This window comes from Vicia villosa, linkage group LG6 (assembly GCF_029867415.1).
Source record: "Vicia villosa cultivar HV-30 ecotype Madison, WI linkage group LG6, Vvil1.0, whole genome shotgun sequence".
Lineage (NCBI taxonomy): Eukaryota > Viridiplantae > Streptophyta > Magnoliopsida > Fabales > Fabaceae > Vicia > Vicia villosa.
In genome coordinates this window covers 21,731,315-21,803,403 of record NC_081185.1, presented here as the reverse complement: position 1 = coordinate 21,803,403, position 72,089 = coordinate 21,731,315, and the positions used below count along the sequence as shown (strand labels likewise).

Below are 72,089 nucleotides of genomic sequence, written 5' to 3'. Positions count from 1 at the left end.
GTAAACAAACTCAAACAAAACATAAACAAGTTCAAGCAAAATATAATGTGATTCTTAAAGTAATCTCATCAATAAAAGTAAAGCTAGAATAATACAATCTTATGTGCTACCAATAGAGTCACCACTGTCAGAGTCATCACTGTCAGAGTCATCATCATTGTCGGAGTCATACTCTTCGTAGTCCGAATGACGACGGCGTTTGTCACCCTTCATGGAAGCAACACTTTCAGCTAATTCTCTCAATTGTCTCTCCAAATCTTGTGTGCGTTTATTTGCCTTACGACATTCCTCTCGTGCAGCTCGAGCATCTTCCTCTGCAGCATTTGCTCTCTCTTCAATTGTTGCCATTTGTGCAGCAATCTCAGCAGAAACTTGACTGTTATATGGAGATACATGTGACTGTTGGGTTAAAGAGGAAACACCTGGCTTGTAATGCTTGGATTTGTCCCCAACACCATAGAGACGTCCTCTAGTCTTGCCACCAGCAGCTTCTGCCCAAATATTTAGTCGAGTTGCAGAATCAACTTCCTTGGGGCCACTATCTGATGCCTCTCCAACTTGAGAGGCATGTTTAAGCTTCTCTTGAAATGTTTCCTGCTAAAAAAAAATATACAAAACTTATATACATTACAATATTTTTACATCAAAGTAAAAATAAAATTTATCAATGAAACTTACATATGTCTTCTTTGATCTGTCGTCCACCCATGAGGAGTCCTTCTTTTTTGTATGAGTTCTTAAGAAGACCTCATCTAATGTGGGCTCTCTACCCAACTCTTGACGCTTAGACATAATAAAAAATTGATGTCAAAATTTTTGGAAAAATTAACTTATGAGTTAGAGTATAAGGAATCAAGTGTTTAACATGAATGACAATATAAATTCATGACTTAATTCTGGAGGATAACTATCCATATACTATCACTGACTTTATCGATGACTTAAGCTATCAAGATGGAAGAAATAAATTAAAAATCAGAATCCTATTCAAATAATGTTATTGCCTAAAGTAGAGGTAATTCAACATTATACAAAAATTTGTATCTACTTATAAATTTTTGTTAGAGTCTTAAGGAATATGCTAAAACTATGTTGATGCTTTATACTCCCGTCACACACTTTCCAAAATTTATTTCCACCACAAGATTGTGTATATTACCAAAAGAGCAATGATAATTTTTCACCATAATTTTGATGTCGAAGTCAAATGTTTTTGTATCTTCTGAATGTGTGTAAAATTATAATAGATAAAAAGTATTTAAAAATTTATATATAAATAAACATATACTGTATCTTTAATTTTAAAGTTTAAATAACACAACTTTTAAGATAAATCCAAGTTGAAATAGACCAATGTAAGGGAAACCAGTAATGTATCAACACAATGAAAACTTGGGCAGATTATCACACGACATGATGCATTTTATAATTAACATGGCAGCTAGGAACATGTTTTTTTACAGAATCGAAGCAATCAAATAGGTATGAAATGATATTTGCATGTAGAAGACTAACATCGCTATAATACTAATACACAATTCATTAAGGTAAAATACCACATTGCAAGTTCATAGAAGTACACAAAACTGGTGGGATTGTGTAACTGTCACTTAGTTTCAAGTTCATAGATGTTGCTTCTATTAATAAGGTGTTGAGTCTTGTGCTACACATGTTCCAATTGTTAATTAAGTTAACCATATGGACAGAATAAACTTTGTTTCTTCAGAATAAGCTTTGTTTACAATGAAACAGTCATAGATAAGTAATTAACCAAGTGGTATGTAAACAGGATATCTCAAAATCACAAAATCAAACCAATTTCATAACCATAAAAATAAGATATATAAAGAAAGCTTATAAAATTTGTATATACTTAGTACCAGTAGCTATATTGTACCCAAGGGGGTTAGAGTCCCACCTTAACAAACATCTTATAATCATTTATATAACTATAATTCTAAGAGCACACACAAGCTCCAATATTGAATAGTAGTCACTAACAGTAGGATTATAATGAAGACAGAATAATAACATCTCCAAATTCTATTTCTGAAAATCAATTGAAAAAAGTCTCAATAGCACCCAAAATTAACAATAACCATATCAAAGACAAGAACAAAACAAAGATTGATAACAATAACAAGAAATCAACTTGTTAAATTATAAACAAAAGTTATAAAATTAAGGTTTTGGAAAGAAGAAAAAAATGAGGGAGATAACCATGGAAAGCTAGTGACTGTTAGAAGAGGACGTACCGATTTGCGAAGAAATTGTCCTTGAAGCCAAAGAAAGAGAGCCGATTACAGAGAGAATCTCAAGCGGTTAAGAAGAATTTGGAACGAGGGTTTTAGAGTTTTAGGTTAAAAAAGTGTCTTTATAATACTGTGCTGCTTCTTCTTCTTTTTTTCTTAATTTTTCTAAGTTTTTATACTTTATGAATCTAAGTTTTTATACTTTATACTTTATAATACTGTGCTGTTTTTATACTATTATAAAGAAACTTATAGAAAGAAAAACATATACTTTTTCTATTAAGTTTTTTCAACGTAAAAAAAACGTAACTTTTTAAAACGTTACTTTTTTTACTTTTTAAAAACATCATTAGGTTTTTCAATTTATAATAAAAATATTATTGGTTAATAGTATAGATTTTAAGTAGTTTTCAAATCAAGTTTAATATTGATAATTTAATTAAAAGAAAAACTCTTAATTATTTTTTAAAATGTTTTTAAAACTAAATCCATAAAAATCTATTTTTTAAATTAATGATTTTAATTTATTTTTTTTAAATTTTAAATTAATAATTTTAGTATACGTTTCAATATAAATTCATAACAATTTTTTTCTATATCAAAACTATACAGAGGGCTGGGCCGTGGGTAATTATTGACGAAGTCAAACCGCGGCTATTTCCGAAGGCTCAGCCGTGGGTAATGTTTTAAAAAATTTTAATTGATATTGCCCCATGTACTCATGAATTACCGACGGCTAAGCCGTCTATACTTAGAAAATTACCGTCGAGCATGTGGCCGTGGGTAATGATCTGTGGGTATATACAACTTTTCTTGTAGTGCGTTAGACACAAATCTACTTATATCTCTTAAGTCCTACAGACAAATCATTCTTCTTCCTTCCTTTTTCTATTTGTTTGCAAGGTTAGAATTTTGATTTCAATTTTTTATTTTAATGATTTAAGGTACTTTTGATTTAGGTTTTCACAACCCTTTTATTTAGTTTTGATTTTTCTAATTTTTTTGTTCTTATTGTTTCAGGTTGATAAATAAAACATTATGGTAAGGGTGAAGGTTGATTTAAAGTTTTTATTTATTTATTTAGAGTTTTTTTAAGCTGCTGATTTAGTTTGTTGTTTTAAGTGGATGATTTAGATTTGTTGTTTTATTTTTGTTTCTGGTTTGGTTTAAAGTTTTATAGATTTGAGTGGTTGAGTTTTTGGTTCTAGCTTGCTTTTATAGAAGGATTGCTTTTGTGGAAGGAGATGAAGAACTTTTTTGTTTCAAAAAATAATGGTTTTTTAAAGTTTCTTTCTCTAAACTAGAATATATTCCCCTGTGTTTATTGTGTTGCTATCTTGTCTGTTGTTTTTATAGGAGTTCAAGTAATGAACTAGCAAAAGTTATGTGTTGAAGGTTTTTTAATTAGCTTTCAGAATGTTATTTTTTATTTAATTTTTATTGATAGAAAAATTTTGATTGAGGAACTGAAATTTCTGATTATGTTTGAATGAATGAATTCTTTTTATTCTAGTTAATTTCAAAATGCTTGCAAAATATTAGTTATAAGCTTCAATCTTCAAGATGTTATATTAGCATAATGCTATTTTACGAAATTGTATTAGAGATGGTTAAATCTAAGTTGTGTATGCCTTATGGTATTGAATTAGGATCTTCAAATTAATTTGATTTGGAGGATTGAATATTGCAAGCCAATATCTTTTCGTAGTTGAAACAAATTTAATTTAATGTATCAATTGAAAATCATATATTGTAGCTCATTTTATTTGTTGCAAATATGGATTGTAAATTTTAATCCTATTGAAGTGATTATAAAAGTTAATGTGTTTTCAGCCATAATGTTATAAAAACTATTTCTGAACTTGTATTAGTCTGTCTATTAAGTGAATTAATATCACATAAAAATTTGAGTTTTTTAAAGATCTTGACTATTTATTGGGCTATAGATATGATGAACCCAATAACCCGAACAAGCCGTCTACAATCACCTGTGACTCGTTCAAACCCAACCCGTTAAAATCGACTATGAAATTAGGCAAAAATGGGCCTCTTAACTTCAACCGCGGGTTGGGACGGGTGCCACTTTTGGGCCCGAACCCGCCCATCCCAGCCTGTGTCCACCCCTACATGCATGTTGTACTTAAATAAAATAAATCACGACACACAGACCGTATTTAAAATAATCAATACACCAAAATCTAAGGTCATAACTGTATACCAATTTATTTAATAATAAATAATAATAGATTATCAATTTATAAATATGGCAAAATACCTTTTAGGTCCCTTAACTACACCCTAAGGTCCATTATGGTCCCTTATCTTTAAAAAGTGTCAAAGTGGTCCTTTAATTGTTCAAAAAGGTCCACGTTAGTCCTTTCCGTCCAATTGTCAAAAACGGCGTTAACTTTTGGATGGGTGGCATCCAATATGACATCTTTTTGTACGTGTGGCATCTGACTTGACATATATTTCATAAAGGTCATCAAAATTCCAATAATTTTTTAAAATATTACCCTGAGCCAAGATTCAAACTCACGTCATGTTGGTAGTTGAACAAATGACAACCCACTAGACCACTTCATCCTTTTTATATAATTTACAAATTAGTAAATATAATAAATAAGTAAGTAAATGACAAACCAGATATATAAGGTGTTTTGTCTAGGCCATATTGTATTTGTATAAATGTTTTACAATTCAAATATATTTAAAAATTAACTTTTGTTTTAGCTTTCAATTAATTCCCTTGAAAAATGGAAAATAGTTTGAAGCTTCAAGAACAACAACAAAACTTAACTTTACATTTCTCTGTTTCTGAATTATAAGCAATTAGTATTTTTAATCATGGGAAAACATTGAATGTTATAAGCTTCAAACTAAGCTAGAAAAAAATCTGTGAACCTAATATGAAGCCTTCCATGAAGAAAATTTCCAGACCTGAATCTGGAATTTCCAGATTCCGGCGAGTTATGATTCAACAAAAACGCAAGCAAGATTTGAGTTTGAAATCCTCAATGGAAACCACCTTACATGTTAATTTCATCAATTGTAAACCGGAAACATAAAATGGGAATAATGGATTTTTAATAAATATCTTAATTGTAACTTCAAATCAAAATCAACCAACAAACCAATAAAACCATGAGAAAAAAATCAAACGGTGGCAAACAAAATTGAATAACAGCAAACAGTGGCAAACAGAATCAAACGACAGCGGACAGTGGATTTACAATTTGTTGTGTGAAAGCAGTGGAATGTACAGAGTATAAGAGCTACGGCGGCGTGGTGGAGGTTGAGGGTTTTGTTCGATCTAGGTTTTGAGGAAGTGGAAACGTGTGTGAACCACAACAAATTAAAATAATAATTATATTATTATTATTATTTATTTCTATTTTATTCTCCACACAAAATAACCCACATGGCAATTAAAATAACCCACATGACAATTTAAATAAACATGTGTCTGCCACATGTATGCCACATACATCATTCCATTGACTTTGACTAACGGGACTGACGAAAAGGACAAACATAATCCTTTTTGAACAATTAAATGACCACTTTGACACTTTTTAAAGATAAGAGACCAGAATGGACCTTGGGGTATATTTAAGGGTCCAAAAAGGGTATTTTGCCTATAAATATTGACGCATCAACACTTGACGCTTTTTTTGAACCCTAAAGACACAACTCTTGCACCGTCACAAACCCTAATACAAAAGCGTTCATGTCATCAAAATGTAATGATCAATTATTTAATATGATTGATTGAAATGTCATTGCTTCATGTTGGATCCCGGAGAAGAATGAACGTTGATCTTCAACTGTATAATAATCATTACACTAATTGAATGGACAAAACAACACAGTGTATCAAATATACTAATTTTGCATTATAAATATTTATATCATATATAAATTTATTAATTATATTTGTATCACTTATGAATGATCGAAGTATCGCTGCTTCACCATACAATTGTCGGATTATGAAGCATAGTCAACATCGAATATTCAAATAATATAAAACATAATATCAATATTTATATCAAATAATAAACACTTTATCGTTTTATTTTTATTATTATTTATAATTAATAATAATATTATCTATACCAATTATAGTTTATAACCATTAACGTAACATCAACGTTACAGTGTTACGACAAAGAATAACATACCGTATCGACGAAGCACTCACGTATCATGTGTTTCGTATCTCAAAGATCTTCCGCATTTACATCATGTGTTTTGGAATTAAAAGATCTTCATCCGACGACTCCATACTCTTATAACCACCATAATGCTTAGAATGTGTATATTTGAAATAGATACCAAACAATTTGATATTAGTACCATGAAACAAAAATCACATTATTCACGACTATCCATTTAATCACACCATAAACAAATTGATCATATATTATTATCATACAAAACTGCATCTCTTGAAACACACCATTCAATTTGCTAAATTCATAAGATACGAATTAATAGAAAATCATAGTATACTATATTATTTTAACAAAGTGAAATCATCCCATTTTAGGATCAATTTTGATCCAAAATCACCCCTCCAAATCGTTTTTGTTTATCTATTACTTAAATAAGTGATTTTCACACCTTTTATTTTTGTCTTTTTTGTGATTTCATGGGTCATCGTTTGTTTTGATTTCCCATATTTATATGGTGTATTTTGATTTCTCGTCTTTGTGCGGGTATTTTGTTTTTCCGTTTTTGTGCGGTGTTCATTTGTTTCAGGTTGAAAGATTAGTTTCGATCTAGTGCAAATTCAATCAATGACTTTGGTGCCGTCAACACTACAGATTCGGAAGCATGAATATTTCAGACATCTCAATACAGTCAATACATTAATATTTGTAGGCATATGCAATTTGCCGTTTTATGCTATTAACATGGATGCTGTGGATTTGTTCGCAAATTCATCCTTTTTGTTTTTGGCGATTTTGAATTTGTATTGCAACGATGTACTCTATCGATTTGAATGAATGAATATCATTTATTTTCTGTCAAAAAAAAGTGAAATCATCCAATTATTTTAGAGATCACAGTAAACTTTAGAGTTAGGCGTAAAATATGAATAACAAAAATATTGAATCAAATTCAACCGCACTTGATTAAACATATTTTAAACATATTAAGTAATCACGTTATAATAATATCATCATATAATCACCATTTCAAGAATCATATTCAAATCAAATGATTTAATCACAACCAAAGCTCTGATACTACTGTTGGGATTTTAAGATGGATTTTTCAAAATTTTATCCTCTTAGCGGAACAATCCGATGAACGGATCTTGATTAAATCATTAATCACAAACCAAACACCAATAAGGATTCAAGAATTACCGCTTGAAACGTGCTTTATCTTTTGATCACGAACGACGAAAGATACCAATGTCTCTACATAGTTCACACGGGTGCAAAGTAGAAGGCGGTGCTAAATTATTGCTCTGAGAAAATTAACAATTAACTTTGGCAATAGAAAGAGCTCATTTATTTCTAGAGAGCTTCTAAAACCTTAATGTTCTTATTTTGGGTTTTTCCAAAATAAATGCAGTCTAGTTTAATTAAATAAATGTTATTTATATTTAATCAAACTTTTTTAATCAAATAAAATAAATTATTATTTAAATTAAGTCATATTTAATTTAATTAACTATCAATTCTCATTTATTTAATTAAACCATATTTAATTTAATAAATTATATATGTGCTAATGTATTAAAAAATTTAAATACTATTAATATATAATTAAATTAAATCATATTTAATTTAATCATCCATTCCACTATAAGTACTCCATGCGTGTGACCCTTTAGGTTATCGCAATATTGGCAATAATATTAAATCACCTATTTAATATTATAAACAGTAAGCGGTATTTATCAACACATCACTGCTACCCAAGTGACAGAATGTGTGATCTGACATAACCTTCACACCCTTCATTCCTATTTATAAGCAAATTTTGACATTTTAGATTCATTCAATAAATATTGCATTTGGATGATATAAAGACTAGATACATCATTTATTGAATGGATGTAAAAAATTAAAATTTGCTTATAAATAAGAATGGAGGGAGTATGTGATAATGATTATGTATACAATTACCCTTTTGCCCTTATATCTATATTGAACACAAGGCATATAATGCGTCACCCTTGTATAGTCGAATATTTTATTCCTTGATCCCCGAGTATACTTGCTAATAACAAATAAGCCCAATATTTGATATCGACTTATTTAAGCACGACCGTACATTTTTCAATCATACTCTATCAAGGGCATCGCAGATATAACTCCTGTATATGTAGGAGGGGCAAATCCCATTTAGGTCACTAATGTCCCTCAACATGATTTGTAAATTACCCATCAACCATCTTTATGGTCATCCTGTTACGGATAACGTTTGATTGACAATAAAGTATCCAACTCCACATATAACGTCCATAGTGGTTTCAGGTTGAATGGTGTTATACACCACTATCACTATGAGAATAACTTATGACACTTACATAAAAACTATGCAGTATTCTCATGGTGGGTCAATCTAGTATAAATATTACTCCTAATATTTATACCTACGTGAATACTTGATATCTCATACCCATGACTTGCGAGACAAAGTCATCAGTCTACTCACATAATAGTCTTTATGCATTATTGTTGTTCTATTTGACAGTAAAGTTTAACTACAGATACTTTCAGAATAATGTCATTATGATTAATGAGGTCTCACGATCAAGTCACACTTAATATGTCATTAAATAGACTAATTATTCTAGGGACTTTATTATGTCATATAGAAGTAACATAATAAATATAATACCTAATAAGTTTATATATAATAAACAATATATATCAAGGTCATGATACAAAAAGCATATATAGCCCATATTGATTGGCTGTTAGGAATTACTCCAACACCTTCTACCTCTAACCACAAAATAAACACATTGTATCCCTCATTTGTTTCCATGTTTCACGACCATTATATCATACCTCCACCATAGTATATCCCTTTGAAGCAACAACAATCGTGACCTTTAAACCCCCAGTCTCATCTCCACCTCCGGCGCTAACACCAGTTAGCACACTATCGAAACCTCGGCGGAAAACCATTTTTTGACATGCATCATCCTTCGATCAAACACACAACCATTATCTTCAACAAAACATCACTTCCGAAACTATCAGCCCCACTGTAACTTCACCATGCTTCCACCTCATTTTGTTTGATCTTAACCAAGAACAATTGCAACAACACGCAAACGCCAGCCTCTTCTCAATAACAACTCAGTTTGCATCCATCACTAAGTCGTTAAATCCCTCATTATTGTCCTTAAAGTTGCCGCTTGAGAGTCGCCATATCGGAGATCTGCAAACGTTGGTAGTCCTTTTGTGTTTTCCTTTATTGTCTTATTTTACATTTGTTGCTCTTCTTGATTGTTGTTGCATTTATCCATAATGTTTTGTTGATTTTTCTTTGTTCCATTAAGAAAAGTTTATGCTTCTGATTTCGAAGTATAGAATGAGGAAGTATTTAGTGAAAAAATCATGAAAAAGAGTTTCAACTCTTGAGGTTGTTGTTGGCATATTGAGAGAGTATTAATTCAGTTTTTTCTTCCTGCTTGTTTTTGTGCGTTTGAATGAATAAAAATGGAAGAAAATAGTATTGGCTACGTTTTCTTCCACTTGTATTGGATGGGGTTTAGTTTTTTTTCAATTTTTTGTTTCTTTCTCTTTAATTGTTTTAATTTAATAGCAATGAGGATTATAATTTAGACTTGGCACTTGAATGAATTTTAGCACCCCATCTTGTTACTCGTTGAGCTCATTTTTATCTTATTTTTTATCTTGAACGAATAAAAAGGGAAGAAAATAGTACAGACTACATTTTCTTCCACTCATATTGGGTGGGATTTTTTTTTTTCTTTCATTTTTTAGTTTCTTTCTCTTATTTATTTTAATTTAATAGTAATGAGGATTATGATTTAGACTTGGGCCCTTGGATTCATTTCAGCATCCCATCTCGTTGTTTGTTGAGCCCATTTTTATATTATTTTTTCATTTCATATTTAATTTTCATTTATTTATCTTTAGTTGCTTTATTTTATTTTAAAAAAATATTTTTATTTCTATAAAATCTTTTTAAAAAATCTAAAATAAATTATTATTTCCTTTTAATAATTTTATTTAATTAATATTTTCATTTATTTTCTATTAATATTTTCTTTAATTATTTTTAAATTTTTTAAATTTGATTAAACTAATTAAATTATGGATTAAATATATGATACCCCTGCCATTGTAGCGAATTTTGATTTTTTCCCTTATAATTTTTTTCTTCTGATTTCCACTAATATTTTTTTTTGAAATCCTCATAAGCGTACAATTTTAACATATTATTTGCTCAACTTCTACAATTCCAAAACATTATCCTTATTTGCTAACTTCCATAAAACTATTGATTAATAGTTGTAGCCCTTTGCCATTGACTCGACGTTTCTTTAAACATTTATTTTAATTTTACTTTTACATACTCGTACCATTTATATATCTTTGCATAAGAAATATACTTAATTTAAAACGATACAACATTTAAAACGATACAAATTTGATTCATATGCGTCGATTTACATCAATTTGAATTCATTCATTTTAATATTTTACAATAAAATCATAATTCTACGAGAAGTTAATACATGCGATTTAAAGCCTGGAAATCAAGACCTAACATTCCTTTAAAATTATATTATACAGTATTTACATATTATTATAATATTGTATAAGATTACAAATCACATTCTAAACAAAAAAAGGAAAACTAAAATGTTCAAATTTTGTCTTGTTTTCTTTTACCCTTAATATGTTCAAATTTCGTCTTGTTTCATTTATTTATATGTATAAAATATGTACGCTCAAGTTTACATATACAAGATACATTGTGGAAAAGTTTATATTATTTTGTCAGGGCTATTTATTTTTCTAATAATCTAACCAAAATTTCATCTAAAAATCTAATGTCCCTTACACACTTATCAACCAAATTTGTTTAACCGAACATTTGTTACAAGACAAAAAAAAAATTGTTCTGTAACTCAAGAGTTTGTGTCTTGTAAGTAAGAGTTTATTTTGTGCTATCATCACTCACTTCAACATGAATCAAACACACTTTTCTTAAACATCAGATACAAATTCCATTTAACATAAATATTTCACTTTACACACATTTGAACATGCATTCAACATTGAACGTATCGCCCAACGAATCAGCACGATCAGAGAATTTCTGATGCGATTCCTGCACAAAATCAGTCAAATTTCTTACGATTTCTTCCTATACCAAGTCTCAAATTATCATCTAAACTCATATTTTCAACATATAATCACAACTCCATGTATCACACATTACGAGTACCATTCAATTGCAAATTACCACATCTAATTCATCAAAACTCATCACCTCATCGTCTATTCTCCAAACCCCAAAATCCCCAAAACCAATTCTACAATTGTCAACCACTTAAGCCAATTATAATAATTAGGATAGACTCCCTTTACCTTAGATTGAACTCGGTATCAAAATCCTCTTCGCATTTTACAAAGCCTTCAAGTTCTCCCAAGCCCTAGCTCTGATCTCTTTCACGTTCTCCAAAATTCCACGATCGAATGAAAACCCCTCTTTCCTTCTTTTTCTCTTTTTGTTCCACTTAACCCTCTTGAAAAGTATCTCGCCCTTATCACCTCGAACACCAATATTGCTCTATTTATTTAATTAAAATAATCCCAGCTAATTATTCTAATTATTCTAAAATACTCCTAATTCCCAATAATTTTTATAACATCTATGCACCATCCAAAATCATCGAAACATCATATATCAACATCAAAACAACAAATATCATCATTTGATCATCAAAACTTCATTGAGACTCACATAATCACGCTAAATTAAGTAAATAACTAATTAAATAATTAATCTAGATTTTTGGGGCGTTACACATCTCATATAAAGATTATTCTTATATCACCACTAACCTCAAGATACAAGAAATATGTGTTTGCTTGTTTACTTCTTTCACAAGGTGGGTGAGTTAGATCAAGGAGCTCAAGAAATCAAGGTTTTGTGACTTTTAAAGCGACTCAATATTCTCATATGATCAAGTGATTTCCCTCATAAATATTCAAGCTCAAGTGTGCCTCAATTCAAGATCATCAACTTTCAAATTCATCTGATACACAAATTAGGGTTTTGACCTAATTCATTAAAAGGTTGACTTTTAGTCAAGGCATGATCGTTTGACTTAAAACACGATTCAAGGTCTTCAAGTACCTCATTATAGCCCACTCATATGAGTCAATTGGCTAGAGGAGCTTAATTTATTGATTTTGAAAAAAGATTGCAATTCAACTGGTAAAAAGTCAACTATATAAGAATCAACTTTGACTTTTATGATTTTTGGTCAACCACGGATTTTCAAGGTCAAGGATCATGAAAATATGATTAATGGAACCATTTGATCAAATTTAATCAAGAAAATCAACAAAAAGTTTCAGAAGATGGAATTATGGTTTCAGAATTTTTTCTAAGTTATGGAAAATTTCATGTTCAAGTGACCTACTTTGCAAGCTTATAACTTATCCCACAAGTCACTATTTTTCATGCCCAAAGTTTCTACTCAAATATGATGCTTCATACTTCAACATTGTCCAAGGATTCAATCAAAAATATCATAAGGATTAAAAGTTACAGATTGCTCAAAATGAAGTTTCAAAATTGTCAAAATGGTTAGAAATTTTTCTAAGTGTTATAAAACATATTTTTTCTAAGTTTTGTAGGCCAATTTTCATAAGGTTCCAAGTTGAATTTTTTCAAGAAACCAACACGAAAGTTGAAGTATGTAATCCCATCTTTCCAAAAAGTCCAAGAACACGAAATTATCATGCTTGAGCTAAGAGACTCGAATTTGGGAAGATGACACCATGAAGTTGTTCTTAAGGGCCATTTTCACGATCAACCAAGTTGCAAACTAATCCAAACCTTCTAGATCTTTGTGTTACAAATCCTATTGCTTCTAAATCTCCACTTAATCAAAAGTTTACACAAAGTTTACTGCATTACGCAAGTGTTTTGATCAATATCCAAAGTTTCATTCCATTTCAAGCTTAAAGGCATGACTTCCATTTTAGTAAAGTCACTTTAATCATAAACCACTTTGCATCGAGCCCATACCTTTTTCCTTCTAATCATACATTTTCTTTGCACCAGAAGCAACACCTCCAAAGCTTTCAACCACCCTAGCTATTACATTGGAACCATGGAAATTCATGTAATTTTCACTTTGATTTTAAACCAAACCATGAAACTTCAAGTTTCATTTTTTATTAGCCCTCGATCCTCCCATGTTTCCCTATAAATAAAGGCCTCCACAACACTACAAAACACACCTTGAAACTGAAGGATAGAAAAACACTTAGAAAGGGGGGGTTTGAATAAGTGTAGTCTACAAACTTGAACAATAAAAACAATATGCACAGTTATTTTTATCCTGGTTCGTTGTTAACTAAACTACTCCAGTCCACCCCCACGGAGTGATTTACCTCACCTGAGGATTTAATCCACTAATCGCAACAGATTACAATGGTTTTCCACTTAGTCCGCGACTAAGTCTTCTAGAGTATCCTGATCACAACCTGATCACTCCAGGAACAATTGCTTAGACACAAGCTAAGACTTTCTTAGAGTATCCTGACCACCACGTGATCACTCTAATTACAACTGCTTAGAAACAAGCTAAGACTTCCTAGAGTATCCTGATCAACACTTGATCACTCTAGTTACTTACAAATTAATGTAATCAAATAAGAGTTTTACAATGCTTCTTAAAAGCTATAATCACAACAGTGATATTTCTCTTAACGTTTAAGTTTAATCTCACTAATATATTACAACAGCAATATAGTGAGCTTTGATGAAGATGAAGTTTCTGAGCTTTGACTTGAACAGCGTTTCAGCAAGTTAATATTCACAGAATTTGGTTCAGAGTTGTTCCAGAATTCGTCACCTTGCTTCTCATTAGAACTTCATATTTATAGGCGTTTGAGAAGATGACCGTTGAGCGCATTTAATGCTTTGCGTGTTCCGTACAGCTTTGCATTTAATGTTTCACACTTTTGTCAACTACCTCGAGCCTTGTTCACGCTGTGTCTACTGACGTTGCCTTTAATAGCTTCCAACGTTCCTTTTGTCAGTCAGCGTAGCCTGCCACATGTACTTTCTTCTGATCTGATGTTTGAATAAAATATTTGAATATCATCAGAGTCAAACAGCTTGGTGCAAAGCATCTTCTTGTCTTCTGACCTTGAAGTGCTTCTGAGCGTGATACCATGAGAACTTCAGTGCTTCTGCTTCTGACCTCAAGTTCTTCTGATGCTTTCATAGACCCATGTTCTGATTCTGCCTTGACCATCTTCTGATGTCTTGCCAGACCATGTTCTGATGTTGCATGCTGAACCTTCTGAGACAAAGCTTCTGAGCGCTGATTTGTGCATACTCTTTATATATTTCCTGAAAGGGAAATTGCAATGTACTAGAGTACCACATTATCTCATACAAAATTCATATCCTTGTTATCATCAAAACTAAGAATATTGATCAGAACAAATCTTGTTCTAACAGAAACAACTAAAATCTCTGCAAACACTCTGCAACTTAAAATTTGGCTCCCTTTTAAGAACTTGGTCTGCATTTCTAAAGCTTAGCACTTCAAAAATATGCTTTGTATTTGTAAAACTTAGCACCCAAAAACATTTTGCCTTTTTGGCCCCTTTATTTTCCTTTTAAGGGAAACTACAAATGCTCTAACTTTCCTATTGCACAAAAGGGGTATGTAGGCACAAGATGCAGTGTCTTGCCGAGCATAATAAAACTATTTTCTCACCAGCTCACTCTTTTCACAAACAAGGACAATAAAAATAAACTTTAATATATATTTTCAAAAAGGTTCTTATAAAGTACTACAGATACATAGGGTGATAATACCTTCCCTTTGTATAACTAACCTTAAACCTAAGATGTATGTTCATTTTATTAGTTTTGATTTAAAAACTTCTCTGGATTTTACTTCATTCTTTTCCCATTTTCGTTGGAAACAATAAAGCACGGTGGAGACTTTCACTAAAATACGAGTTGAGTCAAATTAATGGTTTCGATCTCAATTTTTCACCGCTACAAGAACTCCTTCAAGTAACTTCTCAGATAAACTCCTTGCTCTATCTTCGATCTCTTAACCTCTTGCTCCTTCTTTTGTTTCAATACTTTTGAGTAAGGTTCCAAATGAATAAAATTGATGAAGAAACTGTGGTATGCATAGTTGTTATTTTATTAGCAGGTGGTTCTTAGCTCTCTATGTCAAAGTTTCAGTGATGAAACTTAGGATAGATTAGGGTTTTTTTACGAACTTTAGTGAGGTATATTGAGGGATCTATTTTGAGTTTTTCTATTTGTCATACCCCAAAATTTTCCCTCTCATTTTTAAAGACAAAAATCTTCAAATGCGAAAATAATTGAAGAGGACACCCTAAGTTTTCCAACAAATTCAAAATTATTCTCAAATAATGAAAATTGAGAAAATTATGGCTGGTGAAAGTTGGAAAATTTTGAGTCAGTGCATAAAATTCAAATTGAGCAAATTCATTATTGGGTCACAGTTTTAATCCAATCACCTCTTAAATTGTTTTATTTCAATTGTTTTGATTTATTCATTTAAATGATTCAAAATAAGAAAAATAAAATAAAGGGTTAAATGACTTTCACCCCCTTGCAATAGTAGTGAGAATTGATTTACCCCCCTTTTAAAAAAAAATTGGATTACCCCCCTATCATATTAAAATTATAAGTCTTTTGCCCCCTAAGAGGGAAAAATACCCCCCTGTAAAATATTTTTTTTTGATTTACCACCCTCGTTTTTACACGCTTAGGGGGGTGCCCAAATATTACTGGGGGTAAATCAAAAAAAAAATTTAAAAGGGGGGTAAATCAAATCTCGCCACTATTGCAGGGGTGAAAGTCATTTAACCCTAAAATAAATTAAGCTCTTAGTGAGGTCCATGTCCATTTTCCTTTTAACCTAATGTTTTCTTATAAATAACTAACAACCTTATTTTTAACGATTCACCAATCATTCATCTCTACCAAATTCTTCGTTCCCATACACTAACAATCAGCAACTCTCATAATTTTACACCCATCCACAAAAACCCTTTACCATCGTTTCTGACCGTTACGAATAATCTTCCGTCACTCTAATTCCGGTTGCAACAGAGTGATAAATTTTCCAACCTATTAGCCGAATTCTGAAACTACTGTTTCGATTTGCTCCGAATTTTTTCCTGAAGTTCAGAAAAAAAATCGAGGAACAATACAACATTAGAATAAAATTCTAAAGGATTTTGACGCTCAAAATCGCAAATTCCTCGTTCTTCTATTTTATTTGATTTAATTTCTATTTTCATAGTTTCAAAAAAATCTCAAAAAATTTGTAGCTTCGTTATCTTGTTTTATTTGATTTATTATCAGGTTTTTATATATTTTTTATTTTATTTTGATCACTTTTCTATTTTTCCATTTGTTTTCTTAACCGTAACACTGCAGTGATTTATGAGCAGGTTTCCTTTGGATTGACCAAGTGGAAGGAGCTTTATCCATTGACCTCAAGAAGCTTTATCCATCGACCTTTTGGTTTTTGACCAAATCAAGGTTATTCGTAATTTTGGCCACAAATTAATTTTCTAAACCCCAATTCTTTTTTTTTAATCTTATATTATATTATTATTATTATACTATTATTATCATATTCTTATTATTATTATTATTATTATTATTATTATTTTGCAAGTATTTCCTTTGGCCAAAGGAGAGCAGGTGTAAATCTTATCTCCCATTTGCTACTTCCCCTTGATAACCTTGGTAAAATTTCAATTTCCCCCTATTGACCATAAACCCTATTTTCTTAGGTAAACATAAAATTTTTAGGTTTTAATTTTTGGTTTAATTATATTTTAGGCTAACTATATTAATTAATTTTAGGTTTTTTATTTAACCTTGATTTAATTTTTAGGCTTATAATTAATTTAGAATTAGGTTTAGCCTTAACCCAATGACCATAAAAATATATGTTAGGTAGGTGTTGTCCATTAACCTCTGTCTAGGTTTTTACCCTTAGGTTTTTCAACCATTAGGTTTTTAACCCTGTAGGTTTATTTTACCCATTAGATTTTTTACCCACTAGGTTTTCTCCCTCATTTGAATGTTGTCAAATAGGGTTAGGGTTTCTCATTCGCGTTATTTTTAGGTTAATAATTATTTTTAGACTAATTAATTTAATTTTAGGTTTATTAATTTTTAACCTCGTTTTTATTTTTAGGTTACAATTTATTTAGCCTTAAACTAATTTTAGGTTAACCTTTAAGGTTTAGGTTTATCTTCTTCTTGTCTTCAAACCTTGAATTTCTTCGCGATTCTTCTTCTCATCTCATACTCCGTTGATGTCGTATGTGTTTAAATTTTTATTTAATTTCTTATTTAAAATTCTAGAAATTATGTATTGGTCGCAAAGGTTTTTTTTTGTAATAGTTTAGGGTTTTTATTTTTCGCGCTCAATTCTTCATCTTTTATTGTAACTGCCCCAAAGTCTTGTAATAGCTTAGGTTTGTTTTTTGCATTTATTTTATGCCTTTTCCCCCCGTTTTTTTTTTGGTTTTGTAATTCCCCCTCCCCGAAGCCTTATTATAGCGAAGGGTTTATTTTTTGCCTTTTATTTCCTGCATTATATAACTGTTAGAAATTGAATAGGATTGTATGGCAAGATTAAAAATAACATAGAATAACCCTAATTTTTAGGATTTAAATAAATCAATCACTCTTGTTTCACACACTCACCTTTAGGGTAATTCCTCTTATGCTGCCTTCAAATAATAGTCAAGTCCCTCGGATGTAGGGATACCTTAGCCTGCTGCCTACGAATAAAATCATCATAAAAAGATCATGTCCCTTCGATGTTGCCTATGATAAATGATCTTGATGATAGTCCCTTTCAATTGCTAAAGTATCCTTACTAGTTGCCTTTTTATGACTATTCTCATCAACTCATAGGACTTCCTACCCTCCTTATGGTATGTATAGTGCTATGACTACGCGATGACCCTCGATAACCCGATCACATCCAATGAAAGGACTACCTGCCTAACAATTGGTATGGATAGCCCCTTCAAAACGAAAGACTTAAAGAACAAGAAAGACTAGCTTATGGTAGGTAGCTTTTAACTGCTTGCTCACCACAAAATTCAAAATTACTTTTCATACACCTCTTTACAAAACAATTTCCAAAAGGCTACACTTATTTACAAGTTAAAGTCCTTATTCAAAAACTTTTCTAAACATACATTAAACTTCCTTTCAAACAATTCAAATCAAAGTGAGCTAAGCAATTAAGAGCCCATTGATAACCATGGATACAAAGGGTGCTTACACCTTCCCTTTGTATAACTTACCCCCCGAACTCAAATCTTTCAAAAGGTCTTTCCTGTTCTTTTTGCCTTTTCAATTGGATAAAATAAAAGTCGGTGGCGACTCTTTCTATCCGCAACATTTAAAAAGGTCAGTTCTCCCACCGTATTACATTATTCCTTGTTGTTCTATGAATTTCGTTGCTTTTTCTTGCCGAGTTTTTTTGTTGCTCTTATTGCTTGTTGTGTCAGTCTCTGAATGAAATAATATGTGGTTATGTAGTAGTCTTGCTTCATATTAATGCTAGGTTAAGATATAATGATTTTTGGCTTGGAGAGGGGTAAGGATTGAGGTAGGTTTGGATCAGTGGAATGGAAATTTTGTTCCTGAGTGGTTAGGGAGAGTCATTTTGCTCCTAATTCTGTGGGAATTGTAGAAAACGCGTCCTGCTCCCTCTTGCCATTTTTCCAATTTTTTGTCTTTTTTTGTTTTGGTGAACTTTGGTTGTTTTAATGGAATCAGTGGTGTTCCTTTGAATTGTGGGCTTGAATTTCTTGTTCTAATTGCAATGTTTGTAGAAAGATAACTCTTGATATCATTGTGCTTTAAATCACATGAATTGTTCAATTTCAACTCTTGTCATTTGCATATTTTCTTCACTTGGCATTTGTGATGCTAATTCAATTTCCATTTCTCCTTTTCACGTGTTATGGTGATTGTTAGATGGATGGTGGAAACTTGAAGAAGAAGCAAAAACCGAGGTTGGAGAATTTGCAAAGATTGCCATGGAAAAGAAGACTTGAGATTCATGCCTTTTGTCATCCAAAAAAAACTTGTATGCATGTGAATTTGATTGAAACTTGGAGTTTATGGACAAACTTTTGTAAACCAAAATGTATCTCTTTTTGTAATTTGAACTTGTAATGGAAAAGAAATACTTTGTATCTTACCAAATTGAATTTTAACTTTGCTATTTGAAACTTTGAATGATAAATGAGGACTTTCATTATCATGCCATTCTCGCAAATCTTGAGAATTTGAATAATGAACTAAAACTTGGCCATCTGTTATGTCTTAACATGTTTCCATTTAAAGAAAACCTTTAACTTTCCATTTTATTCCATTTGCAAAAGTTTGAATTTTTAACTTGAAATCTTTCCTTAAATCATGTAACTTCACCATAAATAAGAACTTGAATGGAAAGAAAACCATATTCACCTAAATGAAAGCTTGAAAGAAAAACCATGCCTACTTGAATCTTTGATGAATGATGAAAACCTTGATGATGAAAACCCTAATCTCCAAAGAAACTTAGGCCTTAAGCCATTGATCTAATGATTCCACAAATGATATGCACGAAGTACCTTTGATTAGAAGGAAACTTGAACGTCTTGATTAATAGAAAAATAGCACTTGGTCAACCAAAATTCAAGCCTCCATGGTTGACTTGGTTGACCAAAAGTCAAGAGAATGTGGACCACTTCTAAGCTCTTTCCATCACAATGTATAGTGAATTAATCTTGAGTGAAAACTAGGTCAGAACCCAAAAACACCATGCCTCGTCTTCTCTTCCAAGCAAACTTCAAATGCACTAGGGTTTAGTTCATCCTTAAACACCAAAACCCTAATCTTGGGCATACAAGGAAAAAGACAACCAAACTCGATTGATCATCACAAGAAAAACCCTAATCTTGACTGAGTCACCAAAGAAATACATGCCATAAATCTTCTTTCTAAACAAATGATGAATGCTCCTCAAATCAAATACAAGTAGATGCTTCCACATACACCGTGTCACATCTTCAACTCTTGCTTAGCCAACCAAGATAAAGATTTGTAATACAAGCAGTCAAATGAACCATCTTCCATGATTAATTAGATACCTTGGTCAAAACAAAACCTCAACCACATGAAAACCCTAATCACTTGATACAAACAATCATGCCCATGCTTTGATCCTCACCTGAAATTTAACAAAGAAAACCCTTTTGGGCAAAGACATTAACAAAAAGTCACATGCAAATGAATGATTGGTAGAAAAGATGTTGATGAATGATAGATGGTATCTTAGAGGTAAAAATTAGGGCATGACAAAATACACTTTCAATCCTCTAACCCTCTTTTCAAAAATTGTCATTCTCATATTTGATTCCATTCTCACACTCCTCTCATAAAATCACTTAAAAAAAACACTTCAAAGTACTACTACACTACCATTCATTTCTTTACACTACTTTGGTATGGTAGAAATATGTGTTTCTATCTCCATCCACATGTCATTTGGATTTGCCTCTTTGATACCACACTAGTTCCTCATAATATATAATTTTAGCTAGCTTTAGTTGGAACTCATTCTCAAGTTTCCTTAGCTCCACATGCTCCCTTCCTTCTCGAACAACTTTTTAACTTCCTCTAATTTTCCCATAAGATGTTGTTTTTCCTTCTGAATGCTTCTAACTGTATGCATATTCCAATTAGTTGCTTTAACTCAAACTTTTTCTAATCCGTGTCCAAACTACTACCTTCTTCCCAAGTCCCTATATTTTTTTTTCATAAGTGTCCCCTAGAACCCAAACACGTTCTAACTCCACGCTTCTTAATGATAGTTATCGTTACTCTTTCCGTTTTCCATCCATAACAATTCCTCAAGCGAATGAATTTCCTTTAGAAAATTCGTATTAGTAAACCCCAATTGCTTTAACGCCTAGCTGATTTTTCATGGGTCAATTCTTGTTTTCATAACAATGACAATTTTTGGATTCCTTTCTTGAATATAAGTTTTACACACTTGAAGAAAAACTTTGTTTCCCGCTCCTCTGCAATTTCAAAACATTATCCTTATTTGTTCAACTTCCATAAAAACTATTGATTAATACTTGTAGCCCCATGCCATTGACTCGACGTTTCTTCAAACATGTATTTTATTTTTACATACTTATACCATTTATATATCTTTGCATATATAAGTATAAGAAATATACTGAATTTAAAACGGTACGACATTTACAACGATACAAATTTGATTCATATGTGTCGATTCACACCTATTTAAATATATATATATTTTTAAGATTTTACAATAAAATCACAATCCTACGAGAAAATAATACATCTGATTTAAAGCCCGAAAACTAAGACCTAACATTTCTTTAAAATTATATTATATACTATTGTATAAGATTACAAACACATTCTAAACCAAAAAATAAAGGAAAACTAATTTGTTCAAATTTTGTCAAGTTTATATATATATATATATATATATATATATATATATATATATATATATATATATATATATATATATATATATATATTGTCCCAAAGTTTACATTATTTTATCAGTGCCATTTATTTTCAAATAATCTAACCAAAATTTCATCTAAAAATCTAATGTTCTTTACACACTCATCAACCAAATTGACTTAATTGAACATTTGTTACAAGACAAGAAAAAATTTGTTCTCTAACTCAAGAGTTTGTGTCTTGTATGCTGTGCTATTATCACTTACTTCAACATGAACCAATTACACTTACCTTTAACATCAGATAAAAATTCTATATAACTAACATCAAAACAACAACATAAATATTCCAATTCACACAAATTTGAACATGCTTCCAACCCTATACCACACCACAGTTTCAAAAATCAGCTAGAAATAATCACAACTTCAGATTCTCTACTGCCATGCTTCCAAACACACCCTAATACCCTATCTTAGATTCTTAAATCATTAAAAAAATCCACTTTCAATCCTCCTACCCTCTTTTCAGAAACTGTCATTCTCATATTAGATTCTTCTGATAAAATCACTTATAAAAAAAGCACTTCACAGTACTACTACACAGATTCCACGGCGGGAAAACGCAATTTATTTCATCAAATTCCAACAATAATAATTCATAATTCATTCCGAAAAAATTAACAAAAAGTAAAAAGAAAAAAAACACTCACACGAGTTTTCTTCTTCTTCTTCTTCTCTCTCTCTCTCTCTGAAACAAACACAAAACCCTAACATTGCAAAATTCCCTTTCTTCTTCTTCTTCAATGGCATTCCCTCCCGATGAAATCGTCGGAGGACTCGCCACCGAAGAAGACACCACCATTGACATCCACACCACCCACGGCGCCCCCATTCGCTACCTCCCTCTCGATCATCTCTACTCCTCCACATCCCCTTGCAGCGGCTCCTCCAACGTCATGTCCAAAAAAGTTAAAGCTCGTAAACTCACCCTAACCACAGCCACTACTCCCAACCACAACAACAACAGCGAAGACGATAACAATAATAACATCCACTTCAATGGTGAAATCGAAATCGATATTGATTATCCGATTGATGATGATAAGAAAACCACGTCTACATCTATGGTGGTTTACACTAAACCGCCTCTTCTGTATGTTTACTCTCGGCGAAGAAAGAGGAGTTCGATTCCGGTGTCGTTTCGCGATTCGTTGTTAAGGAGGCGGGAGGAGATGGATGCTGAGAGGACTGTGTTGAAGAGGAGGAGAATTGGGAATAATGAATTGGAGAGATTAGGGATTGATTGGAATGCGTTGGGGAAAATTGATGGACCGAGGTTGAGGGAATGTAGGAATCCAATTGGGAATTCTGGTGTTGATGGGAGGAATAATGATAATAACAAGTGTAGTTCTGCTGTTAAGGTTCCGAGGTTGGCGCCGGAGTCTTACTCGATGAAGCGATGGGTCGCGTAATTTCACTTTTGCTTTCTCTCTTGATTTTATTTATTGTTTATTGTTTTTGTTCTAGTGTGCAATGTAGTTAAAGTTTTGTTTGTTTGTATTCTAGGAACTGAGTTTATACAAAGTTCAGTTTTGCTTAGATGGTTAGTTAGCTCTACGAGTTGGTTTTTGGGTTTGTGTATTTATGTCTGGTTGGAAGGAGGGGGAGTCTTATGTGAATGTTAAGTCTTGCATGTAGTTTCTAAAGAGGGATTGTTGTTTGTGATTTTTCGGAATGTATGTAGTTTTTGTTTAGACTGTAGGTGAACTTTGCTTGAATGTCTATGGAGTATATAGTTTTGTGTATAAGGCTGAGTGATGTTGTTTATGTGTCTCTATGGTTTCTGTGTGGTAGGGAGAAGCAAGTCTTACATTAATGTTCTCTTTCTCTGCACTTACTACAGGTTGAGTTTATGTGAATATGTTAAGTCTTGCATGTAGTTTCTGAAGAGGGATCGTTGTTTGTGATTTTTAGGAATGTAGTTTTTGTTTAGACTGTAGGTGAACTTTGCTTGAATCGAATGTCTAGGGAGTATTTAGTTGAATAAGGCTGAGTGATGCTGTTTGTGTCTCTATGGTTTGTGTGGTAGGGAGAAGGAAATTTTACATTAATGCTCTCTTCTCGGCACTTACTGCAGGTTGAGTTTTGATGGCGCCGATCCCAAGGCTTTTGTCGGATTGAAATGCAAGGTAATCTTTTGTAACCTTTGGGTTAGTAATTGTTAGGCGGAATATACAAAGGATCCATTTTTAAATTTCGCACAACATTAGATTGATATCAAATGATAAATATAGACTAATGTAATGGTTGTAATCTATAGTGCACATGCGCGACATTTAAAAATTGATGTAACTCAAGTGCTTCCTTAACAATTGTATAATCATTCTGCTGCGTCTGTTTATACAGATACAGATCATCAATTTCGGCTTCGTTTTTTTTTTTTTGCAGGTTTACTGGCCCATGGATTCAAAATCATACACTGGCCATGTCAAAAGTTATGACAGGGAAGCCAATATACATCATGTACGCCCTTGTATAAATTATTGCTCAAATGTTTTGAATAGCTTCGAACAAAATGTTATGTGCAATTACGACTATGTGTATTTGATGATGTTGCACATGTTATTTGGATTTCATCCTTTCATTAATAAATATTTGCAGATTGAGTATGATGATGGAGATGAGGAAAATTTAACTCTTTCAAATGAAAATGTAAAATACCATGTTTCTCGAAATGACATGGAACGCTTAAAATTGAGTTACGCCAAAGTTCGTGACAGTAATGTCTCTGATTATGATGTTGAAGAGATGCTCGCACTGGCTGCAAGCATGGATGATTGCCAAGACTTTGAGCCAGGGGATATCATATGGGCGAAGCTTACAGGTTTATGCTCAATCTTGTTCAGTTGTTCCATTTGTAGATTATTATATGTTGGAGTGGGATATCTTTTATTAAATTTAATTTTAAGAAGTATTTACATCTGGCTATAAGATTTTTTTTTATAAATATTATTATTATTTTTTCCTGTGATTCCATATGTATACTTTTGCAATTTATATGGCATATTAGTAACTTATGTATGCTTCATACCAAAGGAGCTAGGTACACATTCTCTACTTTGGTAATAATCTTATTTGTTTATTACTTGCATTTTCAGTAACAGTTAGACCTGTTAATTTTGTAACTGCTAAATGGATGTGCCTTTTTTATTTTTATGTTTATGTTTACTTTGCAGGTTATGCAATGTGGCCTGCTGTTGTCCTGGATGAATCACTTGCTAGCAGCTGTAAGGGTCTAAAAACATTCATAGGGGGGAGATCGGTTCCTGTCCAATTTTTTGGCACCCATGACTTTGCAAGGTTTGATATTCTGTTAAATCTAAGAAAATTTTAGCTTTCAATATTGAGTGAGAAACTGTCTCCTTACAAGAAAAACCATACTCTCCCTTCTTCCAGAGTTCGACTGCAACAGGTGAAATCATTTCTCAATGGACTTCTAACAGATCTACACTCAAAGTGCAAGAAACAGAGTTTCATCGATGGTTTAGAAGAGGCAAAAAGGTAATATTTATCACTCTTTTTCTTTTCTCTTTAATGGTTCTCACACTTATTAGCTAGAATGTCAAAAGATGGAAACCTTAATATGCTGCCAATTGCAATTTTGCTTGTGCGGTTTCAGGTTCACGTTTATTAATATGTTAACAGTATTAGTCTTCATTCTCTGTAATCTAGCACTTTCAGATGGTTGCTCTAAATTTATTGGTTTTACAACTGATTTGCTTAATCAGGTATTTAAGTGCACAGAAGCTTCCTTTGGAGATGATAGAACTGCGGAAAAGATGTACAGCTGATAACCATAACAATATAAGGGGAGAGAATGGAGGATGTACAGATTCTGGTGAAGACTGTGTAAATGACAAAGGGACTTGGGCAGCACTTCAAAACATTGATACTTTTCCTTATGAAGTGGGAGACTTGCAAATTCTAAGCCTTGGTAAATTTTCAATACTACTAGTACTTCATGTTTTTAGTAATATCTTCGATTAACCTTCTTGCTTTCTGACAGGATCTCTTTATTTTTGGTTGATGCTTTGCTTCATATAGCTGCTTTCTGATTTTCCTTGGTGGTTCCAAGAGACCCATCAAAACATAACCTTTCAATATTTTTAGTTCACTTCAAATCTATCTATTCTTCCACTCGTAGGAAAAATTGAGTGTTTCGAAAAGGTTTCCTTTGACTAACTTGATTATCTTAGATGGTAGTAGCTAGAAAGACTGGTTAGTAGTCTCATCAATATGCTAAACAGTTTTCATTTATCAACCAGTCAAATAATGCCACATGTATAAAAACTGTTTCCTTCTATTGCTAGTTCAACATTTTAGCAGTTCCATCAGTGTGGATTCTTGCTTCCTGAAAGTGCAGAGTTTTACCCTGACAATAGATAAAATCATAGTTTTTATTATTATATCCGAGATTGAACACACCCTACAATACAATATAGAGTATGCTCACTTTCAACAAAAATTGAGGGTGGGTTTTTAGGGTCACTATTATTTCTTGGTTATTGGCAATTTGGTGAAGCCAAATGAACTTCTAGCCCCAAGGATGTTAACTATTTTTTTTTTCTTTTTCAGGAAAAATAGTTGGAAATTCCACTGCTTTTAGGGATGGAAAATCTATCTGGCCTGAAGGGTACACAGCAGTGAGGAAATTCACTTCAGTTACTGGTGATGCTTTTTATATGTTTTTGATTTCGAATGCTTACATGTTATTCTTTTGTTTGATTTTTTAATTGTCCTAAAGAATATTAAACATGCCATTATCCTCATTTGATTATTTTTATTCCATTTATTCTGATTCTTTATTTCCCCCCCTCCTTTTTTGTGATTTTTGGTTGTTTAGACCCTAAAGTATCCGTCCCTTATAAGATGGAGGTTCTGAGAGACCCAGAATCCAGAATCAGACCATTATTCAGAGTGACAGTTGATGGTGGTGAGCAGGTTGGTTTTTACTATAAGATATGACTTCGCACTTTTACACATGATTTCTCTGAAAAATTCTATATTGAATTATCTGATGCTCTTACTTTTGTATCTATTTTTTGGTATTATCCTTGAGGGTTATTTCTTTTACCTTCCCTGACACATGTAACATAAATAAAGCATAAACTTTAATGACCTTAGAGTCAATAATCTTCTCTGATAAAACAATTCTCAGCCATACACAAAAGAGAACAGAAATCACACCAGAAACTGTTGCAGCGGAGCATCCATATAATTAAAAAACCACAGTTGAATATTTGCTACATAACGGTCCTACCGTTAAATTGTCTCGTTACTAATTCCACCCTGTGTATTTTCTTTTTTTCCCCCCTGAAAATAAACAAGCCACATTTTAGGTTTGCTTTCTTCATGATCCTGCACCTGGCCCACACTGTCAGCTTTTTTTCTGTCCTTTTTAAAATGTTCTTTATTTTGTTCAGGTTTCTGTTTCTAAAGAAAAAGGTTAATGCTTATGTACAATATGCTCGCTTTGATAGCTAGATTTCTGGGTTTGTTTATTAATTGTTAAATTGCTTAACTAACTAGACTTGGTTTTTCCCTTATCTTGCAAGGATAATAAAAAAGAATCTCTAGTTTCCATGACTTGTATTAATCTTGTTGTAAATGTTTTGCTGCAGTTCAATGGTTATACGCCATCTTCTTGCTGGAATCAAATATACGAAAGGATAAAGAAATTGGAAAAGGTTGTTTCTGAAAGTTCCGTTGCTGATGGTGACATAGAAAGTGTCTACGAATCCGGCTCTGATATGTTTGGTTTTTCCAATTCTAAAGTGGCTAAACTTATTAAGGTATGCTGTTTTTAGATTTGAATGTGAACATGAAGTCAATATATTGGAAATTAGCAAATTGCTCAGGAAATATCTTTACTTTATCCCATAGAAGACTTGGTGAAATAAAGATAGTTTGGGTTTTGATATGGCTCAATGGTGTCAACTGCCAATCAGTCCTTATACTTGATCTAACCCAATATCTTTTACTATAACACACATACTTTTTCAACCCGTGTACGTGATCCTTGATAATCACTGAAAGTAAGTATTATTTCCAGGGATTATCTAAGTCCAAAGTCTCTTTGAAGAAATCAACGTGCAAGTCAGGTTCCGGATTGCCTCTTGGTTATAGACAAGTTCATATTAATTGGTTTGATCTCGATAAGTGCAATGTGTGCCATATGGACGAGGTACTGAGCCCCCCTTTATCCTTTAGAGTTCATGCTCTTTTTATTGAGTGTTTCTGATTTTCTCCTTATCCTGTTTTTCATGTTCGTTCAAGGAAAATAAAATACTATTTTTCTTGCTTGTTTGCTAATAATCTTATTCTATACCGTGCTTGCTAATTGTGAGTTATTTGTATTGTCAGGAGTATGAGACCAATCTGTTTCTGCAGTGTGACAAATGTAGAATGATGGTATGACCACCCCACCTCGGAAATCTTTATACCTCACTTCCCCCCCTTAATTGATTATATAACATAAAGGAAGGGGTTTAACTTTCATGTGTTCAATACTGCTTAATTAAATAATAAGTCTACTACTTAATCCATTTATTGAGATGGAGCTATAAATTGTAATGTTCACTCAGGTCCATGCTAGATGCTATGGAGAATTGGAACCTGTAAATGGAGTGCTATGGTTATGCAAATTATGTCGCTCGGGTGCTCCTCCCCCACCATGTTGCTTATGTCCACTCATAGGTATTCTTGAACTCACTAATATTCATATTGTATTCTAAGTTTTATGACATGCCACTGATTATTGTAACGGAATTTCTTCTAGGTGGTGCAATGAAGCCTACTACAGATGGCCGGTGGGCTCATTTGGCTTGTGCGATGTGGATACCTGGTTTGTTTGTCTGACTTTGTGTACTCTTTTAGACTCTAGTTTGCTCATGTTTGCTAAGGCTTATAATTTTTGCCAGAAACTTGCTTAGCTGATGTCAAGAGAATGGAGCCTATTGATGGTTTGAGTAGAATCAGTAAGGTAGGCCTTCATAACTAATTATGCCTTTAATACTACCTTTTTTTGTCTTGTAAACATTTTCATGCTGTAAACATTTTCATTATTTTTCCTTTTTAATTTTCGTCAAATTGCTTGTGCGTCACACCGATCATACCGAGTTCTACCATTTCATATATAATCTGGTTCCTAATTGCTTCCTCTTTAATCATGTAAATTTTGTATCCGAACAGGACCGTTGGAAATTGTTATGCAGCATATGTGGTGTATCTTATGGTGCCTGCATCCAAGTAAGTTTTCAAGTGTTTAGATAAAGAATAGTTTAAGTATGTTTTTCCTTGGTTAATAGGCCAAATCAACCTGGAACACCGCACCTGAATGAACTGAACCACAACAAAATCACCTTTTGCAGGAAGAAATATTGAAAATACAGTCATTTTTTGAAAATGTTTAATTTATGTATGGGTGCATCAGACTATATTTAATCTTAACCATCCATCTATATTTGTATGGTCAATATTAGCTTAATTTGTCTCACTTGATACACCTTGTATGCAAAAACACACATACATTACACATTGCACGGAGCTTGGCCATTCTATTTCTTTACTAAGCAATTTCTTATAGTTTACTAAATTATGATGGTTTTTCTTCTTCAAAATGTCAATTCTTCATAGTGTTCAAACAATTCTTGTCGCGTAGCGTATCATCCACTCTGTGCACGTGCAGCTGGTCTTTGCGTTGAGGTATTTTCCCTTTTTTCTTTTTTCTATACATATTTTATAAATTATTTTGTTTTGATCTTAAGAGAGTGGTGTTGGCTTTGATACAATAGTTAGCTACTTAGCTTAAAACATTGATTTGATAGGCCATTTATTATTATTTTTAATTTATGATTTATAGCTTGAGAGCGAGGACAGGCTCCATCTACTATCCCTAGATGACGATGAGGATCAGTGCATTCGCTTACTTTCTTTTTGCAAGAGACATAGGCAGCCATCTCATGAAAATTCTGTAGCCGATGAACGTGTTCAGATTATTGGTCAATGTTCAGATTATAAACCACCACCCACTTCATCTGGTTGTGCCCGAAGTGGTACGCTATTTGAAACTTATTTTGCTTATACAATTTTCCAATTTTATATCTTTTTCTTGCTTAATCTCTAGTAACCAATGTAAAAATAAACAGATGCTGTGTGTGTTGACTCTTAGTTTTTTTTTGAAACAACCAATGTTAATATTTTTAGTAATAGTATCATGTTGGGAGTGGGGATTGAAGCCTCATCCCCCTTATCATTCCATTCTGCTCCTTAACTCTCCCATATTAGCCACCAAACCAACCTTATATCCCCTAACTCTTAGTTAGTTTTTTGTTATACAGTTATACCATCTGTCTGTGGCTTCACTTATACTTTACTATTTTATTGAACTTTTTGTTCATGTTCAATGTTTTGGAGTATTCTATCTCGACTAAGTTTTAGTTATTCTTTATTTAGGATCAACTGAATTGATTTTCAAATTAGATATACTGTGTTCTAATGACCTTGACATCAAACTAATGACGTCGACCCTCCCATCGAATTGCTTGCAATTTGTGTTTTTTTACTTTAATAATTAATTGGGTCGACAATCAGTTATGTATCGAAGAAAGCTTTTAATGTGCACATTTGGAAAGGGGAATAGTTGTGTGCTAAGAGCAGGGTGTTTGTAATAGGCCTCCTATCACTAGGACTTAAGTTGGATAGAAGCATAGAAATCAAATTAGTGTTGGGGCTGAAGTCATGTAATTTTAGTAGCAGTTTATGTTACTATTATTAAATGTTGTGTGTACAGTAACTTCCATAGGAAGTCAAAAACTGCTTTAGGAAATTAAATTAATAAATATAGGCTGAAAGACAAAAGAGAGGGCATTCAGTTGTATTACTATTATGTTTTGGTTGGTTGGGAGAGACTAGGCTCTCTATCTCCTAGAGGTTGGGTTGCTGTATTTCTTCTTATAACCAACTCTGTAGGATGTTATTCTCAGAGGGTTGTTGATTATAATATAAGTTATTCAGTATGTACTGTTCTTCACTTGCCCGTAAATCCTAGATCTATCACAGGGTTGCAGAGTATCCAAGCTGATGAGCAAAAATGTTGCTACATTTTTTGAGACTAGTTAACATAGTTTGTGTCGGGCTACATCTTTGATAGATTTCCACACGTATTCATGGCATATTAATGCTGAAAAACGTTTTTTAAAGGCTAATTCTGTTTATCAAGACCGTCTCTGGCTGTATCTTCCTAATGAATGCATGAAACCTCTAAATCAGTCGTAGTTCTCAGTGCACAGGTGTCATTTTGCACCGGTTTTACCAAATGCAGGAATATGACATGTATATAAAAATTATAGGACAGAACTATAGTATAGTGCATTAAATTAGTATAAAAAAATTAATAAAAAAGAATAAATCTCAATTTATAAGTGAGAATTGACATGTACTCCCTCCGTTCTTTTTTAAGTGTCATTTTAGCACAAAGCTCTTCAACCAAGACAGTGGATTGTTAAGAGTTATTTTTCCTATTATATCCTCATTTATTTTCTCTTTCCAAATATATTCACATTTATTTTCTCTTTCCAAATAAATTCAATCATACATACTCTCTCTCTTTCCAATAACTAAATGAGAAATTAATTAAATTTATGGAAAATGTGAAGTGAAGTTATTGAGAAAGTAAGGGTATAATTGACAAACTATAACATTAAATTATAAAAATGACACTTAAATGGAAAAAAAATTCTTCTAAAACGACACTTAAAAAAAAAGGAGGGAGTATTATTTTAGACAAAATGAGATATCATACTTAATCTAATTATTGGAATATTCTCATCTCTATTGGTATTAAAGTTTTAAAAATTGAAGAAAATCGTAAAATACAACTATAAGTGTATGGTATAAATGTGTGCGGCATGATGGATACCACACAACACGGCTTTTGAAGTTTTACTTGCTTCCTTGCTGGTTTGAAAGATGCTCATTCTATTTCTTGCTCAAAATATCAGTTAGCCAACTTGTTGTAGTACTGGGTTTTGAGTTGATTGATGTGTGCATTAATACTTCTTAGATTCAATCTGAGTCAACCTGGTTAAGGATGTGTCCCTGTTTGTGCATTGAAAAGTCAAATCTCAGGGAAAGGTTGTAGACTCCCTATTGTATATTGCTTGGGGGATTGAAGATTAATTGGAAAATACTGGGTGACTGGTAAATAAGAACAGTCACCTTTTCTTTTGGAGATTTTTTGCTTTTTAGGATGCATCTTTTGTGCCAAATATTTGCTGGATGTTTTTTATTTTTTGTATTTTACCTCTCATATTGGCTAAAAGAGATTGATTTTGTTCTATTTGTTTTGGTCTTTCTTCCTCCTTTCTAATAAATTGTTCAATTGAACTAGTTAAAAATGCATTTGTTTAACGAAGCCTGCCTTTATTCTTTTTGGGCAGAGCCATATGATTACTCTGGTCGGAGAGGCAGAAAAGAACCTGAAGTACTTGCAGCTTCTTCGCTGAAACGTTTGTTTGTGGAGAATCAACCATATTTAGTTGGTGGATACTGCCAACATGGATTGTTGAACGCCCTAGAGCCTTCTGGCAGAGGAGTTTGCTCTAAATTCTTTTGTAGCGAGCAAAGGCTAAGAACGTCGATGAGTGATTCTGCAGACAACATACTTAGTGTTCCTGAGAAATATAAGTACATGAAGGAAACCTTCCGGAAGCAGTTGGCATTTGGTAAGAAAAGTTGTCTTTAATACTTTTGAAAGTGGCGGGGAAAGGGAATTTGTTTTCAGTGGAATGTTGGCTTTTACTGGCACGGAGGGTCATAATTTCTGATTTAGCTATGGAGTGAACTCCTAAAACAAATGTTTTTGTTTTTTAAATTTAAGGGAAATCAAGAATTCATGGATTTGGCATCTTCGCAAAGCATCCATATAAAGGTGGAGACATGGTAAAGACAAATATATTTCATTTGAATGGTCCTCTTTTATTATAGTATTTCACTTTTAAAGGATGGACTCCTTGATTTTGTTTATTTAGGTGATTGAATATACCGGTGAACTTGTTAGACCTTCTATTGCTGATCGAAGAGAGCATTTTATATACAATTCTTTGGTGGTAAGTGTTTTTGAATTATCAAATGTTAGGAACTTAAGAAAATAGTTTGAAAATTGATGAAAAGAAAGAAGACATTTTATTTTAAGAGTGAGAATAAGAGAGGGGTCTCTCTCAGTGTTATCAAGTATCCGCAATTGCGGCGCTATGACGGATATGCATGGGGGTTTTCGGACTCGCCACAATGGTAAATATCAGCCGATATTGCGCATTTGTCCGCCATAATCCACTATATCGGCGCCACAAAGTGTCTAGTATGGCGGGATTTTGGCTCTCCGCCATGGACAACACCGCTCTCTCTCTCTCTCTCTCTCTCTCTCTCTCTCTCTCTCTCTCTCTCTCTCTCTCTCTCTCTCTCTCTCTCTCTCTCTCTCTCTCTCTCTCTCTCTCATCTCTATTATCTCTCTCTTTCTGTGTGCAGGATTTAGTGACCTGTGTCCTTTTCCCTTATGCAGGGTGCTGGAACATATTTGTTTCGGGTTGATGATGGAAGAGTCATTGATGCCACCAGAGCAGGAAGCATCGCTCATTTAATTAATCATTCCTGTGCAGTGCGTCCTTTCCTCCTTTTTTTAATCAGTTTCGTATTAATCCATTTATTACTTGTTAAACATTGCCATTTCAATCTGCTTGCTTCATTTGATGTATGTGATTCACTTTATTTTTGCTTTTAGAGTTGTGATTTCAAACTAACTAATTTTGGGGATATGCATTCTTGAGAAAACTTAAGCCTTGTCATGGCATATTATCATATTTCTATCTTTTAGACATTGTTAAATGACATTTGATGTATTGTGTTTTGTGTGAAACAATTTGATTAGCTCCCACAAAGCTGTGACCATACATAGGTGGCCCATTAAATGAAAGTATATTCAATCTGATCCTTTTGTTGAACCTATGTTCTACATTTTCTTCTGTTTGGAAATACTGCAATTCGGCATATTTATTTGTGGAAGAAGCTATACTGCCTTTTATTCATTGCTGAAGAAAATAATTAATTGCTTATCTAATATCTATATCACTTTTGTTCTTATGCAGCCAAATTGCTATTCAAGAGTCATTAGTGTTAACGGGGACGAGCATATTATAATATTTGCAAAGAGGGACATTAACCAATGGGAAGAGCTTACATATGATTATAGGTTTTTTTCTTCTTCGAACGAGTAAAGATATATTCACAAAAAGAACCATACAAACTTGGCTTTGTGTTGGTTTAATTGTGTGTGTAGCCTTAATATTTCCAAGTATATTATAATTCTTCATAATTTAATAATCCACTGACTTTCTTTGATTCTTGTAATAGATTTTTCTCAATAGACGAGCGGCTTGCTTGTTACTGTGGCTTCCCAAAATGTCGAGGTGTAGTAAATGATACTGAGGCAGAAGAGCGAGCTGCTACCATATATGTACCGCGAAGTGAATTAGTAGATTGGAAAGGAGAATGAGGTAAGCAGCATTTATCTTGCTGTCTGACATCTTTGGTGAATATTGCAAAGCATCACTTTAACTGTCATGGATTGTTAATGTGGGATTTGGCATTTTACAATTTAAGCAATGACACAAAGGGACCACTTTTTACTATTATAAATTTGCAGACGACCTCCGTTTGGGGTCTTCTGGGAGGAATTTCTGTAGGCTTTGTAGTTCACTTTTTGTGCCTGGTCAAACTTTAGGGAAGCTTGCAGATTATTGTTATTTTGGATGCTGGGCGGGGGGTGGTTGAGTTTTTAGGGTTATTTGTTTTTGTACCTTTAATCTGTACAAAACCTTGTGTTTTTTTTCCTCTGTTGTTTGGTATCAATTCCTTGGTTATGATTTCTTGTGAGGTTTTTTCGTTTTGGCTCTGGAGATTCTCTTGGTTAAATCTTTTTATTCTTTCTGTTTTGAGGATATGCCCTCTCCCCTAAATTCTTATGCTTTTCCTTCGATACCATCATTATTAAAAAACACTAACTCCCAAAAATCAAGGACTTGATTGTTTGCTGGCAATGCTAGCATAGACAAATTTGACTGATTCTAAACTGGTTGTATTAAGATTCTTCGATAGATATGATCAAAATAATTTTTATAAGGCTTCAACAGTCCTCACTTCTTTAGTTAGCTATTGGGGTTGATTTAGGTTTGTTTTTTAGTTAATGGTTGAGTCAGGTCTAAAGTCCACATTCTAAGATAGTATTGGAGCCTATTGTAGATTTTTTATTGCGCCACTTCTATTTTTGATGCTCTAGATGTCCAGCCCTAGACATGAGGGGGCATTGTTATTGGGTGACCCATATTGGTCCATGCTCTAGATGTGAAGGGGTTGGTTGTGATCCTTAATTGACTAGCAACACATTAACACGAACAGAGTAGTCCTTATATTGCTTGGAGAGTCCTCACCTCTTGTGCTAGTATTGAGGTTGAGTTCGACATAAAACCCAAATTCTAAGAGGTTGCCAGACACAGTTGGTCTTTATGCAAACTTGCTGAACCTTATTAGCTCTTATTTTGAGTGGCTTGCACATACTTGTGCATGTTTGATTGAATTTCATTTGGGTTTTAGTGGGAGCTCTCGAGTGATTATATATTTATTTTGTTTCATATTTTTGTCCTTATTTTATTTGTACTTCGGTTCTGTCCTTTCTTGAAAATTTATTCATTCAGTAAAAAATGAATGCTAGATTCTTGGCGATAAATTTGGTCACTTGCCGAAGGATATTTGTAAGAAGCAATTAATAACAAAGATTACCTTGCAATCTACTATGCCAATGGACCCTTGGAACCATAAGTTGTCTTGTCTCTTACATCCTGACTCTTGATGTAGCAGGTCATGTCTTTTTCCCGTGGCTTGTATATTTCTTCGAACCTCTTTTCTTTTTTCTGCGAGTATGGTGATTAAATTGGTTCTGCAGCACACATGTCTTTCTTTTGCTGTCATTTGTTGTCTGTGATTCAAAACCCATCACTTTGATTTCAAATTCAGAAGTTATCTACTTTTGCTAGTTGTTATTCTGTCATACCTCCCGCTTTTCATTGTTTCTATTTTGTCTTGCAGATTTTTGATCCTAATATTATGCCATGGATTCTTGAAGATGGACCTTTGTCCAACAACTTCTGTCATGGGCTCAGCCATTTTTCCGAAATCCGGCGTTGTCAATAAGTAGTCTGAGTCTCTCCATTAATTCGTAACCCCAACTGAGCCGGTTATGTTGGCTCAAGGTGGTTCCTCGGTATTCTGGTTATGGTAATCAGAAAGAAAGCATTTTTTTAAAGTGGCTTCATTTCAAATTCATTTCCTCATTTAAGGCTTCTGTTTAAGGTCAACCAACTTGCTGGTATGTTGTAACTTGCCATTGAATAGGTACAGTTGAAATTATATACAAAATTTATGCGAAGAAATTGAGAATGTGAATGTATGTAATGTAATAGCTGATTGTGTGCCTTTGGAATTTTGAAACGATAAATGTATATACATATATAAAACTAACAAGCATGGATAGTCATTATTGAAGCCAATACTATGTTTCCATTAAAGGTCAATATATCTTAGGTTTTGAGCTTGTAAGTTGAGAATTTCCTTAACTTTAGAAACTTTGTTTAGATCATATCTCTGGTCAATATGATATTTGGATTTTTCCTATACGCCTCTCGAGCCAAAAGGCTATTAGGCGTGACACGAGGATAATATGGGTGATCCAGGACAGACTCGGATAGTGAGTGATCCAATAACGAATCTAGGATAGACTCGAATAATATGGGTTATCCAATAACTGATCTAGGACAGGCTCTCACACTCGCTTAGGTTGTAAGTTTAACTCAACTCTACAAAGTTACCTTGTTAGTCTATTTAAAGGTCTCTTATGAGTGAAAATATTTGAGTTTTATAAGATCTTTTTTATTTATAATGTAGATATCTTTTTAAAGGTGAACCTAACCTTTTAAAGAGTCTGGCGGACAATATAGTTTATTTTGAAATAGAGCCTTAAAATGAATTTAAAATCTAATCCTAAATAAGCATATGGGTTTAAGTCTTAATATAACAAGTTTAAATTATTGAAAATGTAAAAAAGCAAATGATTTATCTAAAGATACAAAACCAATATAATTATAATCGGTGTTTTAAAAACCGGACCGGACCGGCCGGTCGGACCGGTCGAACCGGGAACCGGCCAGGTAACCGGTCTGGTTCAATAGTCGGATCGGATATGCCATCAAACCGGTGGGAACCGGTGAAAACCGGCGGTTTAATTGTTTTTTTTTTTTTTTATAAACTTTTTTTAAAATTTTTTTTAAAATTTTTTTTAAAACTTTTTTTTAATTTTTTTAAATATATTTAGTAGTGTATTACTTAAATAGTATTCTCGCATAGTTTTTTCCGTTAGTGACAAATTAAAAATTTTATTGTCTATTTGTTATTTTTGCTAATAAATTTTCTTAAATAGTATAAACATATTGAATTTTATTTGATTTTTTTAGGAGGATCCTATTTTGAATTAAATTTGGTACACATTAGAGTTATTTTGTTATAAACTTTTCAATTAGATTATGTTGTAATTAGACTTTGTTTAGATTATGTTGTAATTAGACTTTGTAATTTTTTACTATTTTATTATGTGTGATACCTTTGTTTAAAATTTGAATTTAAGTTATGAAATTGTGAATTTATGATATGATATTTTTAAAAAATTTAAAATCTAGTTATATTTTTTTAGAGACTGAATCATCCGGTTCGACCGATTTTATACCTATAAAATGACAAGTCTATTTAACCGAGTTATCTGGTTTAATCCGGTTTGGTCGTGCGGTTCGACCAGTGACCCAGTGGTTCGACCGATAAATTAGTGACACAGTACCCTCACCGATTCGATGACCGGTCCGGTTTTTAAAACACTGATTATAATAGCATAAAATTTCTATATTCACTAGAATTAGGCATTAGCCATTAAGTTTGCATTCAAGACTTTTCTGATAAGCATGTAGTATCATATATTTCTTTAAAATAAGCTTTGGTTTTATCAATAAATTTGATGTAGACCATGTCATATGTCCTTAGTAGTGGTGGTCGATTCGGACAAATGTTTGCTCTCTTTGAACTTTGTTACCTTCGGTGACTTTCTCACCATCTCTTTCTAACCATTCATTCTCACTCATCAAATAAGCTTTGGTATAATTTATTTTATCAATAAATTTGATGTAGAACTATGTCATATGTTCTTAACAGTGGTGGTCTATTCGGACAAGAATTTGCCATCTTTGGTGACTTTCTCTCTATCCTTCTCTAACCATTCATTCTCACTCCTAAAATAAGCTTTGGTCTGATTTTTTTTATCAATAATTTGATGTAGAATGTCACATGTCCTTAATAGTGGTGGTTTATTCGGACACGGATTTGTTTTCTTTGAACTTTGCTACCTTTGGCAACTTTCTCTCTATCTCTCTAACCATTCCTTCTCACTCATTGAAATAATTTATTTTAGTCACTTATTTTTTTCTTCTAAATGCAGCAAAGGTACCCAAGACACAAAATAATATAAAGTTAGCTAATCCTCTCGCTTGTCTATTTCTACCCATAATATAAAGTTAGCTAATTCATTTTGGCTTAAAAAAATGAATTAACATAAATAACTAGATATAACAACAATCAAGTCTTATCGTATTAAGTGAAATCTATTACCTGAATTAAGTTTCGTCAAAATGTTTTATTAAAAATCATATTTATATTTAAATTGTTAGTTTTGAGATGTCTTTCTCTACCTCTAGCTGCTTATTTCCTATTCTTCTCTTCTACTTTTATTACTATAAAATTTACATGTCTTTTATCTATATGCCAACATCTTTTTTATTACAGGGATCCCAACATTCTCTCTAATATTGCAATTTATAATTTTATCATACGTAGTCTTACCACACACCCAATACAACATCTTCATCTTTACTATACTTATTTCTTGTTAATTCTTAACTACCCAACATTGTGTCTCATACAACATCGTAGGACCTTGTGTCATATAAAATCTCGAAAGCTTGAACGGTACATTTGTGTCATATAAAATCTTTTTAGATATGCTTAGTAGTTTTTGCATTTTCCTTATGAATGAAATAAAACAGGAAGAATGCAATAAAATAGGAAGAAATGAAATAGTATAAACTTATGTTTCGTTGTTTGAATTGATTTAAAAGGAAAGAATGAAGCGGGAATCTAATAGAATGCATTCTATCCCATTCTATCACTTTTTAGCATTTTTTGTATCTCTGATTTGGACGGAATGGCAAAATTGATCTATTCTATCTTAAAATATTCAAACAAAAAATGACATCTTTATTTCATTCTACTCTAATTTGCTCCATTCCCTTTATTCCGGTCCTTATGTTTTACAATATCCAAACATAACTTAAAAAAATTCTCTTTGTATGTAAATATATGTATGTAAGTTGAGTTCTTAGCTGTTCATACGACACAAACTTACTCTTCTTAGGGCTGACCCCATGCAAATGTAAAAAGTGCTACAACACTGACCCCAAAATTTTAGGAGGTCCTAAATTTCGAAAGGTCTAATTTTTTTAATAAATATTGATCGAAATAAATAAAATTTTATAATAAAAATCCATTAAATAAATAAAAAATGCTCTATGATAAAAACTCAATACATATAAAAATTGAGATAGATTAAAAATCAAAATAATTATACTTAAATATATTACTGATTAATACATAATTGTATTTTTTAAAATTATAATTATATTTATTTTTTAAATTTGGGTCTATTTTTTAAATTAGAACGGGCCTCTATATTGATTGGACCGACCCCGACTCTTCTTATACTTTAAGCTTATTGTTTTCCTATATTACCCTACATATGCGAGATATTGGATTGGATTGGATTTAAGACTACAAGACTACAATGCTAGCTTTTGTAATCCCTCTCATCTCTAAATATGATGCTTCCCAAAACACCTCACCATATTGATTTTTTTTTGGTATTGATCAAGCTTCAGCCTTCCATCATCCTATTTCAATTTTGTCTTATTTGTACTTGACTACCCCTTCAACTTATATGTTATCTCAATTGTGTCATAACTTTTAATTTTGATTTTCTTTATACAAGACCTGAGTTCTTATGGCAGGTTACATAAGTCTAGTTATCCCCAGAGAACACAATGTTTCTAACTAAATATGGTAATCAACTTAGGCTTTATTGATCAATGCTTACACACCTTTAAAATTTAAGGTTGATGCCATTTTTAGATATTGATGTTATGGGGTTTTATTTTAGATATAACTATAAGTAGAGAAATAAAACTTGATACAAGCTCAATGAAGGATACTAATCCCTATTTATCGAGATGCACAACTCTTAATCATAAATAAATACTAGGAAACTTAGGAAACAAATCATGATTTTAAAATACTATCAGAAACTTGTCCTAGAATTTTTGTAAAACTTAATATCAAAGATATTCTAAGATATTTCATATTCTAATATTTCTCACAGCAGCAATGGTTAAATGGTTGCTGAGGTGAAGGTGGCTATGGAGCCTAAAGAGAGCCTAAAGAGCTGAAAACATGTTGAGGGAAAAGGATGAGCCTATTATAGAAGGCTGTAACCCATGGAAATGGAAGGAAGGAAAAATAATAATGTTGAAGAGTCTCACAATTCAATGATATGGTCTCAATATATGTTTATAGGTAGAGCAATCTTCACCTTACAAATCGATTTTATAAAGATGAGTTAGATCCAATCCACACATTCTAAAATGGTATCAAAGTCTATCTTAAGATCCGTTGGATCGCCTACCATATGTTTTTCGCTATTGAACCACCTCTTATTTATATCCACGCTCTAAATATCCAGTCCTGAGTAAGGGTGTCAAAACAAGCCTGATCTGCCAGACATATTTATTTTGTTCCATTTTTTTGCTGGGTGGAGGAAGGTTTTAGGCTCGCACCCTCTAATGTGTTTGTCCCATTATGTTTTTTTACGGCCTTTTACTGGCGTGGGTATTAACATACTTTTTTTAAAAACATTTTTTAGGTTTTAGAAGGACAGTTCCGCTCTCTTTTTTTGGTGCGGGTCAAAGTTTTAGGTCTATAGTCTTAATTATGTCTGCTCCGCTCTGTCCTATTTTTTGCGGGTTTTTTCGAGACAGTTGGGAACAGGGTAATCTTTAGCGTGAATAGGGTGTGTTGAAGAATTCTACACTTAAAAATGTTATGGTCTCAATATATATTTATAAATGAAACAATCTTTATTTTACAAGTCAATTTTATAAAAATGAGTTAAATTGAATCCACACATTTTAAGATAGAGTCAAAATAATTTAGGATACAAGTATTACCTAACTTTTGAGAACTTGACAGTGACGACACATGCCCACAAATAATATTACTTTGATACTGTAAAAGATGAATAGTATATTTCAATTATGAATAACATTAAGACACTAATGAGTTTATATAAACTATTCTTATTTAACAGGTTTGATTAATGGACTAAAGATCCGAATACAAATTAATACTAACAATAATACAAATAATTACAACTAAAATAACTTTTTTACAACATTCTTCCTCAAGTTAGTGAATGAATATCTATAATTTTTAGTAGGGATGTCAATTTGTATTTGTTAATGGAGATCTCTGTGGACATTATCTGTATGGAGCACTAAAGTTGGAGACTTTTTCTCCGCGGGGACGGGGATGAAGGGAAAAGTTTCTCCAATGACACTTTAAGGCGGGGATTGGGAAAGTACCTTCCGCCCCGTGGATTCCCCGACTCCGACAATATTATTTAACTTTTATATCATATATTATATAATACATAATTATATAATTTTACATAGAATGTATACACTGTCTCCTTTTTTTTTTTTTCCCGATTATCTTTGTCCCCACCATTCATCATCTCCTCTTTTCTCATCATCATTAGAATAACCACTCTCTTTTGTTCATTGGGCTTATTGTAATTACTCTTCAAATTCATTTTACTTTCCATTAATAACATGTTTTTCATTCAATTAATAAATTAGTAGTTATGGATTTGCCACATTCGCACATAATGAACCACTTGCGCTGAACGATAAATCTATTGTGGTAGTAAATTAGCAGAAACACGGTAGCAACAAGTTCTGTTAATATATTTTTTTTAGAGAAAAAATATTAGCAACAACAAGTATTTTTTCTTTAAAAAAAAAAGAAAAAAATAACGAAATACTAGTGTCATAGATAAATTTTTTCTTAAGATTCGATCTCCGTGGATCTCTGTGGAGATCTATGGGGATGGGAATGGGGATGGGGATGGGGGAAAATATTTCTTCGTGGTGGAGATTGAGGATGGAGAATAAATTTGGGGTGGGACAGAGAGCGGAGAAGCATCCTTCGAACATTTTCTACCCCGTTGACATCCCTAGTTTCTAGTATGAAGATAATTTTTTAAAAGTTTTTGCTGACCAACCCTTAGTTAGAAGATCTACCAAGTTGCCTTGAAAAAAATATATGGAGTGGAGATAAGACTATTTTCCAATTTTTTTAATCTTGTCTACCAACTTCAATATGTTTGTTTTGTTCTGTAACGTTGCATTAGAATATAGTCTATACTAATGGCAGATTTATTATCACAATAAAGTCTCTCTGATTCATCACTCTTCATCTTCAAATCTTTTACGATCATTTCAAATCTTAGTAGTTAGCATTATCCCTCTTACCATTGGTCTGAACTCTGCTTCCGCACTAGGTCTCAATACCACACTCTATTTTTACTCTTCCTAGTCACAACAGAAAAATGCAGTATCACGTATTCACAAGTGACTTTGCATAGTTAACAACATTGTTTGCTTTAAGACTCACACTTCCATTTCTATTTGGAGTTCTTTTCAAATGTTGCACAATTTGCAAATGAATCTCCTTTGTTTGGTGCATGATTTGACTAAGCTTACAACAAAAGCAACATTCGTCTAGTATGTGATAGGTATATTAGTTTTTCAACTAACGATACATCTTTTATCAACCACACAATTTCTTGTGTTCTTCCACTTTAGATCAATTGATGAGTTTGCAGGCTTACTTACGTGTTGTCTTGTCAGTTTCTTGCAGAAGATCAGTAATGTATTTCTCCTGAGGTATGAAGATTCCTTTCTTAGAGTGACCAACTTCAATTCTCAAAAAGTACTTCAACTCTTCCAAGGTTTTAATCTCAAACTTTTTGACTAAGAGTCTGTTTGGTAAGACAAATTTTTGAGCTTATAGCTCAAATGATAATTTAGACCCGTTTGATAACGTTTTTTCATCACGAGCTTATCGCTTATTTTGCTTGCTTATAACTTATTTTTTAGACGCTATTTTAAATAGCGTTTTAGCTTATAGCTTAATATTTTTTCTTCCTTTTTTATCATTATTATTTTAACAAAAACCTACTTTTATCCTTTATAATTTATTTTAATTAAAAATGAAATTACTATGTATTAAATATTTTTTGTGTTATTTTACATTTATAAGTTAGTTAACCGTTAATTTTACCAAACACTTCAATTAGCTTATCAGATATCAGTCTCAACCATCAACTATAAGCTATAAACTATCAGTCATCAACTATCAGTCATAAACTATAAACTATCAACTAACTTATTAGTCAACAACTATTTTTACCGAACAGACTCTAAATGTTTGTCTAAAAGTTGTTGCTCCACTTCATCATCACCGACCACTAGATCTTGAATTGTCAAGGGAGGTTACCTAATGTAATGTCTGATTGGACTCTTGGATGAGTAGATTTAAGAATGAACTTCTTTGTTGTATATACTAATTTTTTTTTCATATATAAAAAAAATTTAATTTCAGTTTTCAATTTCAGCTACTATGTATGTTTAAAATAATAATTTTTGGTGTATCTTAATTGTCAACACTATTAAAAGATAAGGCTAAATTACCTCTAGTTATTTAATTATAATAAATCAGTCTTTTATGTTTTTTTTTTTCTAATTTTATTTTAACTTCTAAAATTCATATTAAATCTGTTTTTTGTATTTTTGAAAACATTTCTAAAAATATTTTTTCTCATTTTACACTTCATGTAATTTTATGAGAATTTTATTTTCTGTTTTACTATTTTTCTTTAATTTCTTCTTTTGCATGCATTTTAATTAGTTTAAAAATAATTTTATGCACTAAAAAATTCGGAAAATTTTATTATATGATCCAAAGATGGTCTCTGACCTATGTTAAGTGACATATCAATATCACTAGTGTCACTTCAGCTTTTTTAGAAAGAAGTTTAGAAAAAAGGTCAACGTTGCAGACGTTAGTTAACATAAAGGATTCACATGAAGCGAAAAAAACATAAAAAACTAACTTGTTATAATTAAATAACTTAAAGGACACTGCAGATTTTTTTTTTTTTAATTAAAAGACTGCAACAAAAAGAGGATGTTGTAGAAATATGTGACACATGAAGTTGTAATTGAGCTTTGTAATTTTTGACATTAATTTTGATTCAATTGCTACCTGAATTTTGAACCATGAAAGTGCAACAAATATGTTCAGATGGATAGTAGCATGTAGTAGTTTTGGAAATATAAGGTGTTCAACACTCATGAGAGATGTGATGATAAAGAAAGGTGTGATGCTGACTGCAAGCTTACTGTCAAGTTGTAGAGATGCCTACAATTTTGAAATTAGTGTAACAAATGTTCTCTAGCATTATCACTATGCAAAGATTGAATATACACCAAATCGAGTTTTGATTTCACAGTAAAATTGCTTACAAATAGAGAATAATTCAGATTACTTTTCATTAAAAATAACCACAAGCAACCGAAGAAAAACATCAATAAAAATAAATATTTAGTCTCAAAAGCGGAGATAATATGAGAATGTTTCCAAACATCTAAACTAAAACAAAAGGGAACAAAGCTCGTTTAGTAACTTAATTGAAAAACTAATTACACATGTGTTTTTCTGATTGATAGGACTCAAAGTGTAAATCTGATAATTTAGAAACAATAGGAACAACCATTTGAAGTTTGAAAAGACTTGGGTTATCTAATTTAGCATACATAGTGAGAGGGGAGTATATGACACGAGTGACAAAATAGGTTCGATCCATCTGGTATGTCAATTTTACCTGCACTTTTTTGTAGGGTGTGACAAGTTTTAAGTCCCCACCTTTTAATGTGGCCGCTCCGCCATGTTTTTTTGCACGCTTTCGCGAGCGTGGACATTAACATAATATTTTGCACTTTTAACTTGGTGTGGTGCTTGCGGGTCTGCCCCGCCCTACCCTCATTTTTTTGCGAGCTAGATTTAAGTTTTAAGCCCGCGCTCTCAACTATGCACCACCCTGTTTTTTTACAGGTTTTTGTTGGACGGACTTAAATAGAGCGGACATGCCCGTTTGACACCTTTAGGCAAGACACACTGTTGATGGGTTTGAAAGATAATAAAAGCAATTAGGCTCACATCTTACTATAGTAAATGATCATTTAAAAGTGGTTTGTTTATACATATTGTTATGTAATGGAACCAGAAATGTGTATCAATCAATGCCTTCCTTCATGTGATGGAGTAAATTTCTGTTGCAACGGAGAGGGAGGTGGACCTACAAAATTAACACTCTAATATCCAAGTCAGTTGATGAGTAAAACGTACTGTGAGAATAAGTTATGGTTAGAACATACCCGAAACTTTGCATGAGATCACTTACATATGAGGGGTAGTTAGAGATCTCCTTATTGTTCAGAGTGATATGTGGAGAACTGTTAGATGACATCCAACGACGAAGGATGAATCATGGTGTAGATCGAATATAGGTTTGGAAGTTGCAGGTGCACTGTAGCTCAACATCTTATAACTTTGGACTGAAGATTGAGCCTCTAGCCAACCCGAAAAAGGTATAATGGGCATATGCCAAAATAACACATGCAGTTAGAGTCTTAGAGATCAAGTATAGTAGTAGTAGCTGTAATAACCATTGTTGTGTATTGATGTGTGTTGATTATAATTTATTGATAGTTTCCTCCGACAGTTTAGCCATTTATGCATCTGTTTTTTTTGAGATATTGTCTCTTGTATATTATTAGCATGTATAGTTAGTTGCATTCTATATATTCAGTACAGTTATTCAGTATTTCTTTTATTCTATTTTACTTGTCATTTTAGTAAAAAAAATCTATTCTTATTTATACCAATAGCAACGATTTTACCAACAAATGCTAAATGATTATGAATCACTATTTCAATAACAATAATTCACAAGATAAGGAAATGTGGACTTTGCAACATTGTATTATAATTTTAAAGGATTGACAAATTTTAATCAAACACAAACCAAACATCAAATATGAAAGCCGAAAGCCGAATCACAGGTAATAATCACTACTCAGTGAGGTAGATATTGAAATGCAGAATGGTATCAGCTCCATCTGTGGTGTGTTGATCCTCCTTCAGAAGTGTCTCAACTGCTGCATATCCTTTAGCATTCTCAAACTTCCCCGTCCCACCAATCACCGCGACCTCAGATTCCAACGACGCCGTCCTATGAATCCCAAACAGGCTTATAGTGTCATCAACTCCATCATGATGCTCCTCGCCATGCACCAAAATCGTAAGCACGATCGTCTTACTAGTACCGTCCAACGAGCTCGCCAAGTAAAACCCTTGCGCCCTTCCAATCACGGAAGAATCAAGCTCATGCTCTTCTGTTAACTGATCGTCAATCACTGTCGCGGAACCGAACATGAGCTTCTGAATTGTGAACCCGCCAGGGAGATTCCCCGCGGAAACAAACGGCTGGTTGTTTCCGCCCGAGACAGTGTTGCTGGTGCCACTGTTTTTGAATACAGTTGAAGATTGTGCGGCGTTGAGGCCTACAAGGTTAGGTAGATTGTTGCTCGTGACAATGCCGTTGAGTTTCGGGTTCACTAATGGAATTCCTCCGGTGATCGGGAAGAGATTGTTGTTGAGCTTGGAGAACGGTAAACCGGTTACATCAGTGTTTGCTACGATTCCTGCTACTACTCGTGCCGATGGATGTGATCCGCCGAGGATATCATGCATGTAGAAAGACAACGTAGGCTCTTTTGCCACAGGCTTGGCTGTCACCACCGGTGTTACAACATTAGGAGAAGCCGGGAGTGGCGCTTCAGCTTCTGGTGTTTCGTCAGTGGCAGGACTTTCAACTGGAGCGATATCCTCAGCTGGTGCTAGTTCATTTTCTGAAGGGTCTGCATTGGGATCTACTTCACCGGATCCCGGTGTCACAGTGTTAGTGTTTGCGGATGCAGGTGTTACGCCACTTGGGGAAGTGGTAATAGAGCCTGCTTGAGGTATGGTTGTAGCAGAAGGAGTGGCAGCACCAGCACCAGCACCAGCAGGATTGACAGCGCCAGCGCCAGCACCAGAAGGAATGGCAGCACCAGCACCAGCACCAGCAGGATTAACAGCGCCAGCGCCAGCACTAGCACCAGAAGGAATGGCAGCACCAGCACCAGGTCCTGGTAGATTGCCTATAACTTGTGGTTGAGAGTCGAGTTCATCTAGGATTCTTGCAGAGTTGGCAATGAAAAACGTTGTGGTTAGGAGGAAAAGGCAAAGTGTAGTATATAGGAAAACATTGGCCATATTGCTTCACTTGAACTTGTATAGAAGTGAGAATGAGTTTTGCTAGGATTTTGATAGAATGAGATATTGTTGTTGTTGATGAAATAGATTTCTGATTATGATGTTATATATAGATAGATACATGTATAACTAGAGGGTGTGTTATGTGTAATGAATATTCAATAAGTGGAGTTGATAGAATATTTGGTTTAGGAAAAGAATGTTATTGGAGTTGTTGTTATGTGTGTTTTGGTTAAAACAACTCCTCAGTGTATTATTGGCATTTGGAAATGATTTTCATGTTTCAATTTCTTAAGAATAAGTTCCATTTCTTTAGTTTAAGTTTCTAAGTTGAAAACCAATAAAAGAAACTAGAGATATGAAATATATAAGCACTTCAAAGATCTTAATATTTCAAGAAGAATGTAAGTTTGATAGGTTTCAGATTTCCCTAATGAAAACAAACATTTCAAGAAGAATATATTTGCCTCCAAGATCTCAATAAATTATAATCTATATTAAACATTTAGTAACTCGAATATAAAAATACTAACTTAAGCATTTCGGTTAGTACAATTTAAATTATGATCTATATTTTAATATTACTAAGTATTAAAATATATTTTGAGAATAAGAGTTTTTACCAATTTAACAAATAGATGAAAATATTTAATATTTCTTTTAAAATTGTAAAGTTATTAAGTGTAGATTTACATGTGTTTTTATTTGCCAATTTACATGCAATTTTTCATTAGCTTCAAATGGAAGCTTTTAAACTATTAACATATGCTCTAGAAAGAAGTTTTTGGACAGCATTTTTTTAAGAGCAAAACAATGAAAACTTTTTCTCAACCAAGACAAACAAACAAAGAACTTAGAATAAAAATAATGACATAATATTTTTATTCTAGTTCGTTGTTAACGAAACTACCTCCAGTACACCCGCCAAGGTAATTTTGCCTTCTCATAAAGACTTAATCCACTATAACCAAATTGATTACACACAAAGACCTATTGTCGTTGTCTTCTTGAGACTTCTAACTATACCCTAGTCTCTCAAGGAACAATATCAACTCACAAGTTGAAATACAGAGGTGTGTTTATAAATATGCTTCTTGATAAGCAGATTACACAAATAAAATACAATGAAAATAACACAACAATCTTAAGAGCAAGATATGAACAAAATTTCCTTGCTTTACAACTTTTCAATCATGAAGAGTTTCACCGTATTCAAAAGTTCTTTACGTAAAAGTTCTTGTAAAAGCTTATTCTTTTCCATTCTTCCAAGTCTTCTTTATATAGGCATGAAAAGAGCCATTGAAGGATGAAGATGGAATTGCATATTTCTTAGCTGTATTCTTGCATAATGGTCGGTAAGAGGGGTAGACAAAATCGTACCATAGTACCGTCCTTGCACCACTAAATAAGTATAGTGGAAGGTATTTTTGATCTTGTACCATGTACCATTCACTCACGTAAAACTTTTTTGATCTTATCTTCTGATCTTTCGAGGATTCAGAATGCATGTTGATGAATCATGTTTAGAAGGATCAAAAGCTTAAATAGAGTCTTCAGAACCTTGTCTTCATAGTCTTCAAAACTCGCTTTCTAGAATCTTGTCTTCATAGTCTTCAAAACTTGTGCCAAATGTCAGAGCTTTAAATTCTTCAGAAGCCCTTTTATTAGAGTCAGAGTTAGAAGCCATTTGACGAGCATTCTATCAGAAGCATTGTCAAAGAGAATTCCAGATCTTGACTTTTCTTTGCAAACTGTACTTTATTATCTCTTCAGAGTCAGAGTGTGTTGATTCTAGAAACTGATGATGTTACATGCCATTCTATCAGAGTCAAAACCTGTTAGCAAAATCTACACACTAGATAAAACTATTAGGGTACAACATTGTTTTCTAAGAAATAATGTATTATTATCATTAAAACTAAAGGTCATATGCAGAACCAAATTTTGTTCTTACAATCTCCCTCTTTTTGATGATGACAAAATCATGTATTTTGATGAACAATTTTTACTTGGTTTAATCACATAAAACATATTAGAGTGAATTAGAAAGCTCCCCCTGAGTTTTATGATATAAAAAATTATCTTAGCTTGTCCATAGGCTCTTCCTGAGTTCATGACTTATAAAATAATTTTGACATATATAACATTTTAATCAGCATGAAAGAAACACTTCCTTGATTAATAAATTTATCCTTATTAGAGTCTGATATGAATTTCCTAGTTCGTCATCTCAGAGCCTGGCTATATATCTCAGAGCCTGATTGGGTATGCATTGTTCTTATATCTTACTTTATCTCAGAGTATGGCTTGCAATAAGAGAAGACGAGGTATCATAGTCTGGTTGATATCAGATTCTAGTTGGATTTTCTTTAATCAAAGGTTTGGTTCATGCCTTAGATCAGCCTGGTTAGAAATGTAACCTAGAGCACGAATTATCTTAAAAAATGCCTGTCTAGAAATATTCTGTGAATTTTTTCAAAGTTCCTGATCAATCAAACATTGTTAGAACAAAAGACATACTATATCAGAACTAATGTATGGAATAAGCATTTCGAAAATAGATATATAAATATCATCTATACTTTTCCCCATTTGTCATCAATACAAAAAGAATGTAAAAAGAATAAGAGTGAAATGAAGCAAACTTTCATTAATCTAAAAATGATAAAGATACATAAATGATAATGATGACGAAAAAAGTATACTAAATGGTAAAGTAAAATTAGGTTGGGGTTGGTAATCTAGACATAATCAGCTATAACATCCTAGTAATATTATAATTTGTGTCATCTTGATCCTTGTACCTTTGATTATGTTTATCCAAACGCGTTATGACGAAAATATTCTCTTCCTTGATCTCATCTAGAGTCTTTAAAAGATCCGGAGGCAGAGAAACAGACACAGAAGTAGTAGACTTCGCAGCTTCAGAAGCAGCTACTATCTTAGATGTTGGTGCAGAAGCATATTCATCACCAGGAGGCTTCTCAGCAGCAAAACCAAAAGAAGAAGCTTCAATCAACTGAAGTTCTGGCGCAAAAGCAGATTCTTCAAGTTCATGAATATTAACTTATGGCTCAGGAGCAGGCAAAAACTTGGGAATCATCAGCTCCAAAATTGGTTCCATGACCAGGCAGGTTCTCATGGAAGGATTTCAAAGCAGAATCATGACAAATTTCCTTAAGCTTCAAAATCAAATGAAAGAACGACAAACTCTATTGAAGAATCAGTAAAACTGCTGGAGGAGGATGAATTGTCATTTGTACCTTGAAAAAATGGAAAAGCAGTCTCAGAAGGAATAAACTTGCTTGGAGATAGATTCTAGAAGAGAAATCATCAGCATTCCTAGAGCCTTCAACATTCTCCAAGGGCCCACTTGTAGAGATATAATTTCTAGCTATCTTAGCTCCAGAGGGTCTAACACTAACACTTTTTATTTTTATTTTGATGATAGGTACTTTTGGTTCTTCTGGAAGATCGTCAACATGACCACATTCTACAAACCTCTCATAGATACTCTTAAGCATAACTGGAGTGATATATTGTGGAAAATTGTCAAGTAGACGTTGAAAAGCATCAGGTGACACACTAGGTTTTTCATGACGATCCACACACATTTCCAGATGAGCTACAATAGCTTCTAAAGGATCATTCATAGTGAACATGTGGAGGTGGATCAATAACTGCAGTGATTAAGGACATGTTCTTCAAAGTCGTGATCCAGATTCTGATTTTGTAATATTTTTACCAATCCACTTTCAACTAGGATGTCTGAAATCAATCTTCTTAGAGGAATCCACTTATTGATCTTTAGAATATCATTCCTCATTTCTCTAACCATATCCCTCAAATACTTAAAAAATATTGAAGTCAGATTCATCTTGATTCCACATGTCAGAAAATATAACATGTACTTCTGATATGTGTTGATGTAGTCAGATAGATTTCCAGAAGGTCTGTGATATATACAGCCCTGAATTATCCGAAGCCACACTCTGAGTCGTGGATGAAGATCCTTAGCAAACTTAGAATTCCTCCCGTTCTGAAAAATTCTTGAAGCAATATGATTCATCTTAGCGCCTTTGGAGAGCATATCGTAACAACTTTTACCACTTCCATCAAGATTGAGTAGTTTAGCAATGGAACTTTCAGTGATATAAATGTTCATTCCCAAAACACATGAAGAAACCTGTAACCTTGATTCCTTTGCAAATACCAAAAATTCCGAACTAACTCGGGATAAACATGTCCTTTGAGACGATTAAAGTAATCTTCTCGTCCTTGAGTCCTCAAGTCACCAATAAGGTCGAAACCACTATGTTAGAACACGATTTGTTCTGATCAATATTCTTAGTTCTGATGATAACAATGTATATGAATTTTGTATAAGACAATGTGGTACTCTAATTCTATGCATTTTCCATTTCAGGAAATATATAAAGAGTATGCACAATTCAGCGCAAGAAGCACTGACTCAGAAGGTTCAAGTATACAACATCAGAACATGCTCTCGCAAGACATCAGAAGATGGTCAAGCAGAATTAGAACATGGTCTATTGAGGCATCAGAAGAACTTGAGATCAGAAGCAGAAGCACTGAAGTTCTTATGGTATCACGCTAAGAAGCACTTCAAGGTTAGAAGACAAGAATATGCTCTGCACCAAGCTGTTTGACTCTGATATATTCAAACGTTGTATCTACAAAGATCAGATCAGAAGCAAGTACAAGATGGCAGGCTGCGCTGGCTGACTAAAGGAACGTTAGAAGCTATTAAAGGCAAAGTCAGTTAAAGCAGGAAAAGCAAGGCTCGATGTAGTTTACAAAAGAGTGAAACATTAAATGCAATGCTGTACGGAACACGCAACACATTAAATGCTCCCAACGATCATCTTCTCAAATGCCTATAAGTTGAAGTTCTGATGAGAAGCTGAAGACAACACTCTACGCAATCTTACAGAAATGCTGTCAAAGTAAAGAGCTCTCAAACTTCATCTTCAACCTCACTTCATTACTGTTGTAATATCTTAGTGAGATTAAGCTTAAACTTAAGAGAAATATCACAGTTGTGATTATAGCTTTTTAAGAAGCATTGTATAACTCTTATAAGAATTTGTTTACATTCATTTGTAAAGAACTAGAGGAGATCAAGTTGTGATCGGATTCTCTAGAAGTCTTAGAGGGTATCTAAGCATTGTGTTCCTAGAGTGACCAGGTTGTGATCACAATACTCTATAAGACTTAGAGGGTATCTAAGTGGAAAACCATTGTAATCAAGATTGATTAGTGGATTAAATCCTCAGTTGAGGTAAATCACTCTAAGGGGGTGGACTGGAGTAGTTTCGTTAACAACGAACCAGGATAAAAATCATTGTGCAATTGTTTTTATCTTAAGAGTTTTTAAAGTCACACTTATTCAAACCCCCCCTTTCTAAGTGTTTTTCTATCATTCACACTAGTCTTGAGATTTTTGAAATCCACCATTAATTTGTTTAGTACGTCTAACTCGTTAAATGGAGTAGATAGTTGAATCTCAGGAATTCCTTCTTTAGTTTGCTCTTGTTGTTGACATTGAGAAGATGAAGATTGTTGTTCAGCCATGGTGAAGGTGAAGAACAAGGGTTTTGTTGCAGAGAACTTGGGAGTTTGCTAACAAAAGTGTAGGATAGAGGCGAAAGTGTGTGAATGGTGAGTGGGGTGAGTTTAAATAAATAATTTTAATGCAATGATGAGAAAATCTTGAATAGTGCAAATTATTTCTGATAAGGGAGAGGCGTGAGAGATTTTAACCTAATCCCAATAAATTGTTGTACCTAATGTATCACTCAAGCATTATGACGTGTTTCAAGGAAGACAATTGTCTTGTTTTGAACCACAAACCTTTTACTTGCTTAACAACAATTAATGTAGTAAGATTTTCTGATACACGAGCCCTTCACACTCCAGAAGTTTCAACATTCAAAAACGTACATTCTCAGAGTCTCATTTTAACATTATGAGAAATAATCATTATGAATTTTCCATCTTTTTCATTCTGGACATAACTCCATCTATAAATGTTTTAGAATGAATACAAATCTATCTTCATCAAAGTTCAACAATAATCATCACCCACAATTTCATCAAGTTTCAAGGTTTATTACATCCAACAATTCCACAATCAAGTATATTCAATAATTCCATAATCAAGCATAATCAAGTATATCCAACAAGTTTCTCATTCAATTTTCATCAATTCAACATTCAAGATTTATCACATTCATCAATTTCTATCAATTCAAGATTCAAGCATTTATCAATTTTCTATCATCTTCCAAATCTATATTCATCTTATCATCAAGCAAAAAATTATTTGGAAGCATAATAAAAGGATTACCTCTTGAGGTTTTCCGGGTTTCTCTTTGTTAACTTGGTCGGTAAATTTCAACACTAATCAGAGAAAACCTCCGCTTCGTTAGTAATCCTTGAACCCTCATGGTTCCATGACTTTGATCAGGATCTTACTTGTGTGAATCCCTTTAGTTGAATGTGTATGTTGGTTGATTAAGGGCTGTTTGTTTTGGCTTTTTCTAAAGCTGAAACAAACAGGCCATAAATTAAGCTACTGTCCATAAGTGATTATTAGGAAAAGTTAACTTTTAGAACAAAGATAATTCACATTAAAGTAGCATGAAAATTACCATAACATGAACTGTCCCTGTAATCTAACATATATTTGCATTTTAGCATGTTATCATCATGTTGTTACACCATTGTCCAAAACGGCTTCTTCAAATAAGCACTTATTTATGTCCACAAAAAGTTTCAATTCAAGTAGCTATAACACTGCAAATTATATGAATTTTAGAATTCCTAACTTATTTCTAGTATAGAACTCATAACAAACCTGTGCACATGCACGGGTTCTGGTTTGGTACGCGCATTTGTTTATATAATGTATTTATTTTAAGTAGAAGATTAAAAAAGAAAAAAAATATTTAAATTAATAATATATTTTTTTTTGTATATAGAATATTTCAATAAATAATTTTTTTTCGTATTTATTTTTATTATAAACATCATCTTTCGTATATAAAAATATTTAAATTAATAATATATTTTTTCCCGTATACAAATATTATTTATGTTTAGGCATCATTTAGAAAAATATCTGAATTAATAGTAACTTTTCGTATATAAAAATATTTAAATCAATAATAAATTTTCTTCTCGTATACAATTTTTGAATCAATTTTTTTTACCTGTAATAAGTAATTTTTTTCCACATCTAAAAAAATATCATTTTTGGATCATAAATACCATCTTTTGTATTTAAAAATAATTAAATTAATAATAGATGTTTTCCCGTATACAAATATTATTTATGTTTAGGTATCATTTAGAAAAATATATGAATCAATAGTAAATTTTCGTATATACAAATATTTAAATCAATAATAAATTTTTTCCCGTATACAATTTTTGAATCAAAATTTTTTGGATCACAAATACCATTTTTCATATATAAAAGTATTTAGACCATTAATATATTTGTCCCATATACAAATATTATTTATGTTTAGGCATTGCTTACAAAAATATCTAAATCAATTGTAAACTTTCATAATAAAAAATATTTAGATCAATAATAGTTTTTTTCCATATACCTTTTATGAATAAATTTTTTTTTGGATCATAAATATAATTTTTCGTATATAAAAATATATTTAGATCAATAATAGAGTTTTTCCCGTATACATATATTATTTTTATTTAGGTATCATTTACAAAAATATCTGAATCGATAGAGTTTGATACTAATAGAATTTGACTATAAATAATAATAGTATGTTACAATTAAATAAGTAATACACTTTTTTCCATATATATATATATATATATATATATATATATATATATATATATTTAATTGTACAAACATTATTTTAATTATATAAACTTCATTAATGACATATATTAATATAATAATATTTTGAATCATATAAATTAAAGTTAATGATATGTGACACACATTTTTGTATTTGATCTAATAACACACATTTTTAATATATTTTTAAAATCATTTTAATTGAAATAAATTTTTTGTAAACTAAAATTATTATTATTTTCTTAAAAAGTATTGTATCTTAAAATAAAAATGATTTTAAATTATATTTCTTCGTTATTAATATTCAATTTCTAAAGTTAATTTTAAAAATTAAATAGTATTTTAAATGTAAATTGACAATGATTTAAAATAATCATAATAATATTTTTATTTAAAAATAATTTATTAGAAATAATAATAATAAAGTTATAAAAAGTGAAAAATGAAAAGTAAGTTGGAAAAAACCCAAAAAGAATATTTTTTGTCTCTAAATTATTAATTTAGACTAAACTAACAAAATGATATTTTTGTTATTTCCACATCAATAAATTTTCTTATATTATAGATTGTAAATAATTACATTTTTTTTTTGCACTCTAATTCCTAAGAAAAAGTGGCCATAATAATCCAGAGTTCGTGTCGAGCGGTCAGGACACTAATAAATATTGTTCTCAGTAAAAATCTCTGGCCAAGTAAATAGGTACATATAGGCTAGTCTTAACATTGGTTTCTCATCATAATCCAAAACAGCTTATTAAAATAAGTACTTTTTACATCCAAAAACCATATTCAAGTAGCAAAGAAAATTAGCATAACAAGTCTTAGCATTTTAGCATAGAATTAACATGACATTGAGATTGATTCAAACATATAGCAGGCATTAACTTCTCAAAAAACACTTTTTTACACTAAAACCCCATTCATGAACATAGAGCAAAAATCCACCATTCTAGGAAATTCAAAAACCAAGCCAACCATAAAATCATTGAAAATTAATCACATATTCTTGTTACTCATTAAATTTTAAGCAAGTTAGACTCTTAAATTATTGAATTTAGTTAAGTTTTGAGGGGGAGGGGTGTTGGACCGGTCCGGTCCGGTCCAACCGGCCGGCCGGTCCGAATCGGAAGGGTTTTATTATTTTTTTTATTTCAGATTTTTGTATTATTTTATTCTTTTTCTATCATTTTATTGTTTGCACCTTTTTTTCAACTCTACACCAAACTTGAACATGGAATAACAAGCAATGAGCCAGATTTACTTAATTCTATTTTCAGCCCATTAATCTTTTACACCACATTTTTTTCTACACACATTTCTACACATCATAAAAAATATATTACATGCATCATTTTAATCTAAGGTTTTTTTAATTCTTTTTGGATAATGAACTAGAATAGAGATGTTTTAGACTAATTAGAATAAAGTTTCTTTCAAAATTAGAATTCAACTTCTTTTAAAATTAGATAAAAATCATTTAGTCATAGAATTAACCTTAAGGGTGTGGTTTAGCGGTGAAACGCTTGGGTCTTGAGTAGGGGTGGCAAAATGGGCCCGGCCCGCGGGTAAAGTCCGTTTTACGCGCACTTTTTCGCAGGGCGGGGCAAGGTTTTAGGCCCGCTCTCTTTAATGTGTCCACCCCGCCCCGCCCCGCCCCGTTTTTTTGTGGGCTTTTGCGGGCATTTGTTTTTTTATAGAATTTTACTATTTTTAGGCCTAAAAAGCCGAATGCCCGCGGCCTTTCCCCGCCCCGCCCTCACTTTTTTGCGGGGCAGGGCAAGGTTTTAGACCCGCACTCTTAAAAAAGCCCGCCCCGCCCCATTTTTTCGCGGTCTTTTGCGGGGCGGGCCTAAACGGGGCGGGCATGCCCGTTTGCCACCCCTAGTCTTGAGAGTGTGCTCCTTTCAAAGTCTTAGGTTCGAAACCTGCTAGATACAAATTGCTTATTAAAAAAAAATTAGATCCTTTATAGAAATAGTTTTTAAACTAGTTTTCAATTTACATGACCTCAGGATTAATTTTAGGATAAACCTTTAGTTCATGTAGTTTTAAAATTTTCTAATTCTTTGGATTTTAATGTTAGAACTTTTATTAGTCTAGAATTAAAAATTAGATTTAATCTTGAACTTACTTTAATTATTTCTTCTCCTTTGAAATGTATGATATGTTATTTTGACTTGCTTCATATTGAATATTTGACATATGTGCATTATTTCCCATCTTATTTTTTCTTTTATACCTCAAAATAAAACAAAACTCATTTTTTATAAATAAATCTCAAAACACTTAAAATTGTGAAGCGAATCGTATGCCATGAGCCTTAAGTAGTTGAAAGAACAAGAAGATGCATTCCTAACCTTGTTCTGAATACCTTTGTGTGCGGGACGTTTGACCCAGTCGTGCAAAGTATTCACTATTATTTATAGACTTTAGTACGATTCAACTCACAAACAATTTCACAGTTAAAGGTGGACGAAGAACTGGCGGTGCACTCCTCCCGGTTCCCTGTGTAGCTACGTGCCTCCCGCATGGGAGACTATTTAGCTATACAACCCCTAACAATCAACCACAATAATACATCAAACTCTTTTTTCTTATTAATATCAAAAACATATTATTTTCACAAAAGAACGGTTATAATATGTTCCTTAGTAGTATGACTAATAGCTTCGAGCATCCGAACTAGGATCAAACAGCTCACGTCGAAACACTTCTAGGATATGATTATAACATCGTTCTTTAAAAGAATACAAAATAACAAATAATTTTTTAGACGAACTACGGAGCTCTGATTTCTTCATTGCAGCAATGGAGATACATAGACACGAGGTTTCAAAATTGAGGCGAGCACACTAACTTAAAACTTATTTTCAGTTATAAGCAATAAACTAGTAGTCCTTTTACAATACCATATCACACAGATAACCAAAATAGTTCCCATTGAGTACAATGGATGCGATGGGTGCTATTACCTTCCCCTCGCATAGCCGACTCTCGTACCCTTATCTCTTCCCCTTGGGTTTTATTGATATTTTTCCTTCTTTTTAGGATAAATAAAATTCACTAACGACTCTGTCTACATTTCGACCGTGCGATGTGCTCGAGTAGTTTTCCCGCCGCGACAGTGTTGAATAGTATTGGTGCAACAAATTAGGTACCCTGAAGTTCCTTGATGATTAGATATTTGGATTGGCTGCATTTTACAAAACTACAACATCGAGAAGTTTTCAAAGTGTTTAAGATTATTCTGGCCTGCTTAAGTTGTATGGACGTGAAGAAGAGACACATGCTGGACACGAAGTCACACCATGTTAGTATGATATCTGAGCCTTGCGCAATAGGTCAATGCTGTTGTGTTTTGGAAGATTACCAAGTCAAAGTTTGGATAAGATTTTATTGCTATTGGTTTAGCAATATGATTAGGTGATTTTTTTACAACTGAAATAAGATTAATTCAAATTTAAATGGAGATTTGAATTTGAATTGAAACAAATTGTATCTTGTTGGAGATATTTAGGGAACAAATAATATCCAACAGATTCTGCATTATTTCTAGACGAAATCAAATCAAATATCCATGAATAAAAGTCTAAAATTATTATGCTATCTAAGGAGTTCAAATCTGCATTGGAAGTCAAGTATTCACATTGAAGATTTTAGAGTGCTAGGTTTACGAGAGTCTTTTTATTTTATGTACACCACACTATGTTTCAATAATTTGGCTTAGTTGTAGGTTTGTCTAATTGAGTTATAGGATTCAACGTCACTCATAGTTTTGATTGAAGTTGATCACTAGGGTTTAGTGATTGTAAAAGAAACATTAGGTGTTAGTATTTGAGAGAAAAAGAAAGTGAGAGGGTGTCTCATATTTAGGGGGAGTCCTAAATAGAAAGTCATTGAGTAGTGTTAGAAAAAAGCACTGAAACAACATAGGGTTTGTTGTTACTGTACTAAGCTACTAATAGTGATTTTTCTTTCTTAGATTAGAAGCCAACCCTCCAAATGCAGGTGCAGGTTGCATCAAACTATATTACCAATTGATTGTATTATTTATTGATTTTCTGCTCCATCATCTTGTAAAAGTTAATTATGATGATTCTCATTTAACTTCTCGAACCAGTTTCTAGGACATCACGTGCGATATCTGTCCTTTGAGGAACAAAATTTAAATTGACAATAAAGCATGCACCATAGTCTGTTAGATGAGCTTCAGGGAAGATAAATTCTACTCAAATGGACACAATGAAAGATGGAGGATCAGTCAACAAACCACCTATTTTGGATGGCACCAACTATAATTATTAAAAGTCTATGATGATTTTCGTTCTCAAATCCATGGGCAATAAAGCATGAAAAGATGTGGTAAAAGGGTGGAAACATCCGGTGGTTACTTCAGAAGCTGACTGGACTGATGGTGAAATGATGAAGCTCTCAGAAACTCCAAGACTTTTAATGCTATTTTCAATGGTGTGCACAAGAACATGTTCAGATTGATCAACACATGTTCAAAGACTAAAGAAGCATTAGAGATTCTTAAAACTGTACGTGAAGGCACATTCAGAGTTCGCATGTCAAGACTGCAACTCCTACCACTAAATTTGAGAATATGAGGATGAATGTAGATGAATCTATCATTGAATTCCACATTAGATTATGTGATATTACCAACACCTCTTTTGCCCTAGGTGAGAAAATGTTTGAAGAAAAACTTGCTAGGAAAACTCTTAAATCTTTTCCTAAGAGGTTTGATATAAAAGTAACTGCTATTAAAGAAGTTCAGGACCTAAGTAGCATTAAGGTTGATAAACTCATTGGTTCCTTATATCAATTACCTTTTCTTTTATTTCTGTAAAATTTTAGAAAATATATAATTTTATACGGAGAAAGTACTACGTTATAAGAGACACTTAAGATTTATAATTAGCTCTAACATAATTACAGATTAAATATATTTAAATGATTTATTAAAAAATTAAGTCAACATAAAAAGATTAAACTTGCACAACTAAATCAAACTCTTAGTGCTTCTTTTCCGTATTTGTTCGATCGTTCAACCAATAAACTTTGTGCGGTTAGTGAGGTGATCTCTTGGAACAATGGTGCTTATACTTGGAAGATTGATGTTCTTTTTGGAATTAATTGCTTGGTTCCAACGGACCCGATAATCCCCATTCGGCCATAAACGCGATATGTTCGATTTTTGAGATCCATTTGAGGAGTCTAACGGTGTTATTGAATGGCAATGCTCAGGATAATTCGGATTTTGATGACTTTCACTGGAAATTAACTCCTAACGGTATTTTCTCGGTTGCTAGTGTGTCAAACTTGGTGTCTAATGCAAAACTTCTACTATTAAATTGTTGGATCTTTTCTTGGAGATTTCTTATTAATAGACTTCCTCTAAAAGATCTTTTGACCCATAGAGGAGTGTCTAATTTCACCTCTCTTGATTGCTTATTTTGTTCTAATCATCCAGAATCTTTGGAACATCTCTTCTTTCAATGTCTTGTTACGAAAGCGGTTTGGGAAAGAATTTTCTTTTGGTTGGGAAATAAATTGGAGTTTTCTTTTGAAGAGTTCAAGAGTTTTGGTTGCATTTAAGAAAAGGTGAAAAACGCCAATACTAGAGCTAAATTAAATTCAATTTGATTGACTTTAATTTGTGCATTTGGTTAATGAGAAATGCCACTATTTTTGATAATGCTTCTTTTAGCTTTGAAGTGGTCATCTCCAATATTTTGTTCTATTCTTGGAGATGGTTGTGTAATAGTGATTTCACTTCTAGGACTATTTTTTGATTGATATAAGTTATACCATTAAACTGTTTTAACTCTATTTATAGTTTTTTCTTATTGTAAGGGTTGCACCCCTAATACGATATCTTATATCATTGTCTATTAAAAAAATCAAGATAGAATAGTCAAACTAAAAAATATAAACTAAATAATCATGGCTTAATGAATATTATCATTTAATAGTACCTTACTCTTCGGTTAGTAGATTGTTCAATTGATAAAAACATAAACTAAATAAAATATTAATATTATAAAACAAATATATTTTTTCTATATATATTTTTCTCTCTTTCGGAGAGAAAGTAGGTGGCAAAATGAGTGCGGTCTATTGGACATCGGACATGTCTGTTTTGTCCTTTCATTTTTGCGAGGTGGAACAAATTTTTAGACTCGCAAAATTTATAATGTGTCTGTTTTATTGTGCTCCCTTTTTTGAACTTTTACGGACACAAGCAATAACATGAAAATTTACTATTTTATGATTAAAAGATGCAATGTCCGCGGGTCCGCCCGCATTTATTTTTTTAAGGCGAAGAAAGGTTTTAGACTCACATCTTCAATAAAGTCTATCCTATCTTTTTTTTTTTCAAACTTTCACAAAACAGATCTAAATATGACGGACATTCCCGTTTGCCTACTCACCTACTTTCCATGCCCACTTAATAAAAAAAATCACATGACACTACTCACAACATTCCTATGCTTAATTGTTCTAGAATAAACAAATAATAAGAGTAACAATAAATAGAAGAAAAAAAATTTGGGTTAGTATATAAAATTAGATTGAATCTTGTACTTGATAATACAATTGATGCCAAATTTCTCACTCAACTCACCTATCATGAACATACAATTTTGGACAATAATACCCTCACCCCAAAACAGTAATAGAATAAACACTGTCTTAGGGTAATTCAATTCTCATGATATGCCATATCAAAACAAAATAAAAATAAATAAAAATCAAAACTCATCAAAATAGAAAATTTTGAAAACTAAAATAAAAAATTAAAAAAAGAAAAAGTTTAGATAATAAGTTAACAAGGATGGATACAATGAGGCAGAATAATTTAAGTTACTTGAGAAGTGCTTTTTTCAAGAAGTGCTTCTAGAGTAATGAAGCACCATTACATGATCAGTTGTTGAGGAATCTGAAAGCAAAGGTCTTGTTGTTGTTGTTGTTGTTGTGTCCCTTGGTGTCCAAATATTATCCCTCACATGTTGCAACGTCAAGAAAGGTAAAAGTTGTTGTCCTTTGCATGTTATCTCTATCTGCAATAATAGTAATTCATCATCATTATCATTTTTTCTAACATGAAACACAAAAGTAATAATTATTGAAATATTTATATATTTATATATTTATAATATTATATAATTAGTCATGATTAAACTAATTATATAAATGATGGTTAATTTGTGTGAGGAAAAAAAAAATGAAGTCATGCTGAGTAAGAAGATTACGTAGTATTGGACCTACGTTAGAAATGAAAAGATGAGATCTTTGTAAGCTTGAACTTTACGCATAAGGTTGAATCATAAATCCACTTTGGTTTGTATTTTTGGATTTTGAGAGAAGAAATAAAAAAGTGAATTTGATTCCTAAATCTTAAAGCATGCACGCTATATTTGGCCACCCAACCCACGATCTTAAAAACTGCCCTATCTTTAATCATTATGGGGAGGGAAGGGACCCATTTAGACTTTCTTCCTAAGCCATAATCATTACCCCTTAGACTTTCATTTTTTTCTTTTCAATGAGATACATACCCCAATACATTACTATACTACTGTTAGGAATGGAGAAACGATCTGATCTGTTGAGTTTGTCTGTTTTAGTCGATCAGGATAAAAATTTAAATATATACATTATTATGAACGATTTGTTCTATTTATAGTTTTCTGTCGACTGTTGTAGTGACGATGTTAATATGAATTTTATAATTTTTAAGTTTTAGGAGTACAAAATTTGTAGGCCCAACACGATCAATTCTACTTTAATTTTTTTGCAGAACAAACTAATGTATTATATTCGTTTCATCTACGATTCGTTCCACTACATTTTTGTGAAACAGATCTAAACGAAACATACATGTCTATTTGTCAATCATATAATACTTGTATTCCTATCTTACTAAATACTTGTAGTAAATTATAAATATAATCTACAAACTTTAGTTTAACTAAAAAACAGATGTTAATATTAGTATCAATGTTATTAGATTAAACATTACTATTAAGATTTGAATTATTTTTTGAATGGAAAAATAGTACTCCTTTTGATTCTATTTATAAAAAAAAAAATTTACTTTTTAGATTCATTGAAAAGATATTGTATCTGATCCATATATTGTCTGGATACATTAATTACTCAATATATTTAAAAAAACAATTTTTTTTTATTAATAGGATCAGAGGGAGTATATAAAAATGAAATGTGTGAAAATACACACATATATATATATATATATATATATATATATATATATATATATTTCATATACATCTCTCTTTATTTTAGTTCTAAAATACATATTAATTTAATATTTTATAAAATCAACTAATAAATACAAATAAAGGCAGAATACTATGGTAAAAAAATAACAAAGTATAACAAAAAAATATAAAATATAAATTTCATTTTAAAAAAAAATGAAAAATCAAATACAATAATAAGATAAGATATGATAGATTGTTATAGTATTATATTATGCAATGAAGGATCCATGAAGTACGGCGAAGAATAAGTTTAAGTGAAATGTAGGAAAACATAATAATTTAAAAAAATTTATATGAATTCCACTCATCAAGAAAATGATTTGTCAATATACTAAGAATATACACACCTTTGATAAAAAAAAAAATTGGTTTGTTCCTTTGAAGGGACCTAATCATGGTTTTCTATTACTAAACTTTCAAGGTCATAATGCACGTCTCTATCACGTTGCGCCACCGAAACCCTAATGCATGCGAGCGTCAACATTACAACATGAAATAATATCACTTTTGATTTTACATCATCAACTATATTTAGCTAACCATTCTATATGTCATGTCAAAGAAAAAAAATGAAGAAGCTAACTTCATGCCATATCTTTTGTATTTTAAAAAAAAAAACCCAAGCTTTATATAAATTAATAAAATTTTAATTTATAAAAAATATTTACTATTCGGTTCTGTTAAAGTAAACTAGATCTAACATGAAAAATTTAGTATAGTATCATGTATTGACTTTTTTCTTCTTACCTTTTCTTTTTCTTGTCAAATAATAAAAAAATTAAAAAATATAATTAAATTTTATAAAGCGATGCCAATCACTCAACTATGTATTTTATTGAATAATATTTATTTTTTATTTTATTTTATTTTATTTGTATTATTTTTACAATACTATAATATTTGTTTAATCCTGACTTCTCTTCTAATTTCTCCTTTAAGAGGTACGATGAATTAGGAGATAGACACGCCCTATAAATATATAAGATTTTAGTTGGACGATCTTCCAACATGTTTCTATGAGATAATTGTTCTAAATAAGATTTTAGAAGATTTAGAACTTAAACCTTAACTATAAAATCTAAAGAAAGACACAAATTTAATTATGATACGATTCTAAAATCATAAATCTCACACATATTATCATCAATAAGTTAATCTTCAAAGTGTTTTGCAAGTATATTTTACCACCGAACATATCATAAAGAATATCGTATCGGAGTTTGTCAATGCTACCATCATTATTAACAGTATTTTGAACAGAAGATCTTACTTGATCTATGTATGTTATTTAAATTTAATATATATATTTTTAAATTTAAAAAAATTATATTTAGAGTAATTGTTTTGCACAAAAAGTTGACCAACTAATAGCTAGTTTTGACTTTTCCTATACATAGTGTATATTTAAATTTAATTATTAATATATAATACACTATCAACCCATATTTAGCCATAATATACGTATATTCATGTACAAACCCACATATACACCTATGATACTTTGAATTAAATTAAAAATTTGTTCTTATTAGAGACTATCTACTGTGGTAGGTGGAAGATGCTGCTTATACATGATGTAGTTCTTTCTTTTGGCTCCATTTAAATGAGAGTGCAGCACTTGAAAAATCAATGGAGCCTTTTAAGCCAAAAGGAGAAAAAGGGCCTACATAATAAAATGGCTTTGGCCTTATAAGCATGACGAGAAGGAGAGGGCATGCAGATAGGTTTTGAGTGGTGAGAATGACATGTCCACGTGTGATTTTCAAAGCCCTAGAATATCATGTTTTACTTAAATTAACAACATTATATAGTATGTCTTAAAGTCAATGCATTGTTTATAAATTGCAAAAGCAATTAGGAAAGGCTTCTATTCCACCATGAGAAACAATATTGCTTTCTTGAATTAATGATTTCCTAGACTATGTAGTATTCTTGTTCATGTTATTGTAAAGAAAAAAAACAATTATTGTTTTTATTGTTTTATTGTTTCATTTTTGTAAACAAAGGTACTCTAATCCTTCTATTTTAAAATTTGAATTTTTGGTCTCTCTATTACATTCACGATGTAATTTTGATTCAAATCTTATTTTTTTTAAATGGAAAATGATGATTTTTAGTCCCCAAAATGAATGTTTTGAGATAAAAAAAATCATGATCGTTAAAGTTTTTTTCTTACAAGTGGAAAAAGGAAAAGAAAAAGAGTAAGAAATTATCTAGAAAATAAAATCACCCTAGTATTAGTTAGTAGGAGAGTGATGATTTTTACAAGAGGTTTCGTGAAAGACTGGAACGCCGCATCACTACCAGTCTCATGTTTTGCTAGATAGTCAGCACAAACATTCCTCTTTCTAAGATTATGAAATATTTGAACTCGTCATTCCTTAGAAAGGAGCTCTTTAATATTGTGAAGAATAGCGACATAGTGATGTCAAACATTAACAGACTTTTGAGATAAGCTTGATAGCAGAGTTGGATTACGAATAACACATCGAATCTTGAATATCAAGTTCCCAGGCCATACACAAACCATGATAGTACTCAATATTACCCGCAAAATTGTGAACTCAAGCACCATCAGCATTTCGAATCATTCACCAAAACTCGGGACGTTGGGATTACCAAGGCTAGATCAATATTCAAAATCATATTACTATATTTGTGTTCATTCCACGTGATTTTTCTCGTTGGATAAGGCAGATTATGCTTGAGAAAATATTTATCTAATAGGTTAGCATAGTTCACTATGATGAGTTTTAAAGTAAGGGAAGATACCACTTTATTGGCAAGAAGCAGTTTGTTCCTAGCACATCAGAACCACCAGCAATCAACAAAAAATATAGAGTCACCATCGATGTCATGTCTAATCCAATCATATAAATTATTCCCTTGGAAGAATAATGAATTCAAAAAGGAAATAGATTTTCAAAAGCGAGTGACAAATTCTCAACCTCTCAGGTAGTGTAGAGTCGTCTTAACATCCTGATTGCATCTAGAATAAAGATTTGTCTGAATCATATCACGATGATGACACAACATCGAACATGTATGAAGGGGCTTATCTAAAGCCTCTCACATGATACTTTAATTCAGCGGGAACCAATTCCAAAAGGACGTCCACTTTGAAATCTCTAATAATACTTAATTCTAACATGCTTACCTCATGGATTAATACATCTATAAGTGGTTCGATGGTTCTAATTAATCAAGTGTTGAGTGTAGTAACTATTTTATATTTCTTTTAAGAGGATTTCAATTAAAGTCTATAGTCATTTATTCGGCTACAAATATGGTCACTTTAGGTTGGCTCCAATGTGGACTCCAAAATAGCACAAGTGGAAAGACGTGTATAAGCTTAAGAGGTCTCATTACTTAGGGAAAATGTTGATTTGAATTCGGAATATTTTTAAGGAGGGGTTAAGGTGGTTGAAAATGGTCGGGGAACCTGGTTCGAGAAGGATATTTAAGTATATATAGTATGCCTCTTAGTGATAGTTGTAAGAGGTTGTTTCTATTATCATATCAACATGACTACCTTATCGTTCAAAAGTGACATTGGGTGTGGGGTGAGCGGGTTCAAAATTTTAAGTGAAGACATAGACTTTTTTATTTAGTAAGAGGGTCTTCTGGTTTTCCTAGTTGGGACCTTGTCAAGGGAAAGTTTGGTCCAATAAGGATAAATCTTGGAAATACAAGAATGAATTTAAGGGTAGTTATTATACCAATTTAATTTATCTCCTGGAAGGGGTGCTCAAGATGAAGGGTCTAGACCATATTTGGTGGTTCAGGCACTAGCTAGAGTGCAGAGAGTAGGGATCCCTCTAAGGTTAATATTTTTTCTGAAAGCTTCTTTTGTATAAGGTTTTTACGATACTATACCTATTTAGGATGGGAGTTATCATGAATCTGAATGCATTTTTCATGTGTTTTCATGTGAAATTCACTTATTGTTTTGCTTAAAATATTCACTATAGTATTTTAATATGGTCAACAATAAATATTAAGACACTTACCGTCCTTGTCCTTTTTTATAGGTTTTCGTTAGGGTTTGTGAAATGAGGTAAGAGAGTTAGGTTTTTCTTGACAATAGTATGGTATTTAGTGGTTTCGTTTATTTGGATGGCTCATAATGACTTTATCTTTCTTTAGAATTATGTCGACAATAGAATGAGGGGAGAAACTTAATGGGAAACTCCTAATCTCAAGGGAAATAGTAGGACGATCCTCATATTTGCATAAATTTATATTAAGAGTGTGACAATGAGTGCTAAAGTTGTTCTTAACATTTGTGGTTAACCCTCTCCCTTTTTCTTTTTATCTTTTTTGGTGGACGTGTTTTGTTACTTATTTCTTTTTCTTAGAATGTTCTTATATGTTTCTTTCGTGGTTCTTAGATGTTTCTTTCGTGATTGTTTTTCTTTTCACTTTTTTGTTTTGTACTTATTTTTTTGGTCATGGTTGTTCCTTTTTTATTGTGTTTTCCTATGCTAATTTCTCTTTGACAATGTTTCATTGTGAACGTACTTTTCTTTCATATGTTGCACTTGCTCGAGTAATTAGCTTAGTAATATTTATAAGTCATCATGATCTTAAAATTTGATAATTAAGTCTTATTTACTTTTCAACAACATCCACAACTCACAAATGTGCACTTTATTCGTCTTAACCTCCTCTTCCAACAAAGTCCTCATTTCACTCTTCACAACAGTTGAATCCTTGTATCCACAAAGCCATGTGATTCCTTATTATTGGAAGAACTCTAAGTTCCACAATGATTATATATGTAACTTAAAGAGAGTTTATACAAGGTGACACACCCCATCTTAGATGTCGATTTCGTATGGTTGTGTCAGCCTCATCCAAAGTTTTAAGATGATATTAGAGTCTATTGATTTTGGACACCCATAGTTTATATCCACATACCAAGCCTAATAGTATGGACGTGTGGGGTGTATTAGTGAAACCAAGTATCACATATAGATTCACACCATCCACCGTTTATATTAATGACTAATCCCAATATCATTGGACATGATGAGGTGTATTGAGAAAAACTGAAGTCCTAAATTGATTAAAGATAAAACTTTAAAAAATTTATGAATAATGACATATTTATCTTACAAACCGAATTTATAAGGATATGTTAGATCTAACCACAATGTTAAGACTCAGACCAACAATAAAACACAACCAAAAATCATGATCGTGACCCCTCAAAAAACAACTAACGGTACAAGCGCATAACAAGATTTTTCAGCCACTCATAGCAAGTGCAAGTATTAGTAGAAGTCATAGCAAGAAACCATTTCCAAATCGAAAAGATAACTATATTCTCCAACTCATATAAAGTAGACGTGAAAACAGAAAAAATGAACTATTGAAGAATTTTCATAAGGCCCACATCGTAGACCAAACCTACCTCTAGACCTAATCCCGAGGACCTAACCACCTCAAACAAGCAACTCAGTTTCCTAAAAAAATCAAATATTAACCCAACCACCTAAAAATACTATATCAACTAGTAGTCACGACACCACAAGTGACAAAGAGATGAGAAGCAATCTTTCTTAAATTTTGACAAGACACACGTGAAGACTCTCTGGATCTTTAATCACTGTCATTTAAAAAGGTCATCCCTAATGAGATTTCTATCTCAAAGCAACTGCCAACTTTTATAATTTCGAGGCAAGCCCTCCTAAACTCGAAAATAAGATTGTTATGATTCAAACTTTAATGCATAAAAAAATACTACGCCGTTTTGATCGAGTAAAGATCAATCTTACCAAGATCCAAATACCAACTATCTTCATTTGAAGATTCATACCAACTTCTTATAGCACATTTAAGTGCTTTCAATTTTTTTAAGCTCAAATACCATCAAACTTTCTATATTACATCAAATCCAACTTGCACAACCATCTCACTAAAATTTTATGATCTAATCAATACTAAAAGGTTTAATATCTTAATTAAATCATTGCAATACCTATTAGCAATGAGACAATGGTCAAAGAAACTTTACAACAAAACTCAAAGGTTAACATTCTTCCACTTCATTAGTCATTTAATCCATTTCTTCTATAACAACTAATCTCTTTATATTGTTAAATAATCTTTTTACTAAGTCGGGTTTGAATTCAAATCTTCCTATTTCTTCAACTATTAGCTCAAATCCATTAAGCTACTTAACCATCTAAAATCCTCGAAAATCCTTGATTGTGACCCCATGTGCATACCAAGTTCAAAAATTCTCTTTGCATGCAAACTCTTCATTCCCTCTTGGTCTCCAATAAAAAAACACCTATAGAGAATCCACATACTTTCCCCCTAATCATTAGGTGTTTAATTAGTTCCAACCTAATCATAAGTCAACTATGTGTAGATTTGCCATTTTGGGCAGCATGGAACCTCCTAACAACCAAATAGTCTTAGGTTGACCACATCATAAACTAAAACATGCATGCAGCTACATAGGAGAATGTTGAGTGCATTACACATTCTAATTATAGAACAACTCTAATTAATTATACTAATTATCATCATTATTAAGATGTTGTAGAGTCTTAATCCGATCTTAAAAGCATGAGTTGTAAGGGAAAGAATATTGTAATAAAATAAGGAATATTTGGAATGAAAATCAAATCAAACCTAGAAGGGTTGACCTAAGGGTAACTTGCATGAAATTATAATGGAATGTCTATTGCATGTGTCCTGCAACCTAATATCATATTTATTTAGACTTTGTTTGGTAGGTAATGCAAACCATGAACGTATAGTGGACAACAAAAATTCAAATTAATAATTCACACTATTCTTTTGATTCCCATTGAGCCAATTTTAATAATAACAATAGTTTTTTTTTTTTTTTTATCTCATAAGCTTAGTCTTTATTGTTTATGTTCTCTTTTTTTATAATTGATTTGAGTTTTTATTTTTTATGTAATATATATTCTACTTTCTATTTAGTTTTTTTATTATAGATAATTCTCTATTAGAAATTATAGTAACAATAGTATTATGACCATTATTCTATTTATAGACAAATATTCCATGCCTTTAGTTTTTCTTTGTTAAAAATACTCATTTCTAAAAATAGTAAGGATTAAATTTTTGAAACAATTTCTAGTTCTTATAAAATAAATCCATTCGGTATTTATTTTAAAAAAATTATTTCTTATATCCGTCGAATAATTAATATATTTGATCGGTATATATCTTAGATGCATTAATTATTTAATAAATTTAATTTTTTTATTATAATAGAAATAAGAAAAAAGTAGAATGAATAAACTTTACTAAATTCATATTTTTGAAAAAAAAGATATGATTGAGTCACATTTAACCTAAATCCAAAGACATTGAATTAGAAGACAAGCTAAAATCTATGATATCATCTTAAAAATAAAATTCATAAGGTTTAACATCTAATCATTGTACTATAGGTATTTTTTTCCTAGGTCAGTTTTAACTAGAAATAATCTTAAGGGCATGCATGATTATTATATTTAAGGTCCAAATACACATGATGCTTAATTCATTTCTTGTATATATGGATTCAAACCTTTTATTAAGTAATTATGAGGCAACAAGTAGTAGTGGTGAAACTCTATGATGAAGTGTATGCATGAAGTATTTCAAGTTTCATTCATGGTGGACACACCATAATTTCACTAATGCATAATAATATCACTCAATGCATGGCCTCGTGCACATAAAAATCATCATACATTTTATCTAAAAGCAAAGTACACACAAAAATCACCTACCAATGCAAATACAACTATATTATTTCCATATATATACTTCAAATCATTAGCTTTCAACTAAAACATGCACTATATGTATAAAAACTATATGAATAAAAAGTGCTTCTTATGTTAATTAAATCTTTAGATTTTTTATTACATTTTTTTAACCTTGTTTTCAATATAATATACTTTGATATTTTCTATGAGAATAAACTTATATTATATATTATATATTATATATTATATATTATATTATATTATGTTACATGTCTTTAACTTATACTAAGATTTTTCTTTTGAATAGTTATGGTACACCTAACTTGATAATACCTAAAAATTTCCACTTCCACCAAACTTAATACACAAAACATGAAACCCTATGAGAAAGC

At 32.0% G+C, this 72,089-nt stretch overlaps 3 protein-coding genes across 5 annotated transcripts in view; 1 reads left to right on the top strand and 2 right to left on the bottom strand.

The window, feature by feature from the left end:
- Positions 1-22,487: 22,487 nt before the first annotated feature.
- On the top strand, positions 22,488-43,434 carry LOC131608972 (histone-lysine N-methyltransferase ATX2-like). 3 transcript variants are annotated; one of them, XR_009285904.1, is made up of 26 exons: positions 22,488-23,513; positions 24,183-24,234; positions 24,494-24,568; positions 24,707-24,929; positions 25,282-25,405; positions 25,502-25,606; positions 25,834-26,039; positions 26,681-26,773; positions 26,949-27,046; positions 27,727-27,897; positions 28,158-28,289; positions 28,469-28,516; positions 28,690-28,801; positions 28,884-28,949; positions 29,026-29,087; positions 29,297-29,353; positions 29,741-29,809; positions 29,967-30,159; positions 32,545-32,829; positions 32,985-33,046; positions 33,136-33,213; positions 33,666-33,761; positions 34,249-34,352; positions 34,514-34,656; positions 35,871-36,016; positions 36,245-36,729. XR_009285904.1 is itself a non-coding variant. In XM_058880583.1 (25 exons), the coding sequence occupies exons 1-24, from the start codon at positions 22,849-22,851 to the stop codon at positions 34,653-34,655; spliced, it is 3,318 nt and encodes a 1,105-aa protein (XP_058736566.1). In that variant the 5' UTR covers positions 22,488-22,848; the 3' UTR covers position 34,656; positions 43,270-43,434. The 3 variants fall into 3 exon arrangements, 2 of the variants coding, with proteins under 2 accessions (XP_058736566.1, XP_058736565.1); XM_058880583.1 differs by lacking the exons at positions 35,871-36,016; positions 36,245-36,729 and adding an exon at positions 43,270-43,434; XM_058880582.1 differs by lacking the exon at positions 35,871-36,016 and having other exon boundaries at positions 22,489-23,513.
- A 2,935-nt stretch (positions 43,435-46,369) lies between these two features.
- Positions 46,370-47,875, bottom strand: LOC131608970 (dirigent protein 9-like). The gene has a single exon (XM_058880581.1). It carries the CDS (start codon positions 47,798-47,800, stop codon positions 46,556-46,558), a length of 1,245 nt encoding a protein of 414 aa, XP_058736564.1. The 5' UTR covers positions 47,801-47,875; the 3' UTR covers positions 46,370-46,555.
- A 14,221-nt stretch (positions 47,876-62,096) lies between these two features.
- Positions 62,097-72,089, bottom strand: part of LOC131608969 (protein LAX PANICLE 2-like) — an 11,938-nt gene continuing 1,945 nt past the window's right edge. The window contains exon 4 of the mRNA XM_058880580.1: positions 62,097-62,728. Within this exon, the coding sequence (XP_058736563.1) occupies positions 62,552-62,728 (177 nt within the window). The 3' untranslated portion in view covers positions 62,097-62,551. The remainder of the gene's footprint in view (positions 62,729-72,089) is intronic.

Coding starts and splice junctions, on each gene's coding strand:
- LOC131608972 (XM_058880583.1), top strand. CDS start 22,849: ATGGCATTCCCTCCCGATGAAATCGTCGGAGGACTCGCCACCGAAGAA. Junction 28,517..28,689: donor GTGACAAATGTAGAATGATG/GTATGACCACCC, acceptor ATGTTCACTCAG/GTCCATGCTAGATGCTATGG. Junction 28,950..29,025: donor TTGTGCGATGTGGATACCTG/GTTTGTTTGTCT, acceptor AATTTTTGCCAG/AAACTTGCTTAGCTGATGTC.
- LOC131608970 (XM_058880581.1), bottom strand. CDS start 47,800: ATGGCCAATGTTTTCCTATATACTACACTTTGCCTTTTCCTCCTAACC.